General features: G+C 44.2%; 2 protein-coding genes across 2 annotated transcripts; one reads left to right on the forward strand and one right to left on the reverse strand.

Annotated features, from left to right (window-relative positions):
- The first annotated feature begins 3,980 nt into the window (after positions 1 to 3,980).
- On the forward strand, positions 3,981 to 8,964 carry map1lc3b (microtubule-associated protein 1 light chain 3 beta). Its single transcript, NM_001252356.1, is given in 4 exon segments — positions 3,981 to 4,189; positions 6,137 to 6,192; positions 6,733 to 6,839; positions 7,047 to 8,964. Coding segments are annotated over 4 exon segments (378 nt in total). The 5' UTR covers positions 3,981 to 4,149; the 3' UTR covers positions 7,222 to 8,964.
- Positions 8,965 to 9,057: 93 nt separating this feature from the next.
- Positions 9,058 to 48,225, reverse strand: LOC106560938 (zinc finger CCHC domain-containing protein 14). Its single transcript, XM_045688724.1, has 13 exons — positions 46,702 to 48,225; positions 44,350 to 44,476; positions 32,592 to 32,662; positions 32,346 to 32,417; positions 32,055 to 32,140; positions 29,646 to 29,743; positions 28,956 to 29,044; positions 27,317 to 27,595; positions 26,772 to 26,860; positions 15,737 to 15,858; positions 13,401 to 13,556; positions 12,132 to 13,295; positions 9,058 to 11,999 (listed from the first exon to the last, which is right to left on the reverse strand). The coding sequence occupies exons 1-13, from the start codon at positions 47,341 to 47,343 to the stop codon at positions 11,944 to 11,946; spliced, it is 3,051 nt and encodes a 1,016-aa protein (XP_045544680.1). The 5' UTR covers positions 47,344 to 48,225; the 3' UTR covers positions 9,058 to 11,943.
- Between the last annotated feature and the right edge of the window lie 23,864 nt (positions 48,226 to 72,089).

The raw sequence follows: 72,089 nt of genomic DNA on the forward strand, positions 1-72,089 counted from the left end.
TGCCCCGGGGGATGTATTCGGTCTTCAGCGAGGGCCGGAGTGCCGCACTGAAAATGTGTTATTATGTCCTCGCTGTCAAAATTTGAGTAAAATAATAGTAGTAAAATAATAGTTCTCTATCTATAATTATTATTTTTTTCGATGCTCCCTGACTGTCATAGGTCATTATTAGCAAGCTGGACACAAGTCAAGAAAATGTACAAATGTAGGTCCATTTTCATTTCCACACAGTTGCGATTTGGTTTTAGTCATTTTAAAGTATATTGAGTTCGTCCCCCCCACACATAAAAAAATATATAGAAATAAAAAAATACCCGAAGGCTATGTTTGACACTCCTGGCTTAGAGGATATGGTAGTCATAAAACTGTCAACTGGCTCCACAAAACATCTCAATCTGCAGGATGAGTGGCAGTCAGAGCTGATCACAGAGCGCCACCTGCGGCTCAAGAACAGAAGCTGCACTATCAACTTGGTTCCCATTTTCAAATACACTATATATACAAATGTATGTGGACACCTCCTCAAATTAGTGGATTTGGCTATTTCAGCCACACCCGTTGCTGACAGGTGTATTAAACCGAGCACACAGCCATGCAATCTCCACAGACAAACATTGGCAGTAGAATGGCCTTACTGAAGAGATCAATGACTTTCAACGTGGCGCTGTCATAGGATGCCACCTTCCCAACAAGTCAGTTCGTCAAATTCCTGCCCTGCTAGAGCTGCCCCGGTAAACTGTAAGTGCTGTTATTGTAAAGTGGAAACATCTAGGAGCAACAACGTCTCAGCCGCGAAGTGGTAGGCCACACAAGCTCACAGCACGGGACAGCCAAGCGCTGAAGCGCGTAGCATGTAAAAATCGTCTGTCCTCGGTTGCAACACTCACTACCGAGTTCCAAACTGCCTCTGGAAGCAACGTCAGCACGATAACTGTCATGAGCTTCATGAAATGGGTTTGGGTTCCATGGTCGAGCAGCCATACACAAGCCTAATATCACCATGCGCAATGCCAAGCTTCGACTGGAGTGGTGTAAATCTCGCTGCCATTGAACTCTGGAGTAGAGGAAACACGTTCTCTGGAGTGATGAATCACGCTTCACCATCTGGCAGTCTGACGGACAAATCTGGATTTGGTGGATGCCAGGAGATGTCCACCTGCCCCAATGCATAGTGCCAACTGTAAAGTTTGGTGGAGGACCAACTCCATATTAATGCCCAGGATTTTGGAATGAGATGTGTTGACGAGCAGGTGTCCACATACTTTTGGTCATGTAGTGTACCTTCCAGTGCTACTATCAATAGAACCCCCATGAAATGTGTGCACAGTGCAATTTGTAAGACACGCATATACAAGAAGTCCTGAATGTTTATGACATTATCTGTAGCACAGAATAAAGCAGGAGGCTAATAACATGGTAACGGTATGGTCATAGTTACTCATCATGAAAATATTGTTCAATGAAGACACCCCTTCATTTCAGTCATTAAGCAGACGCTCTTATCCAGAGCAACTTATATACATTTTCATACTGGTCCCCCATGGGAATCAAACCCACAACCCTAGCATTACAAGCGACATGCTCTACCAACTGAGTCACACAGGACCCTTGTTTCAGAGTAATACACCACACCAGATCTGGGTTAAAATACTATTAAAGGTATTTTGAAATTACTTTCACACTTATTTCAAAGTTTGGATATTTTTTCTATGACAATACACCTAGTTGAATATTTGAAAATGTATTTTGGAAATACACTTGAAAAGAATTGGCATGTACTCAAAACACAGTGGGTTTTCTTCTTCTTAAAATACAAATATTTAAATATTCCAGTCCCATGCTGTCACGGATCCCTCCGGAACTTTCATTACGCACACCTGGCCCCTATTCCCAGTGATTAGTAATTGTATAAGTGTGCCCTTGGTTTACCAGTGTCCTGTCGCTTATTGTTACAATGTCTGTTGGGTCGTGTGAGTACCTGTGCTGTGTGTTTTGGCTTTCGTGCCATTGTGGATTGTGCAGATGATTACAGGTCTCGTCCTGTGTGTTAATCATTGTGCGCTTGTGTTATTTATTGGAGGTACTCCTCGCTCTTTTGTTTTGGGTTTCAACCCTGTGTTTTGTATAGTGTTTGTTTGGTACTCGTCCCCGTGCCTTTACACTGCACGCCGTAATTTGGGTATATATATATTTTTTAAATATATTACGCATTCCTGCTCCTGTCTCCCGAATCATTCATACTGACGTGACACATGCATTTAAACCCAGGTCTGTCTTGAACTCACTGAAAATCGGATTTCCCAGTGGCTGGCCCACCACCACAGAATGCACTGAACTAGGCTGATAGCTCAGTCCCAGTTTCCAGGTGTTTTGAGCACGACAGAAGTCATGCCACCACCATGGCCAATGTTGAATGTTTATCCTTTTAAGCTTGGAAAAGAGACCTAGACTTGGGACCACACAATAGCTGAATAGCAGGCTAGTGATTGCTTTGCAATGCTTGCTGTTAGCCACTGACTCCATCCAAACCACTCATTGTCGAATTTGTGATTTCCAACTTGTGTAATATTTATGGCCAATGAGCACCGATACATTTTATCTATAATTTCTCTTCATTATTTCTCTTCATATGACAAGGATTAAACAGGATTAGCCAGTAGATTGTCGACTTGATTCATGATCATGACTGTTGCTTGCTAGCTACGATTTTGAAAGTATGATGTTGACATGATCAGTCCAATCAATGCTGCTGTAGATTTAACGTGATTTGACATCATTTTATCTGTGGCCAATGACCTTGAGCCTTCTTGGATGGGCACTTCTAATGTAACTCTATGGCAGCTAGCTCTACCCTTAGATTTGGCGGTGACGTAGTGTCCCCATGAGTGACAGAACACTGAGCCAATCACACAACTAGAGTATATTACCAACCCCTACGTATTAATGCCAAAATAGCATGCAAAACATGCATATCATTTTTTTGCTAGAAAGCTGGGGCTCTGCAAGAACAATTGTAAACTGCACAGGAAGAAGGGTTTGAGATTGCGGACTGTAAAAAGGGATCTTTGTTATCTGTTTTATTTCTGTATTTTCTGACAGCATAGACCTTATTGCCACTAATACCGTTCAGGCAGTGGTATTGTTCCTCTACTCTACTATTAAACCTGCTGTATCCAGCTCATTCACTCCCCCTGCTGGATTTAAAGGAATTGACTGCTGTAAGAAAATGGCAGGGGTCTCTGAGCAAATTCATACTTCAGGGAGAATGGTGGAGTATCTGAATATAGTCCATGTCCAGAAATAAACCCTACCTCCTAGGGCCTCTAAGAAGTTTTTGCCATATTGTTTATATCTATCCAGTTCCAGCACTTAAGGTGTACAAGGGCTGGTAGGGTTGTTCTGTATGCAACCTGTAGTTTAAATCTCACACAACATATAAACATATGTTTACATTGCCAAAGCAAGTGAAATAAATAAACAAAAGTGAAATAAACAATAAAAAATCTACAGTAAACATTACACTTACAAAGTTCCAAAATAATAAAGACATTTCAAATGTCATATGATGTCTATATAAAGTGTTGTAATGATGTGAAAATAATTACAAAGGGGAAAATAAATATAGTTTGTATTTCCAATGGTGTTTGTTCTTCACTGGTTGCCCTTTTCTTGTAGCAACAGGTCACACAGCTTGCTGCTTTGATTGCATACTGTGGCATTTCACCCAGTAGATATGGGAGTTTATCAAAATTGGATTTGTTTTCAAATTCTTTGTGGGTTTGTGTAATCTGAGGGAAATATGTGCCTCCGCTGGCTGGCCCACCACCACAGAATGAATGGTGAGCTCGGTGGATAGATCAGTGCTTTCTGTGGTGGTGGTGGGGCAGCCAGCGGCAAATACGGAGCGTGGGTATTGGTCTCTCTCAGTGACGTCCAATATCAGCTGACTGGTTTGTTTCGCTATAGACTCCGCAGCAATCAGCAAAGAAGGAATAGCACAACATCAAAGGACTCAAATAACTTCTTATCGTTACAAAAAAAACGGGGCTTTGATCGCCCAAAAATCTATAGCACCCACATTTAAATATATTTTCAATTCATACAGGGATCTTTTGCCTCGTTTACAAAACGGTTTGACCTGCGTGAAATATGCCTTCAGAGAAGACGTTCAAACAAAGGAGGACATTTGGTATGTAGCCTATTAGTACAGCAAGTTTTAACATTGAAGGTGTCTAATTGTATAGATTATTTCGATTATTATCAAATGTAGTGGCTTCTTATTTCAGTATCAGCCTTTATTTGGAGAACAGATGGTTTCCCAATTTCCCCTAGTAGGCCTAGTGCCTGAATAGTTAAGCAGCTCAACTTCGATCAGAAGCCAAAGGCAATAAACAGTCTAAGTACAAATGGGAGATACTTTATTTTATCTATTATAAAATATAGGCCTCCACTTGGCTTTTCACAGCGACAAATTCGTGACAATTAAAGGTGGTAGCTGTATAGGCTATTGGATCTGGCTCATGTTATGCAACCCGAACAGACGGATTGCAAATATGGTGTTGTTGTGTTTAGTTTGTATGCTGTAGCATATAATGTATGTCTCTGTAAAATGTAAGCGTGTGGCAGCGAAACGTTAAATATATTATCGTGTGCTCAGCTTGTTTGTGACGAGATGTTAAAAAAATAAAAAACAAGTAGCCGATATTACTCTTGTCGAAAAGCAGGAAAGTGCGCTGCATGATTGGGGGATGGGACGTATTGCGTAGGTGAAAGGAAGGCCCAGGGGAAAGGGACAAAAACAAATGTCTTTAACCTCTGTGACTTTATCATGTAGGCCTAGACCTAGATAACACGACAATTCATATTTGGACGGTTAACTTCGCTTTCCGCAAATAGGCTTTTATGTCCGATACATTTTTTCTGAGATAAGGCGCCTTGTTTACTTGTATACTTCGCGACAGTTAGCTCTTTGGCGATAAAAGCCATGTAGCCAAAATATCGGTTAGTTACCATTTCCTGGATGAGTCTGCATTGGCGGCGAAGGTTTCATAGCTCTTTGAATTTGAAGTTGCCCAATTTTTGTCGTCACAGTAAAGTATCTGATGTCATGGCAAATTTCTTCAAAACATTTCAGACCAAACGTCAGTCTTCAACGTTTCCCCAAAAAATTGCGCAATATCACCACGTGAGATTGAGAGCACTGACTGAACACGTGCAGTGTCCCAAACTCAAAGAACATAAACATCTTACCAGGTACAATGTTGCTGTAACATGCTACTAGTTTACACTGCAGTAGTTACAACAGGAAATGTAGTTATTGCATTGGTTATTATATTATGGTAGTTATACATAAGTGAAATCTATGGGTTGGAAAGTGAAATCTAACATGTGTAAATTTAACCAGCTATATCAAAATATGTGGCTATGAAGTCATGAGTAGGCTTGATCTATGCGCTGAGGCTACAGATGTGAAATGTGTCCACTTTCACAATAACTTTTTTTAACAGGGTTTGTGAAAATAGAGATGGTGTTAACAAGCTTTTCATTTCCCTTCTGTTATATTTCTTTCCAAGTGTTGAGCAACATATTGGTACACTGACTGGTAGCCAGAGCTTCCTTGTTTCTCTAACTGCTCAGGCTTTTAACCGGTTAAATTGCAAGTTTGGGGGGATTTACATAAGAGAAAAGTGAGCTATGAGTCCTGTAAGCACCTGTTTCTCTAGTGTATTTCTGTATAGAAAGGCCACAATAAGAACATTTTTACTGGAGTAATTGGGATCAGGCAGTTCATCCTTCCAGGCATTTGTGTTATTGTTGTTTTTTCTGTCAGCCCGTCAGAACTAACCCAGACCAGGGTTTGAGTGGTAACAAAGGGGCCCAAGGCCTTATCTGGTGCCATGGAAACAGTCGTTTTGGCCTTGTTGCAAATGGTCATGGGGGTGCAAAGTTCAGGTGGGCTGGATTAGTGCCGATAATGTTCACTTGCTGTTTCGTTTAGGGTCTGAGTTTATTCAGCACCTGGTGGTTTGCTGCACAGATTGTATTGTGTAAACATAGGAGGTTTAAGATAACAGGCTACCATATATTTTCCCATTGATTTGTCATCTCACCTGTTCTTTCTTCCTTGTGTCCACAGAGCAGAGAGTAGATGATGTGAGACTGATTCGAGAACAGCACCCCAACAAGATCCCAGTTAGTATTACATCTATTGCCACAACAATCCTAATGTATACATGAACAGAAAATATTCCTCAATACAGACCCACCCTTGCTTCCCTCAACACACCGAGGGTATCCTCCCTAGTGGTTATTCTCATGAGGAATAGGTAGAAGGGTGTGGAACCATCTCTGTGTTAGCCATGTATCAGGACCCAAGCAGACCACATAGCAGATTGAATATCGCTCTAACGTTCCAACTGTTGCCTCGCTCCCCTCCTCCACCCAGATGTGCGCACACACACACACACACACACAGACACACAGACACTGAGAGCCTAACAAAGCCTCAGTTACACTACATGACCGCTTCCTGAGCCTTTCCTTTGTCTCTCCAGGGTCACAAAGTGCTGAGTAATGCCCCTCCCCCTCTGACTAACACTAGCTGTGTCTTGGTATTATCCCCTCCCCCTCTGACTAACACTAGCTGTGTCTTTGTAATGTGACTCCTCCAAGCATGGTGTAGCATGGGAACAGGGTGCTCTATAATAAGGCGTTTCCTCTGCTTCCTTTCAGGTCATCATCGAGAGATACAAGGGAGAGAAGCAGCTGCCCATCCTGGATAAAACCAAGTTCCTGGTTCCTGACCATGTCAATATGAGTGAGCTGATCAAAATCATCAGGTACAGGATGTTACATCATCCTCTCTTCTCTGTATTTACTGACATCACTTTATCAGCCATTTAATCACTAAAGCAAATTCACTTAGTTGATCTTACAAATCATTAAAAATAAATGTGAGGATCTAATATACTATCTACTCTCTTGTCTATCTGTGTATGTGAGGATAAGATGTGCTAAACTCTCTGTCTGTATGTTTGCCCCACTAGGAGGCGCCTCCAGCTGAACTCCAACCAGGCCTTCTTCCTGCTGGTGAATGGCCATAGCATGGTCTCAGTGTCGGCAGCCATCGCTGAGGTGTACGATCGCGAGAAGGACGATGATGGCTTCCTCTACATGGTGTACGCCTCGCAGGAGACCTTCGGAACCGTGACCCCCCAGTAACAGTCTCCCACCACCACACCATAGCTCGGACAATGATACCACTTTCTCCCTCCCTGATCCTTCGTTCCTAAATACAGACCGAACCCTTGCTTACAACCTTAGCCAAGACAATAGGAACCAGACAGACCTCTTCTCCCATGCCCTTAAGGGCCCCTTATAGATATTAAAAGTAATGTCCTGCACCTTCTCATACTCGTACTACCCATTACTCAAAACCTCTCCCCGTTCATCCATTACTCAAAACCTCTCCCCGTTCATCCATTACTCAAAACCTCTCCCCGTTCATCCATTACTCAAAACCTCTCCCCGTTCATCCATTACTCAAAACCTCTCCCCGTTCATCCAGCCATGTGTTTAGGAAAAGAGATTCAATAGTTATCTTTGGGTTGTTTGGTGTATAGAATGGATTAGTATAGCAGAGATGATTGCCAGTTCAGGTAGAGTTCGACTCAAACAATTTACAGCTTAAATCCCTGCTTGAGTTCAACATGGTTGAGTTCAGTTATACAGAAATCTCCATATTTTATTTTCCACTTGTTGTGTTTGCTAAACTTGAATGAGCTCAGTATTTTGGATGAAGCTTCAATCACAACAGCTGTTGAGAAATTTTCTAACAGTTTAGTTAAAGCGTTGAATCCAGTTTGACAGACATGGGACATACTACTTCCACAAGAACATGTTTCATCATGTGTTAAGTCTCCTATAATTGGTGACTCAGGCCAATAGTCTCAACCGCTGTGACAAAATGAGTGGTTCTTTTTCCTCTTTTTAGTCTTTCCTTTAGCAACTTGGTTGAATATTCTAGGCCAACTATAGGCTTCATTGTATTTACACAAGTATTTAAGGCTAACATGTTAATGTGCGTTCAGTTTAGCAGTTCCCCTCCCCTGTGTTGCTCTGTTGACCTACTTGATAAGGTTTGTGGGTTCAGAGTTTATTTTACTTGGCTCCTTTCAAAAAGTCAATAAAAATGAAGATCCTTTTTTTTTTTTTATATATATTTTTCCCCCCCGCGCTTTGTTGTAAACGTCTCCACGTAGAAGAGATGTTAGGGACTCCTGGTTAAAAAGGAAAAAAATGCTACCGAAAACCTGCTATGATGATTGTAATAAGAAATTTGCCTCCATGTACAGCATGATGATCGAATTGCACGCGTGTGAAAGGGTCACTGATGTGGGATAATGCTGATGTCAGAAGTAGGGTGTGGGGTTGGTGGCTGTTTTGGACTGGGCGGGCATCACGGCCGGGTCTGTCCACCAACCAACTGTCCATCCGTCCCCCTCCTAGACCTGCCCTAGGGCTCTGAACAGTACTCATCCCAGGGTGGCATCACGCTTTTAGAATATTCAATTTGTTTAATAGAGGGTTATTTACGCCTTTTATAATGTGTGCTGACTGTTGTGCTTTTCCTTCTCGCTGTCCTCTCAACTGTTGGAACTGTTTAAATGTTAGATGCCTTTTTATCTCCGAATTTTTGGCAGATAATCTTTCTTCTGTTTTTATTTAATGTGATGTTACTTCCTTGTACAAATGTCCATATGCTATACGTGTGTGTGTAATGAATACGAATGATTCTATGATCAGTTTGAGGGTTTAATAACAGAGGAATGATGCAGTTTTATCAGCCCAACGTTCCTCTGCATGTGCCGCTGTTTGCTGCTCTCATTCTTCATATTCACAGCAATATTACACAGCCTTTTATTGTATTTGTTGGTATTTTCTGAATAAAACAAACAGACTATGTAAAGGTATTCCCCATCTAGAACTCCTATCCTGACGTTTGAATTAGATCAAATACTGATCAGTGAGAAACATACATGTTGCCGTGAAAGGATGGAAACCGAAAACATTTTAATGTCTTTTACAATGTTTTTGATGCAGTATATAAAACAAACAATTCTTAACACACTACACCATACAATACAAAAATTGTACATAAAAATGAACAAGTGATATGCCCTTCAAGCTCAAATCGGCTTCAAAATAATACCAAATGTTTTAAAACTCCTTTTAAATGCACAAAATGTTTACTTGAGATCAAGCAACATGCATAGCTATTGACTAAGAAGATAGCTATGTTACATGGTAATAATACCAGCTAATTAGATTTGTCTTTTGGACAGGGGGGTGTCATGTATGTTTGACAACAACCTCATTGGAACCAAGTAAGGTGAACCAGTTCCAGAATCAAAAATATGGTGTCATTTTATTATGGCCATACATTTTCTTTAGTAAATGGTTGTACCATACAGGGTTGCTAAGGCATCCAGGATAAACAGCTTAGTGCACAAACATGATTTCCAATGGTCAATCGTATCTTTCATTTGAATGATATAATGAAAACTGTTGGTTTACACACAATGTTTGCAGCATGAAACGGGGTGTATTCATTAGGCACAATGTAAAAACAAATGCACCACCAGAGAAATAATCATGTCTACTCTGTGACCGTGGTGCGTGCTAGTTCTGTATGTGGCGTACTGTTACAGTAATGTGCTCACTGTAAGCTCTATTACTCCCATGAGAACTAGACAGTACAGATGTGGTAAAAAGGTTTGACCACAAAGCTTTGACACTTTTTTTATACAAAATACAACATTCCCTAGCATGCAATACTCTACAGATAGTCAGATACAATCCTTGATTGTGCCCTACAATTCCTTGATATTCGGTCCTCAGACCAGATCACATCCAGCAGAATAGAACTACTGTAAATCTGTTTCCTGTTTCAACCAAAGGATCCTGATTTTGTCAGTCTTAAAGAGCAACAGCCCCTAACAAACAACTTCTCATTTAGAAAACAGCCTATGTGGTATCAAAATGAGTCAGAAACATTTATTATACTGTCAAAATTGACTAAGTGTAAATAGGATAATTTTGGTCATAAAGTCAGTCTTGTCTAAAACAGAGTTTTGTAAGTGTTGTGGTCGTGACTGCATCACAATGTAAATTAAGGTTGGGTTTGTTTCAATCCTGCCCATGTGCCCACAGCTGACAGCACACAAGTAATCATCAATTCAGAGTGGAGCTGTACGCAACACAATTGTAATACCTGTGGTAAATTTGGGTTGACTTTGGATATCCCTATGGGGCTAGTTATGGACCATCTGTAAATTACACAATATACAAGGGACAATATGTAACAATTCCAATAGCTCCACATTTCAATGACTTAAAACATCAAACCAACTATAAATTGTAGAAATTCATATGCAAATATTGAAAGCATTTAATGAAAACGAAAAGTTCTGCAACATGAAAATATTGTCTAATTTATATTGTGTCATTTATTGACGGTCCCTAACTAGCCCAGAAGATAGGCTATCTAAAGTCAAATCAACTTTGCAGAGGTCGCGGAGAAGCTGGCTGAAGCAAATTGGCGAAATAATTTGGCTAACTCTTCCCACCTGCGAACACACACAAAAGACATCCACATCAAACCACACCCCAAAACCAACTCAGTTTGAATTCAGTCATGGCCTCTAGCATTTCTTAATGAGTCAAATCTAAAATGACGCCAAAGTAGGAAGTGCAGTTGCCCTTTAATGACCAATTTGAAGCAATCGGTGCAAGTGTTTATTGGTACATAAACATCATTTTCAACGAAATGTCCCTTATGACTGAATTGTGTCCTCCAGACCTGGCTAGGAACATTCCAGTGCAACACAACAAAACGAGAATAACTTGTCCATCCTTGAGGACTACGGTCCTCATGTCACACTCACATCCAATGGACTGGGACCAGCCGGTCTCATAAAAGTGCTTTCACATGCCACACCATTGTGGCAACTCAAGGACACATTCACTGACATTCAATATCAAATCTTTTTCAAAAAGGATCCTCTTACATAGCACCACCTCATCACATCAAATACAAGTGTTATAAAATCAAACATACATAAGCTTATACATACAACTAAAACCTACACACATTTCGACAATGATTATAAAATTAGACTGCTCCAACTTCTAAACGATTAAACAACACAAATATCAATGGCACATCTTAAAATCTAAACTAAGAATGCTCGCACCATTTCTTTCACCATTAATACCTGCACTGTATAGGGCAAAGTACCCACAGCGAATGATGTGTAGAATAAAGCACTCGTTTCTCTTCCTCTGTGTTTCTCACAGACCTGCTCTGTCCCAGAGGAGAAGGATTTGGTAGTCAGTCAATGTGCATTATTTGGCAGTCATATTATACTGTAAGTCTTTACATTCACACTTCAGCATCCTCTCAGATACATCCAACTGTCATCTCCAGAGCGACTTAAAAGGACATCTCTGCATACCGCATGTGTTGTTATGAAAGGTGTAAGTCTGTGGAGTTTGACCGATTGACTGAGTGAGGCTGAGGTGTGTACCAAGTAGTGTGAGGAGTATTGCATCATATTTTCAACTGTGGGTTTTGTACAGCTAAATCATTTCCCATTCGAAAATACTGTATACGCTCGGCCTCAGGGTTTAGACCTGACCATCTCTTGTATTTGGTATGATCAAAATCATATGTTACAGATGGACTGGGGTAAATAGCTCCTTCCAAACCGACTCCATGCTTTGACCTTCATCAGTCGAGTTAAGTGGCCTCAGGCCACCATTCATTCACCAATCATCAAAGTGTGTTCAAAGAGTCAAAGAGTTACTTAAATGAAAGGGACTCCTCCACCAGGAGGAGCATAAGGTGCTGATGTGCACAGGGGTCACAGGAGTTCCTTGTTCTTAGTCCCCAGAGTCCTGGCTGTCTGATTTGGGAGCATACTTCAGCCGGAACGTGCCTGCAAAACAAAATAACAATGGTGCGAAATATATCAAGTTCCCAAGAGGTTTCTGCAGATATTAAACGTATATATTTTTAATCACGGAATTACAATATCTATTTTAGTAGCTGTAAGGTTTCTGCTTTATACCTTGCTGAGCAGCGTCCATGGGTGGCTGCTTGCATTCCTGTGCCCGATGGCCGGTGACCCCACAGTTGTAGCAGGACAGGCTCCCTGGCTTCCTATGCCCTCCGTTCCCCACCCCCCCATGAGGCTTGTGCACGTTGGCACCGGCCCCCAGGAAGCCCTGCATGGGGGGCAGGATAAGCCCCTGCTGCCCCTGGGTGTCATGGCTGTGAGACATGCTGCTGTTGTAGAGGGGCGGTGCCACCAGGGGGTAGGGGAAGGGGGTGGCAGTGCTGCTCCCAGCCAGCAGGGGACTGAGGTGAAGCAGGGGCCCCAGGGGGAACACTGACGTCCCTGAGAAGGCGTGGTGGAAGTACCCTGCGTAGCTGGCCGGGAGGGCCCCGTAGGAGCCACAGTTCCCACTGCAGCCACAAGAGCTGCAGACGCAGACAGAGGCGTTAGGGGTGGAGCCAGAAGTGACAGCGTAGCTGCTGGTCTCCGTGGAGGTGGGACTGGAGCTGGGTTGGACAGCGGCGCTACTGTTCACACAGTAGGTGTTGCCTGGCACCGCTGCCATGGGAACACTGCTCGCGGTTCCCATGTGAACGCCACCCACAGACGGAAAAGCTAACTTGGAGGCAGGAGATGAGGAGGAAGAGGAGGAGGAGGCAGAAGAGTAGGGGTAGTGTCCAGTATGCCGTAGAGAGGGGGACACCTGCAGGTGTAGAGGGGGGTGTGAGACGTGGTGCAGGGTGTTGGAGGTTGTGGTGAGGGCAGAGCTGGTGTCCACCATCAAGACTGGAGGGGGGCGCAGCACAGTGACCCCAGAGGGCCCCCGGGGCCCAGCAGAGTCCTGGCGAAGGGGAGGGGACCCCATACTGTCCACACCCAGGCCAGGGAACACTCTCTCCAGTCGCACCCCAACAGCCACACCTGAACCCAGGGGCTTGGCACGCTCATCAGGGCAGAAGGGAGGTAGCCGGGGCTTACAGGGGGGACCCAGGATGCGTCCTGGTGAATGTAGGTTTAGGGAGGGAGGAGGGAGACTCATGTGGGAGGGGCAGGGAGTAGGATCATTCTGCACAGGCAGAACCTGAGCAGTGGGCCGACTAGGCCCTGTTGTAGCGGTGGGGTTTAGGAGAACGTAAGTCCTGTCCTTCTCTCCTAGTTCTAGTCCTGACTCCATACCTGGATAGGGACAGGATGACACAGAACAAAATGTTATCAGTGATATACCAACTTATTGAAGACCATTTCAGTTAGCATAATAACTGCTAAGGGAGATAGACTCACGTCTGTGTGGCTCCTTGGCCCTGTCGAAGGCCCCTTCCCGGGACAAAGACAGAGAGTGAGGGGTCATGGGGCTGGAGGGGGCGCTGGAATACCCTGAAGAGGAGCTGCTGTCCCGGGTGAGAGGGTGCACGCCCGTCTCTACCTCCACACACAGCTCTAAACAAAGAAACTGTAATCAATGAAGCTGAAAGTGTACAGTTGAAATTTACATACACATTAGCCAAATACATTTAAACTCAGTTTTTCACAATTCCTGACATTTAATCCAAGTAAAAATTCCCTGTCTTAGGTCAGTTAGGATCACCACTTTATTTTAAGAATGTGAAATGTCAGAATAATAGTAGAGAGAATGATTTCAGCTTTTATTTTTTCATCACATTTCCAATGGGTCAGAAGTTTACATACACTCAATTAGTATTTAGTAGGATTGTCTTTAAATTGTTTTAACTTGGGTCAAACGTTTTGGGTAGCCTTCCACAAGCTTCCCACAATAAGTTGGGTGAATTTTGGCCCATTCCTCCTGTCAGAGCTGGTGTAACTGAGTCAGGTTTGTAGGCCTCCTTGCTCGCACACACTTTTTCAGTTCTGCCCACAAATGTTCTATAGGATTGAGGTCAGGCCGCTCCAATACCTTGACTTTGTTGTCCTTCAGCCATTTTGCAACAACTTTGGATGTATGCTTGGGGTCATTGTCCATTTGGAAGACCCATTTGCGACCAAGCTTTAACTTCCTGACTGATGTCTTGAGATGTTGCTTCAATATATCCACATAATTATCCTGCATCATGATGCCATCTATTTTGTGAAGTGCACCAGTCCCTCCTGCAGCAAAGCACCCCCACAACATGATGCTGCCACCCCCGTGCTTCACGGTTGGTCCTTTGCTGTTCTTCTGGGATTGATTTGCACTTTTCCCACCAAAGTACGTTCATCTCTAGGAGACAGATCGCGTCTCCTTCCTGAGCGGTATGACGGCAAAGGATCTTGTGAAGATGCTGGAGGAAACAGGTACAAAAGTATCTATATCCACAGTAAAACAAGTCCTATATTGACATAACCTGAAAGGCTGCTCAGCAAGGAAGAAGCCACTGCTCCAAAACCGGCATAAAAAAGCCAGACTATGGTTTGCAATTGCACATGGGGACTAAGATCGTACTTTTTGGAGAAATGTCCTCTGGTCTGATGAAACAAAAATAGGACTGTTTGGCCATAATGACCATCGTTATGTTTGGAGGAAAAAGAGGGAGGCTTGCAAGCCGAAGAACACCATCCCAACCGTGAAGCACGGGGGTGGCAGCATCATGTTGTGGGGGTGCTTTGCTGCAGGAGGAACTGGTGCACTTCACAAAATAGATGGCATCATGAGGGAGGAAAATTATGTGGATATATTGAAGCAACATCTCAAGACATCAGTCAGGAAGTTAAAGCTTGGTCGCAAATGGGTCTTCCAAATGGACAATGACCCCAAGCATACTTCCAAAGTTGTGGCAAAATGGCTTAAGGACAACAAAGTTAAGGTATTGGAGTGGCCATCACAAAGCCCTGACCTCAATCCCATAGAACATTTGTGGGCAGAACTGAAAAAGCGTGTGCGAGCAAGGAGGCCTCCAAACCTGACTCAGTTACACCTGATCTGTCAGAAAGAATGGGCCAAAATTCACCCAACTTATTGTGGGAAGCTTGTGGAAGGCTACCCGAAACGTTTGACCTAAGTTAAACAATTTAAAGGCAATGCTACCAGATACTAATTGAGTGTATGTAAACTTCTGACCCACTACGAATGTGATGAAAGAAATAAAAGCTGAAATAAATCATTCTCTCTACTATTATTCTGACATTTCACATTCTTAAAATAAAGTGGTGATCCTAACCGGATCTAAGACAGAGAATTTTTTACTAGGATTAAATGTCAGCAATTGTGAAAAACTGAGTTTAAATGTGTTTGGCTAAGGTGAATGTAAACTTCAGACTTCAACTGTAGTAGGCTACCTGCAGTACGTTGTAAGGGTCACGCTGAGAAGATGTAAGTCAGAGGAGGCTGGTGGGAGGAGCTATAGAAGGACGGCTCATTGTAATGGCTGGAACGGAATAAATGGAACAGTATCAAACACATCCAACATATGGAAACCATACATTTGACTCTGTTCCGTTTATCCCATTTCAGCCATTAAAATGGGCCCATCCTCTAGTGTACATGTTGAGGGATTGCCTATGTAAATAAATGTGTAGTTTACATGCCAACAGAGTACCGATCATGTCTTTGTGTAACCTTTATTCCAAATGTCAAGTTTACTTGTATAGAAATTATAACCGGTCAGCTGAGTTGCATACTGTACCTGTGTTGCTACTTGAGTAGACGTGTGCCACTGGGCCTATGTGGCTGGATGGAGTAACCCTGGCGATGCCACTGCAGGACACAGGGAACTGGGACATCATATACCTCTTCTCCATCTTCTCCCTACTGATAGGAACACAGTCAGTCATCACAGAAACATCTTTGTCATCTCCACATAGCGGACAGCCCCAGTATGATCTGGAGACAATAGCACTATTGAAACCCTAGAGGGTGCTCTAGTCTAGCCGTCAAGATTACAAAAGCACAGCATCAACACCCTCTGTTTCACCAACACACCAGCAACAAGTTGTGTGAGAAATAATTATTTGAGATGAACACCAGTGCCATGAATGTTACAGAGAATTGCTACAATTTTTTTTAACAACTTTTGAGTCAGTACTCTTACAAATACAGTACACGGAGGAGGACATATGACACATACACAATTTTGACAACTCACCATATTATATAGCTAGGGAAAATCGTGTTAATTTAGCTGCATTGCCAGGTGGAGAAAGAAAAACTGTCTTGACAGTGTAATGAGTGATCCCGAATAAGCTCCCATTACGCTCACTGATAGTCAGACAGATCTATGGAAAAGCACCTGAGGAACTTTCCACTTCCTGTCACCAACACACATGGTCATACCTGGCTAAACATGGCTAATGGAAACATGCTGATATTAGCTGTGGAAACAGGCTGATTGATAGTGTTCTCTCTCAGTACCACTCCTACGCTACAACAGGTGACTGGCTTTTCCATCCGATTTATTCTTTCCATCTTCCCTTTAGGTACAACTTATCTGGACTAACCAATCTACCCCACCGGAATGCTAGTTAACCATTGACAACCAAATTACCATTAATCTTTATACCATGACATCCCTTACAAAAAAAGATTGCAGTTACAGTGCAGTATAACTGCAGTTAGAGTGCAGTATAACAGCAGTTACAGTGCAGTATAACTGCAGTTAGAGTGCAGTATAATTGCAGTGATAGTGCAGTATATCTGCAGTTAAAGTGCAGTATAACTGCAGTATGCTGTGTCCAAAATAACAGTTTATTTTAATATGGTAATTTTGCAGTGTAACTGCAGTTACAGTGCAGCATAACTGCAGTTACAGTGCAGTATAACTGCAGTTCAACTGCAGTTCACTGTAGTTATTCTGCAATTATTGAGTCCAAAATACCACAGTCAACTGCAGTTACTGCACTTTTACTGCAGTTTAAAAACTGCAATATTCTTTTGTAAGGGATTGTTGAATACAAATTTCTGGCTTGAAGGGCATTCTAGAGCATTATTTTCTTATAACGCACGGTATATTTGCAATTCAATGAACATAGTTAATTTTTACATGTTTTGTTTGAGCTGCTTTGAAAGCCTTAGTGTAAAAGGGATAATCAACTGGTGGCTCTCAGGGAAATAATGCAGCTCCATGGAAGGTTAGTTCCACTCCGCTACCGCGTGTCGTTCATAATATTCCATAGAACACATAACCTCGTGTTGATTGTACCTTACATAAACACAATTGACAAATCTCCTGTGTTAATGTTTAATAAAATAAACAATCAACAGACGTACCTTTTCCAAATGCTACACAAACTATGAAGTATAACTATCTAAATAATACAATTATGAAACATTAGTTGTAAATAGAGTATTTTTCCATCTACCATCCATCTATCTATCCATCCATCCATCTACCCATCCATCTACCATCCACCCACCCATCCATCCACCCATCCACCCATCCATCCACCCATCTACCCATACGTCCATCCATCCATCCATCCATCTACCCATCTACCCATCCATCCATCTACCCACCCACCCACCCATCCATCTACCCACCCATCCATCTACCCACCCACCCACCTACCCACCCATCCATCCCTCCATCTACCCATCCATCCATCTGCCCATCCATCCATCTACCCACCCATCGATCTACCCATCCATCTACCCACCCATCCATCTACCCATCCATTTGTCTACCCACCCATCCGTCTACCCACCCATCCATCTACCCACCCATCCATCTACCCATCCATCCATCTACCCATCCATCCATCTACCCACCCATCCACCCACCCATCCATTTATCCATCCATCTACCCAATCATCCATCCATCTACCCATCCATCCATCCATCTATCCATCCATCCACCCATCCATCCATCTATTCATCCATCCATCTACCCATCCATCCATCCATCTACCCATCCATCCACCCATCTACCCATCCATCTACTCATCCATCCATCTACCTATCCATCCATCCATCTACCCATCCACCCGTCCATCCATCCACCCATCTACCCATCCATCCATCTACCCACCCATCCATCTACCCATCCATCCACCCACCCATCCATTTATCCATCCATCTACCCAATCATCCATCCATCTACCCATCCATCTATTCATCCATCCATCTACCCATCTACCCATCCATCCATCCATCTACCCATCCATCCATCTACCCATCCATCCATCCATCTACCCATCCATCCATCTACCTATCCATCCATCCATCTACCCATCCACCCGTCCATCCATCCACACATCTACCCATCCATCCATCTACCCACCCATCCATCTACCCATCCATCCATCTACCCATCCACCCATCCATCCATCCATCCATCCACCCACCCATTTATCCATCCATCTACCCAATCATCCATCCATCTACCCATCATCCATCTACCCATCCACCCATCCATCTATTCATCCATCCATCCATCTACCCATCCATCCGCCCATCTACCCATCCACCCGTCCATCCATCCATCCACCCATCCATCTACCCATCCATCCATCTACCCATCCATCCATCCATCTACCCATCCATCCAGCCATCCACCCATCCATCCATCTACCCACCCATTTATCCATCCATCTACCCATCCATCTACCCATCCATCCATCCATCTACCCATCCATCCATCTACCCATCCATCCATCTACCCATCTACCTATCAATCCATCCATCCACCCATCCATCTATTCATCCATCCATCTACCCATCCATCCACCCATCTACCCATCCATCTACCCATCCACCCATCCATCCATCCATCTACCCATCCATCCATCCACCCATCCATCCATCTACCCACCCATCCACCCACCCATTTATCCATCCATCTACCCATCCATCTACCCATCCATTCATCCACCCATTTATCCATCCATCTACCCAATCATCCATCCATCTACCCATCATCCATCTACCCATCCACCCATCCATCTATTCATCCATCCATCCATCTACCCATCCATCCGCCCATCTACCCATCCACCCGTCCATCCATCCATCCACCCATCCATCTACCCATCCATCCATCTACCCATCCATCCAGCCATCCACCCATCCATCCATCTACCCACCCATTTATCCATCCATCTACCCATCCATCTACCCATCCATCCATCCATCTACCCATCCATCCATCTACCCATCCATCCATCTACCCATCTACCTATCAATCCATCCATCTATTCACCCATCCATCTATTCATCCATCCATCTACCCATCCATCCACCCATCTACCCATCCATCTACCCATCCACCCATCCATCCATCCATCTACCCATCCATCCATCCACCCATCCATCCATCTACCCACCCATCCACCCACCCATTTATCCATCCATCTACCCATCCATCTACCCATCCATTCATCCATCTACCCATCCATCCATCTACCCATCTACCTATCAATCCATCCACCCATCCATCTATTCATCCATCCACCCATCTACCCATCCATCTACCCATCCACCCGTCCATCCATCCATCCACCCATCCATCCATCCATCTACCTATCCATCCATCCATCTACCCATCCACCCATCCATCCATCCACACATCTACCCATCCATCCATCTACCCACCCATCCATCTACCCATCCACCCATCCATCCATGCATCCATCCACCCACCCATTTATCCATCCATCTACCCAATCATCCATCCATCCATCTACCATCCAGCCATCTACCCATCCATCCACCCATCCATCTATTCATCCATCCATCCATCCATCCATCCATCTAACCATCCATCCACCCATCTACCCATCCATCTACCCATCCACCCATCCATCCATCTACCCACCCATCCATCTACCTATCCATCCATCCATCTACCCATCCATCCATCCATCCATCCATCCATCTACCCATCCATCCATCTACCCATCCATCCATCTACCTATCCATCCATCCATCTACCCATCCACCCGTCCATCCATCCACACATCTACCCACCCATCCATCTACCCATCCATCCATCTACCCATCCACCCATCCATCTACCTATCCATCCATCCATCTACCCATCCATCCATCCATCCATCCATCTACCCATCCATCCATCCATCCATCTACCCATCCATCCATCTACCTATCCATCCATCCATCTACCCATCCACCCGTCCATCCATCCACACATCTACCCACCCATCCATCTACCCATCCACCCGTCCATCCATCCACACATCTACCCACCCATCCATCTACCCATCCATCCATCTACCCATCCACCCATCCATCCATCCATCCACCCACCCATTTATCCATCCATCTACCCAATCATCCATCCATCTACCCATCTACCCATCCATCTACCCATCCATCCATCCATCCATCCATCCATCCATCTACCCATCCATCCACCCATCTACCCATCCATCTACCCATCCACCCGTCCATCCATCCATCCATCTACCCACCCATCCATCTACCCATCCATCCATCCATCTACCCATCCATCCATCCACCCATCCATCCATTTACCCACCCATCCACCCACCCATTTATCCATCCATCTACCCATCCATCTACCCATCCATCCATCTACCCATCCATCCATCTACCCATCCATCCATCTACCCATAAACCTATCAATCCATCAACCCATCCATCTATTCATCCATCCATCTACCCATCCATCCACCCATCTACCCATCCATCTACCCATCCATCTATTCATCCATCCATCTACCCATCCATCCACCCATCTACCCATCCATCCATCCATCCATCCATCCATCTACCCATCCATCCATCTACCTATCCATCCATCCACCTACCCATCCACCTGTCCATCCATCAACACATCTACCCATCCATCCATCTACCCACCCATCCATCTACTCACCCATCCATCTTTCCATCCATCCATCCACCCACCCATTTATCCATCCATCTACCCAATCATCCATCCATCCATCTACCCATCCATCCATCTACCCATCCACCCATCCATCTATTCATCCATCCATCCATCTACCCATCCATCCACCCATCTACCCATCCATCCATCCACCCGTCCATCCATCCATCCACCCATCCACCCATCCATCCATCCATCCATCTACCCACCCATTTATCCATCCATCTACCCATCCATCTACCCATCCATCCATCTACCTATCCATCCATCCATCTACCCATCCACCCGTCCATCCATCCACACATCTACCCATCCATCCATCTACCCACCCATCCATCTACCCATCCACCCATCCATCCATGCATCCATCCACCCACCCATTTATCCATCCATCTACCCAATCATCCATCCATCCATCTACCATCCAGCCATCTACCCATCCATCCACCCATCCATCTATTCATCCATCCATCCATCCATCCATCTAACCATCCATCCACCCATCTACCCACCCATCTACCCATCCATCTACCCATCCACCCATCTACCCACCCATCCATCTACCTATCCATCCATCCATCTACCCATCCATCCATCCATCTACCCATCCATCCATCCATCCATCTACCCATCCATCCGTCTACCTATCCATCCATCCATCTACCCATCCACCCGTCCATCCATCCACACATCTACCCACCCATCCATCTACCCATCCATCCATCTACCCATCCACCCATCCATCTACCTATCCATCCATCCATCCATCTACCCATCCATCCATCCATCCATCTACCCATCCATCCATCCATCCATCTACCCATCCATCCATCTACCTATCCATCCATCCATCCATCTACCCATCCACCCGTCCATCCATCCACACATCTACCCACCCATCCATCTACCCATCCACCCGTCCATCCATCCACACATCTACCCACCCATCCATCTACCCATCCATCCATCTACCCATCCACCCATCCATCCATCCATCCACCCACCCATTTATCCATCCATCCATCCACCCGTCCATCCATCCATCCATCCACCCATCCACCCATCTACCCACCCATCCACCCACCCATTTATCCATCCATCTACCCATCCATCTACCCATCCATCCATCTACCTATCCATCCATCCATCTACCCATCCACCCGTCCATCCATCCACACATCTACCCATCCATCCATCTACCCACCCATCCATCTACCCATCCACCCATCCATCCATGCATCCATCCACCCACCCATTTATCCATCCATCTACCCAATCATCCATCCATCCATCTACCATCCAGCCATCTACCCATCCATCCACCCATCCATCTATTCATCCATCCATCCATCTAACCATCCATCCACCCATCTACCCACCCATCTATCTACCCATCCACCCATCCATCCATCTACCCACCCATCCATCTACCTATCCATCCATCCATCTACCCATCCATCCATCCATCCATCCATCTACCCATCCATCCATCCATCCATCCATCTACCCATCCATCCATCTACCTATCCATCCATCCATCTACCCATCCACCCGTCCATCCATCCACACATCTACCCACCCATCCATCTACCCATCCATCCATCTACCCATCCACCCATCCATCTACCTATCCATCCATCCATCTACCCATCCATCCATCCATCCATCCATCTACCCATCCATCCATCCATCTACCCATCCATCCATCTACCTATCCATCCATCCATCTACCCATCCACCCGTCCATCCATCCACACATCTACCCACCCATCCATCTACCCATCCACCCGTCCATCCATCCACACATCTACCCACCCATCCATCTACCCATCCATCCATCTACCCATCCACCCATCCATCCATCCATCCACCCACCCATTTATCCATCCATCTACCCAATCATCCATCCATCTACCCATCTACCCATCCATCTACCCATCCATCCATCCATCCATCCATCCATCTACCCATCCATCCACCCATCTACCCATCCATCTACCCATCCACCCGTCCATCCATCCATCCATCTACCCACCCATCCATCTACCCATCCATCCATCTACCCATCCATCCATCCACCCATCCATCCATTTACCCACCCATCCACCCACCCATTTATCCATCCATCTACCCATCCATCTACCCATCCATCCATCTACCCATCCATCTATCTACCCATCCATCCATCTACCCATAAACCTATCAATCCATCAACCCATCCATCTATTCATCCATCCATCTACCCATCCATCCACCCATCTACCCATCCATCTACCCATCCATCTATTCATCCATCCATCTACCCATCCATCCACCCATCTACCCATCCATCCATCCATCTACCCATCCATCCATCTACCTATCCATCCATCCATCTACCCATCCACCTGTCCATCCATCCACACATCTACCCATCCATCCATCTACCCACCCATCCATCTACTCACCCATCCATCTTTCCATCCATCCATCCACCCACCCATTTATCCATCCATCTACCCAATCATCCATCCATCCATCTACCCATCCATCCATCTACCCATCCACCCATCCATCTATTCATCCATCCATCCATCTACCCATCCATCCACCCATCTACCCATCCATCCATCCACCCGTCCATCCATCCACCCATCCATCTACCCATCCATCCATCCACCCACCCACCCACCCATCCACCCACCCATTTATCCATCCATCTACCCCTACATCCATCCATCTACCCATCTACCTATCAATCCATCCACCCATCCATCTATTCATCCATCCATCTACCCATCCATCCACCCATCTACCCATCCATCTACCCATCCACCCGTCCATCCATCCACCCATCCATCCATCCATCCATCTACCCATCCATCCATCTACCCATCCATCCATCTACCCATCCAGCCATCCATCTACCCATCCATCCATCTACCCACCCATCCACCCACCCATTTATCCATCCATCTACCCATCCATCTACCCATCCATCCATCATCTACCCATCCATCCATCCATCTACCCATCCATCCATCCATCCATCCATCCATCTACCCATCCATCCATCTACCCATCCACCCGTCCATCCATCCACCCATCCATCCATCTACCCATCCATCCACCCACCCATCCACCCACCCATTTATCCATCCATCTACCCCTCCATCCATCCATCTACCCATCTATCTATTCATCCATCCATCTACCCATCCATCTACCCATCCACCCGTCCATCTATCCACCCATCCATCCATCTACCCATCCATCCATCTACCCACCCATCCATCTACCCATCCATCCATCTACCCACCCATCCATCTACCCACCCATCCATCTACCCACCCATTTATCCATCCATCTACCCATCCATCTACCCATCCATCCATCCATCTACCCATCCATCCATCCATCCATCCATCTACCTATCAATCCATCCATCCACCCGTCCATCCATCCATCTACCTATCCATCCATCCATCTACCCATCCACCCATCCATCCATCTCCCCACCCATTCATCTACCCACCCATCCATCTACCCATCCATCCATCTACCCATCCATCCATCTACCCACCCATCCACCCACCCACCCATCCATCTACCCATCCATCCATCCATCCATCCATCCACCCATCCATCTATTCATCCATCCATCTACCCATCCATCCACCCATCTACCCATCCATCTACCCATCCACCCGTCCATCCATCCACCCATCCATCCATCCATCTACCCATCCATCCATCTACCCACCCATCCATCTACCCATCTATCCATCCATCTACCCATCCATCCATCTACCCACCCATCCACCCACCCATTTATCCATCCATCTACCCATCCATCTACCCATCCATCCATCTACCCATCCATCCATCCATCCATCTACCTATCAATCCATCCATCCACCCGTCCATCCATCCATCCATCTACCCATCCATCCACCCATCCATCTACCCATCCACCCGTCCATCCATCCACCCATCCATCCATCTACCCATCCATCCATCCACCCATCCATCCACCCACCCATCCACCCACCCATTTATCCATCCATCTACCCCTCCATCCATCCATCTACCCATCTATCTATTCATCCATCCATCTACCCATCCATCTACCCATCCATCTACCCATCCACCCGTCCATCTATCCACCCATCCATCCATCTACCCATCCATCCATCTACCCACCCATCCATCTACCCATCCATCCATCTACCCACCCATCCATCTACCCACCCATCCATCTACCCACCCATTTATCCATCCATCTACCCATCCATCTACCCATCCATCCATCCATCTACCCATCCATCCATCCATCCATCCATCTACCTATCAATCCATCCATCCACCCGTCCATCCATCCATCTACCTATCCATCCATCCATCTACCCATCCACCCATCCATCCATCTCCCCACCCATTCATCTACCCACCCATCCATCTACCCATCCATCCATCTACCCATCCATCCATCTACCCACCCATCCACCCACCCACCCATCCATCTACCCATCCATCCATCCATCCATCCATCCACCCATCCATCTATTCATCCATCCATCTACCCATCCATCCACCCATCTACCCATCCATCTACCCATCCACCCGTCCATCCATCCACCCATCCATCCATCCATCTACCCATCCATCCATCTACCCACCCATCCATCTACCCATCTATCCATCCATCTACCCATCCATCCATCTACCCACCCATCCATCTACCCACCCATTTATCCATCCATCTACCCATCCATCTACCCATCCATCCATCTACCCATCCATCCATCCATCCATCCATCTACCTATCAATCCATCCATCCACCCGTCCATCCATCCACCCACCCATCCATCTACCCATCCATCCATCCATCCATCTACCCATGCATGCATCCATCTATCCACCCACCCATCCATCTACCCATCCATCAATCTACCCACCCATCCATTCATCTACCCATCCATCCATCCATCCATCTACCCATCCATCCATCTACCCACCCATCCACCCACCCATTTATCCATCCATCTACCCATCCATCTACCATTCCATCTACCCATCCATCCATCTACCCACCCATCCACCCACCCATCCATCCATCCATCTACCCATCCACCCATCCATCCATCCATCTATTCATCCATCCATCTACCCATCCATCCACCCATCCATCTACCCATCCACCCGTCCATCCATCCATCTACCCATCCATCCATCTACCCATCCATCCATCCATCCATCTACCCATCCATCCACCCACCCATCTACCCATCCATCCATCTACCTATCCATCCATCCATCTACCCATCCACCTGTCCATCTACCCATCCATCCATCAATCCATCCATCTACCCATCCATCCATCTACCCACCCATCCACCCACCCATTTATCCATCCATCTACCCATCCATCTACACATCCATCTACCCATCCATCCATCCATCCATCCATCCATCTACCCACGCATCCATCTATCCACCCACCCACCCATCCATCTACCCATCCATCAATCTACCCACCCATCCATTCATCTACCCATCCATCCATCCATCCATCAATCCATCCATCTACCCATCTACCCATCCATCTACCCATCCATCCATCCATCCATCTACCCATCCATCAATCTACCCACCCATCCATTCATCTACCCATCCATCCATCCATCCATCCATCAATCCATCAATCTACCCATCTACCCATCCATCCATCCATCTACCCATCCATCCACCTCATTACACACTGAACTACCTGTGTCAACACAGGAGTATGTTGGAATGGGCACATCACTGCTTTTATGGGGCTGGGGGACAGAGGGCTTGATAAGGGGTCTGGGTTCAGGGTTCAGACTCACTTCTGCAGTTCCAGCTGCGTCTTCAGCTTCTTCTTGGCTCCCTGGGTGAGGTCATACTTGTTCAGATCCTCCTCTGTGAGTCCAAGGAACTGCGGGAAAAAAGAGCACATTTAAGAGCACAGATAGGGGCTACTAGGGAGAATGTGATTGTTAGGGGAAGACAGCAACTGTTGTTTGATCTATTCTAATGTCTATTGTTGGGGCTTTCTAATAACAGACATGTAACCTCATTCTGACATGTTATCATTGATATTGCACTTGTCCAGCCTACTTGCTTCTAAATATCCTTTGCTGTTTTGATGTTGTTTTTTAATATGTGATTTTGCCAGTATTGTGATTGCTGCAAAATGAATCCCTCTTTGAGGACATCAACGTTTTCTGAATCTGAACTCTTTCCCTGCATACACCCCATTTCCAAGCCAGAACTAAGCCACTTTTAGTTATATCCTTATCTCTTCAGCTTCATAGGTGTCTTAAATGCCACTCATCCTCTGTAACCTAAACCCACCAATGAGAGACTCTCTCCTTCCTCAAAGCCCACCCACCTCCTCCATGGTCAACTGCTTGAACACTGGGTAGTACTTGTGCAGGCGGAGTTTCCTCAGCCAGTCCAGGATGCCGTTCTGTTCTGGGATGCTCTGCAGTGGAGGACCAGGGTTCTGGAGGTGGCCGGGAGGAGTGCGTTGTCCCCCCCTGCTACCCCCACCCCGCCGGGGGGGAGGATGGGCACAGTGCCCTGGGGGGGCAGCTGGGTCGGAGAGCGAGTCTGAATGGAGTTGTGAACGCTCATGACTGTCTGGATACTGGCTATACCACATAAAGCCCTGAGAGAGAGAGAGAAGGGGGGGGGTGAAAGAGGATAGGAAACATGGAGGAAAAATAGGGAAAGGTTTGTGACAGAAAAAGGACAGTGAAGAGACATATATTGCTAAGGATGGAATTAATGTAATTAAGATATTAATATAATTATAGGCATCAACAGTCTATATTGTCAAAAGTATGTGGACACCTGCTAGTCAAACATCTCATTCCAGAACCATGGGCATTAATATGTAGTTGGTCCCCCCTTTGCTGCTATTACAGCCTCCACTCTTCTGCGAAGGCTTTCCACTAGATGTTGGAACATTGCTGCGGGGACGTGCTTCCATTCAGCCACAAGAGCATTGGTGAGGTCGGGCACTGATGTTGGGTGGTTAGGCCTGGCTCGCAGTTGGCATTCCAATTCATCCCAAAGGTGTTCGATGGGGTTGAGGTCAAGACTCTGTGCAGGCCAGTCAAGTTCTTCCACACTGATCTCGACAAACCATTTCTGTATGGACCTCACTTTGTGCATGGAGGTATTGTCATGCTTAAACAGGAAAGGGCCTTCCCCAAACTGTTGCCACAAAGTTGGAGCACAGAATCGTCTAGAATGTCATCGAATGCAGTATTGCAGATTTCCCTTCACCGGAACTAAGGTGCCTTGCGCAAATCATGAAAAACAGCCCCAGAACATTATTTCTCCTCCACCAAACTTTAAAGTTGACACTATGCATTGGGGCAAGTAGCGTTCTCCTGGCATCCGCCAAACCCAGATTCGTCCGTCAGACTGCCATATGGTGAAGCATGATTTTCACTCCAGAAAACGCATTTCCATTGCTCCAGAGTCCAATGGTGGTGAGCTTTACACCATTCCAGCCGAAGCTTGACATTGCGCACGGTGATCTTAGGTAGTGAGTGCTGCAACCGAGTATATAAGATGTTCAGGAGTCTTATGGCTTCGGGGTAGAAGCTGTTTAGAAGCCTTTTGGACCTAGACTTGGCACTCCGGTACCGCTTGCCAGTATACTCGGTTGCAGCACCGAGTGTCTACGCGCTTCAGCATTCGGCAGTCCCGTTCTGTGAGCTTGTGTGGCCTACCACTTCACGGCTGAGCCGTTGTTGCTCCTAGACGTTTCCACTTCACAATAACAGCACTTACAGTTGACCAGGGCAGCTCTAGCAAGGCAGAAATTTGACGAATTGACTTGTTGGAAAGGTGGTATCCTATGATGGTGTCATGTTGAAAGTCACTGAGCTCTTCAGTAAGGCCATTCTACTGCCAATGTTTGTCTATGGAGATTGCATGGCGGTGTGCTTGATTTTACACACTTGTCAGCAACGGTGTGGCTGAAAAAGCCGAATCCACTAATTTGAAGGTGTGTCTACATACTTTTGTATATATAGTGTATGTTGAGTGTTAAAGAGGGGAGCCCACCTGTTGGCTCCTCTGTATTGAAACAAGCACCCAAGACCTGTAGCACATGAAAGAAACATAGATCAGTCAGCCACATAATCAACAACCTCTAAATAAGTATACTCTATGAATGGTGATATATACAGTACGCAAAACTCATTTTTTAATCTTGTCTATTGTTTATTGACTTCTTGATCTCTTTACAAGTTAGGAACAAAATATCAGCTGAGGGTCACCAGTTTTTCCAGTTTAATTTAAGAGCAGTGTGATATTTCAGCACTTTACTGGGGCCTGTGGTACCACATTACAGCAGAGTAAGATAGATTTTTATTTCACTGCATCCCAAGGGTCTCGCAATATCAGCCAAGAGCTGAAAGGCTAGCTGCTCCAGACACAGTCAGACAGACATCCAGGTCTCTCCCACTGCCACTGCCCTGCCTGGGGAGACGGAACTATAAATAAACTCTAGGATGAAGTCACCATTCGCCAGGCCTACCAACACAAACATGCCAGTCCAAATTCCCACACAAATCTAAAATAGAACCCCCCCCCCCACACCCCTCAAACCCCAGAGATGAAGTGCCACTCCTCTCAGCCAAACAGAGGGGGGGACATATACGTCCCATGAACACAGAGTAGGGTTAGGACAGGAGTCTTACTTGCAGTGGGGGGGGAGGAGAGGGCAGTGGTGGCAGTGCTGAAGAAGAGTTCGGCTTGGTAGTGTTTGAGAATGTGGGCTGGAAGCACTGTCAGGCACCTGTACAAGGAACGAACATATGAGATAACGTTACATTCCATGCTTGATATGATTCCTTCCCTCCTTATCTCTTGTCTTTGACAGTAACACCTGGAACTAGGTAAAAAACAAACACTAAAACAACATGGTTTGTTTTCAAAACAAAACAAATCAAATCAAATTTAATTTGTCATATGCGCCGAATACAACAGGTATTACAGTGACATGCTTACTTACAACCCCTTATCCAACAATGCAGTTTTAAAAACTACCTAAAAAAAAACAAGACTAAGAGATAAAAGTAACAAATAATTAAAGAGAAGCAGTAAAATAACAAAAGGCTATATACAGGTGGTACCGGTACAGAGTCAATGTGCGGGGGCACCGGTTAGTCAAGGTAATTGAGGTAATATGTACATGTTGGTAGAGTTATTAAAGTGATAGATATTAACAGAGAGTAGCAGCAGCAGCGTAAAAGGGGGGGTGGGGGGGGGGGCAATGCAAATAGTCTAGGTAGCCATTTGATAAGATGTTCAGGAGTCTTATGGCTTCGGGGTAGAAGCTGTTTAGAAGCCTTTTGGACCTAGACTTGGCACTCCGGTACCGCTTGCCATGCGGTAGCAGAGAGAACAGTCTATGACTAGGGTGGCTGGAGTCTTTGACAATTTTTAGGGCCTTCCTCTGACACCGCCTGGTATAGAGGTCCTGGATGGCAGGAAGTTTGGCCCCAGTGATGTACTGGGCCGTATGCACTACCCTCTGTAGTGTCTTGTTGTTTGAGGCCGAGCAGTTGCCATTACAGGCAGTGATGCAACCAGTCAGGATGCTCTCGATGGTGCAGCTGTAGAACCTTTTGAGGATCTGAGGACCCATGCCAAATCTTTTCAGTCTCCTGATGGGGAATAAGTTTTGTCGTGCCCTCTTCACAACTGTCTTGGTGTGCTTGGACCATGTTAGTTTGTTGGTAACTTGAAGATCTTAACCTGCTCCACTACAGCCCCGTCGATGAGAACGAGGGCGTGCTTTGTCCTCCTTTTCCTGTAGTCTACAATCATCTCCTTTGTCTTGATCACATTGAGGGAGGGGTTGTTGTTCTGGCATCACACGGCCCTGTAGGCTGTCTCGTTGTTGTCGGTGATCAGGCCTACAACTGTTATGTCATCGGCAAACTTAATGATGGTGTTGGAGTCGTGCCTAGCAGTGCAGTCATGACTGAACAGGGAGTAAAGGAGGGGACTGAGCACACACCCCTGAGGGGCCCCTGTGTTGAGGATCAGTGTGGCAGATGTGTTGTTACCTACCCTTACTACCTGGGGGCGGCCCGTCAGGAAGTCCAGGATCCAGTTGCAGAGGGAGGTGTTTAGTCCCAGAGTCCTTAGCTTGGTGATAAGCTTTGAGGGCACTATGGTGTTGAACGTTGAGCTGTAGTCAATGAATAGCATTCTCACATAGGTGTGTCCAGGTGGGAAAGGGCAGTGTGGAGTGCAATAGAGATTGCGTCATCTGTGGATCTGTTAGGGCGGTATGCAAATTGGAGTGGGTGGTGGTGTTGATATGGACCATGACCAGCCTTTCAAAGCACTTCATGGCTACAGACGTGAGTGCTACGGGTCGGTAGTCATTTAGGCAGGTTACAAGTGAAGTCACTTGCCAGTTGGTTAACGCATGCTCGGAGTACATGTTCTGGTAATCCGTCTAGTCCTACGGCCTTGTGAATGTTGACCTGTTTAAAGGTCTTACTCACATCAGCTGCGGAGAGCGGGATCACAGAGTCGTCCGGAACAGCTGATGCTCTCATGCATGTTTCAGTGTTACTTGCCTCGAAGCGAACATAGAAGTAATTTAGCTCGTCTGGTAGGCTCGTGTCACTGGGCAGCTCTCGGCTGTGCTTCGCTTTGTAGTCTGTAATAGTTTGCAATCCCTACCACATCCGACGAGCGTCGGAGCCGGTGTAGTACGATTCGATCTTAGTCCTGTATTGATGCTTTTCCTGTTTGATGGTTCGTTGGAGGGCATAGCAGAATTTCTTATAAGCTTCCGGTTTAGAGTCACACTCCATGAAAGCGGCAGCTCTACCCTTTAGCTCAGTACGGATGTTGCCTATAATCCATGGCTTCTGGTTGGGGTATGAACAGACAGTCACTGTGGGGACGACGTCATTGATGCACTTGTTGATGAACTACAGTAACTACTTGGTTGTTACTCATTATCATACATATGTAGTATGAAAATATTATATATCACAATACATACAGTGTTAATGCACCACTGTTATCAAGTGAACATATTCAGGTGGGCTACCTTGGTCAGTGACAATGCTGATGGACCTTACCTGGGGTCCAGCTCAGGGGCCTGATCAAGGCCAAGGGACTGAAGCAGGAACTTCTCTAGACCTTCATCAGGGAAAAGCTGGGAGACCTGGGAGAAACACAAAATAGGATATTGACCTTCACATAACTATTCAACAGACGGCAGATGGGTACAGTGGACATAAAGACAGGTTTTTTCCTCCCTTCAAATTCTGTAAATCCTAGCCTGAAAAAAGGTAGCTGCTAGTTAGCAGAACAGTCGATAAGAGACACAAGCGCTCAGTCCCCTCTCTGTGCTTCAGCCACTTTCTTACCTGGGAGAGAAAGTTCAGCACCTCCTGGTGAGTCCTGCTCACAGTGGAAACAGAGGAGTCTGACCATGTGACCTGTGAGATAAGGAGAGAGTGAGTAGACAGGGCAATAGTATACAATAACTAACATACAGTACATACTGGAACTTGTGTGTTCCTGTGTGTGTGTGTGTGTGTGTGTGTGTGTGTGTGTGTGTGTGTGTGTGTGTGTGTGTGTGTGTGTGTGTGTGTGTGTGTGTGCATACCCACCTCTAGCATATATTCACTTGGTTTCTCCCCCTTGTGAGTCACTCCACTCAGCTCTATTCTCTCTATGTTCACTGAAAAAAATAATATATGTATATTATTTGGATTATCTGATATTATCTGTCAGCAAACAAAGAACATCAAGTAAGACATTGCTTTGGTGTCTCATACTTTTCTACCATACATGCTAGATGAAAACGTAGTTCCTGTTAGATCTACTGTCGAGACTGTTCTTTTGGCACCAAATGTACTTAAATTACATATCTGAATTCATAGAGAACATCACAGGGAATGATGTCACCTGGTGTCTATTAAAACACATTAAACACTTTCAACTGGAGAACAGAGGAGGACAGCGAGATAGATAAAAAAGACTAGAGAGAACATACAGATAGAGAAACAAGGTAGAAAAAAAGAGACAGGAGGATGATCTAGATTTATGGCTGGACTAGTGGCACATTTTAGGGATCCTGCCAGTGACATTTTAAAACATTTGGCTGAACTCCGTATCAGATTCAGAGAACACACACACACACCATCTGAAATCTCATACACAACACTCATAAACACACATACAGTAGAGTGCGCGCACACACACACACACACACACACACACACACACACACACACACAGGCCTGTTTGTTAAATATACCCTGCAGACTCAGCACTTCCTCCGGTGTGTATTAGCACTGGGAGAGGCACTAGCTAGCTGAATGAAGCTCTGTGCTGAAAGGGGATCAGAAATGTAGAAATATTGTGAAAAACACGGCAGGCAAGTGTGAACTCATCTGAAGTGTTCTGAGTAGCAGAAAGCCTATAGGTCTCACTGTAAGTCTAAACTGCTTTACTAAAGGCTAAAACGTGTGTGTGTGTGTGTGTGTGTGTGTGTGTGTGTGTGTGTGTGTGTGTGTGTGGTGTGTGTGTGAAAGAGCGTAGGAACACTGTGTGTAAAAGAGCCAAGTGGGGAAAGTGAATGTGATGTGAGTGAGTGAGTGAGAGACAGCAGAGGAACTATGTCATGCTGTCTGGCCTGGATTCTCCCTTCCTGTGTGAGCTCCCTCTCCTGCAGTCACGGCTAGAAGGGATCCAGCTTTTGTAAATTTTAGCTAAATTTTAGCTAACTCTAACTATTTTCCTAAGCTTAACCTAATTCTCATAACCTGTCTCGTTAATTCTCCTAACCTGCTGTGAAAAGTCATATCTGACGTTAATTTTACAAAAGCTGTATCCCTTCTAGCCATGACCCTCTCCTGCCCATACAGAATTATACAGTGGCCACAGGCTCAGCGATAGAGCAGTCCTGCCCTAATACCATGCACTCTCCGTCACGGCAGAGTTTACACATCAGGCCCAGCCCCCTCCATCCTCACGCAATAGAAAATGATAAAAACTCACCTAGAACAAATCTAAGCAGATCTTTTTTTTTAAATTGGTATCATGAACAAAAATATAAACAAAATATGCAATAATTTCAAATATTTTACTGAGCTACAGTTCATATAAGGAAATCAGTCAATTTAAATAAATTCATTAGGCCCTGATCTATGGATTTCACGACTGGGAATACAGATATGCATCTGTTGGTCACAGATACCTTAAAAAGAATTAGGAGCGTGGATCAGAAAACCAGTCCGTATCTGGTGTGACCACCATTTGCCTCATGCAGCGCGACACATCTCCTTTGCATAATGTTGATCAGGCTGTTGATTGTGGCATGTGGAATGTTGTCTCACTCCTCTTCAATGGCTGTGCAAAGTTGCTGGATATTAGCAGAAACTGAAACACTCTGTCATACACGTCGATCCAGAGCATCCCAAACTTCCCCAGCATGCCAGTGGCCATTGAAGGTGAACATTTTCCCGCTGAAGTCAGTTACGACACTGTCTGCAGTCAGGTCAAGACCCTGGTGAGGACGACAAGTACGCAGGTGAGCTTCCCTGAGACAGTTTCTGACAGTTTGTGCAGAAATTCTTTGGTTGTGCAAACCCACAGCTTCATCAACTGTCTGGGTGGCTGGGCTCAGCAATCCCGCAGGTGAAGAAGCCGGATGTGGAGGTCCTGGGCTGGCGTGGTTATTCGTGAGGCCGGGTGTATGTACTGCCAAATTCTCTAAAACGACATTGGAGGCAGCTTATGATAGAGAAATTAACATTCAGTTCTCTGGAAATGAACTCTGGTGGACATTCCTGCAGTCAGCATGCCAATTGCACGCTCCCTCAAAACTTGAGACATCTGTGGCATTGTGTTATGTGACAAAACTGCACATTTTAGAGTGGCCTTTTATTGTCCCCAGGACAAGGTGCACTTGTGTAATGATGCTGTTTATTCAGCTTCTGGATATGCCACAGCTGTCAGGTGGATGGATTATCTTGGCAAAGGAGAAATGCTCACTAACAGGAATGTAAACAAAATTGTGCTGAACATTTGAGAGAAATATGTTTTTGTGAACATTTCTGGGATCTGTTACTTCAGCTGATGAAACATGGGACTTTACATGTTGTGTTTATTTTTTGTTCAGTGTATGTCATTGTAAGTCAACTAAATATGTAACTACATTTCCCATTGTTTTGTGATTTGGTATGGTATGATCATCTGTAGATAAATTGTCATTAAAGTAACTGTCCAGTGTTTCTAGATTTCTATGAAATATTACTTATAATTAATTACAATATGAGTGAAATAGTTGTCCTTCCCCCAAAAATGTAATTAAGTATGGCATACCCCAACAACAGAATGGTGTGGGTGTATAACGGTCATGAAAAATATCAACTCAAATATTCAGTATTCAGTAGACCGTTCTCATCCTCCTAAGGAGGTTGACATCATCCACTATGAGGAAATAGCAAGCATTTTTTAAACAGTCTGTTTGAGATACAAGTTTGAGTTGGGGTTGGGCCAAGATCAAAGCAAAGCAGTGCGACAAAAACAACAACACAGAGTTACACATGGGATAAACAGTCAATACCACAACAAAAATCTATGTACCGTGTGTGCAAATGTTGTAAGGTTAGGGAGGTAAGGCAATAAAATAGGCCAATAGTGGCGAAATAATTACAATTTAACATTAACACTGGAGTGATAGATATACAGATGATGATGTGCAAGTAGAGATACTGGGGTGCAAAAGAGCCCAAAAAAGAAATAACAATATAGTCAGATGACAAGAGAGCAGCTGGTGCAGCAGTGTTCTCTGGGGTAATCAATGTCTCCGTCAGTGCCAAAAAGTGTAGAGACTGAAGGGCACTAGGAATTCCACATGGGTTGTGCACGCTGGGTACACTAAATTAGAGGGGTTGCCGCTACGGGGTAGGGAGCATCTGTAAAACCTACATTGAAGAGGAGCGAACTGGGGTATAAAACACACACATACAGTGCCTTCAGAAAGTATTCACAACCTTGGACTTTTCCACATATTGTTGTGCTACAAAGTGGGATCAAAATGGATTTAATTGGCATTTTTTGTCAACGATCTACACAAAGACTTTTTAAAATGATTTGTAAAACATATATGAAAAATAAAACACTATACAGTATATACAAAAGTTTGTGGACACGCCTTCATATTAGTGGATTCGGCTATTTCAGCCATACACATTGTTGTCAGATGCATAAAATCGAGCACACAGCCATGCAATCGCCTTAGACAAACACTGATAGTAGAATGGCCTTACTGAAGAGCTCAGTGACTTTCAACGTGGCACCGTCATAGGATGCCACCTTTCCAACAAGTCAGTTCGTCAAATTTCTGCCCTGCTAAAGCTACCCCGGTCAACTGTACTGTTATTGTGAAGTGGAAAGGTCTAGGATGCAAGTATATTACTCGCTAATGTTCAGTCTCTGGACAATAAAGTAGAGGAGCTCAGAGCGAGGATCTCCTTCCAGAGAGACATCAGGGACTGTAACATACTTTGTTTCACAGAATCATGGCTCTCTACGGATATACTGTCCACATCCATACAGCCAGCTGAGTTCTCAGTACATCGCACAGACAGGAATAAATAACTCTCTGGGAAGAAGAAAGGAGGTGGTGTATGTTTCATGATGAACTATTCATGGTGAGATTGTGATAACGTACATAAAACGCAAGTCTTTTTGTTCATCCGACCTAGAATACCTCACAATCAAATGTCGACCATATTACCTCCCAAGAGAATTCTCTTCGGTTATAGTCACAGCCATGTATATTCCACCTCAAGCCGATACTACGACAGCCCTCAAGGAACTACACTGGACTTTGTGCAAACTGGAAACCACATATCCTGAGGACGCATTTATTGTACCTGGGGATTTTAACAAAGACAATTTGAAGAAAACACTACCAAAGTTCTGTCAACACATTGTAGTACTCGTGCTGGAAAAACGCTCGACCACAGCTACTTCCCCTTCCGAGATGCCTACAAGGCCCTCCCCCGCTCTCCCTTCGGCAAATCAGATCACGACTCCATTTTGCTCCTCCCTTCCTTTAGGCAGAAACTCAAACAGGAAATACCCGTGCTATGGTCTTTTCAACACTGGTTTGACCAATCGGAATCCATGCTTCAAGACTGGGATATGTTCCAAGGTCTTGTTCCCGGACAAGCTGAACACCTTCGCCCTCTTTGAGGATAACACAGTGCCACCAACATAGCCCTCTCCTAAGGACAGTGGGCTCGCGTGGCTGACGTGAGTAAGACATTTAAGCGTGTTAAAACCTCTACGGGATCGGTGTCCCTAAACCGGGACGGTTGTTGCTCAATATGCGATAATGTGACTAGAATGATGTTGTAAACAACAGCCAATTCTTATATGGGCAGAAAGCTTAAATTCTTGTTAATTTAACTGCAGTGTTCAATTTACAGTAGCTATTACAACAACAAAAATACCATGCTATTGTTTGAGGATAGTGCACAACAACAAGACATTTTTATCACGGCAACTGGTTTGATACATGTAAATACTGTACTTACATTCCGTAATGTTGCCCATACCCCCGCCCCCCCCCTTCTCCCTTCCCGCCCCCGGTCATCTAGATGTGTGAAGGTTAGTGTCTTTTCTGTAGGGAAGATAATGATCCATCATGTATGACATTCCTGGGAGTATGTAAACTTCATTTTTTGATTACCACAGCATTTGTGTATGTTCTCTATAGTTTTGTACTTGAAAATTTATAAATTTACCAATTCGGCACCTTTGGGCAAACTCCTGGCAGACTTGATACATTATGTTGTGTTGTGTTGTAATTCTTCACTGGATCCGTCTGAAACTGGTTGAGAGAATGCCAAGAGTGTGCAAAGCTGTCATCAAGGCAAAGGTTGGATACTTGGAAGAATCTCAAATATAAAATATATTTAGATTTGTTTAACACTTTTTTGATGATGATGATTCCATATGTGTTATTTCATAGTTTTGATGTCTTCACTATTATTCAAAAATGTAGAAAATAGTAAAAATAAATAAAAACCCTTGAATGAGTAGGTGTGTCCAAACTTTTGACTGGTACTGTATGTAAGAATGCTGTTCATTGACTATAGCTCAGCCTTCAACATCATAGTACCCTCCAAGCTCATCATTAAGCTCGGGGCCCTGGGTCTGAACCCTGCACCTGGTTCCTGGACTTCCTGACGGGTCGCCCCCAGATGGTGAAGGTAGGCAACAACACCTCCACTTCGCTGATCCTCAAGACAGGGGCCCCACAAGGGTGTGTGCTCAGCCCCCTTCTGTACTCCCCGTTCACCCATGACTGCGTGGCCACGCACGCCTCCAACTCAATCATCAAGTTTGCAGATGACACAACAGTAATATGCCTGATTACCAACAATGACTAGACAGCCTACAAGGAGGAGGTGAAGGCCCTGGTGGAGTGGTGCCAGGAAAATAACGTCTCCCTCAACATCAACAAAACAAAGGAGCTGATCGTGGACTTCAGGAAACAGCTGAGGGAGCACGCCTCTATCCACATGGACGGGACCGCAGTGGAGAAGGTGGAAAGCTTCAAGTTCCTTGGAGTACACATCACTGACAAACTGAAATGGTCCACCTACACAGACAGGGTTGTGAAGAAGGCGCAACAGCGCCTATTCAACCTCAGGAGGCTGAAGAAATTCGGCTTGGCCCCTAAGACCTTCACAAACTTTTACAGATGCACAATTGAGAGCATCCTGTCAGGCTGTATCACCGCCTGGTACGGCGTTTCAACAATACTGTGTAACTCCGGTAGGGCAACATCTGAAAAATAGCGCCTACTTGGTAGTGTGTACTGGGGTTCAAGGTGCTCGACCAGTCGGCGAAAGCCAACATCATCCACGACAGAGGACGGTTGATTGTCAAGGGCAATGAATACCATTATCTTGCCGTTAATGGATTTCACCTTTGAGTTGTCTCGCTGAAATTTTCGTACTCTTTAAAATGACTGCTCGACTCGAACTTGTTTAGTTGTTGGAAGTGTGCACTTAGGATTTTTCTGCTTTTGTTGTGTAGCGCTGTACTTTTTGTGGCATCATTACATCATCTACCTACGTTATATAGGTATGCACCTCTGCTTTGACATCGGTTTTGCACATCGCCGTTAAACTAGACATCGGTCCGATGCCGAAGTTGGCATTTTTAGCTAATATCGTCCGATTCCGATATGCTTACCGATATATCGTGCATCCCTAGTTAGGACGCCTGTATCTTTGTAGTGACTTGGTGTATTGATACACCATCCAAAGTGTAATTAATAACTTCACCATGCTCAAAGGGATTTTCAATGTCTACTTTTTTATTTTCACCCATCTACCAATAGGTGCCATTTCTTTGCGAGGCATTGGAAAACCTCCCTGGTCTCTGTGGTTGAATCTGTGTTTGAAATTCATGATTTTTTAATGACTACCTAATCTCTATACCCCACACATACAGATAATCTGTAAGGTCCCTCAATCGTAGATTGTTAAAAAATAAAAAAGCAAACATTGAAAATCCCTTTCATGTTACTGTAATTTCCGGACTATAAGCCGCAACTTTTTTCCCAGGCTTTGAACCTCTAATAAAGGCTAATAAATGGATTTTTCCCGCTTTAAAAAATGTTTCCCCAAAAAAACACATTCTGTGACGTGCTCAGTTTTTTGGCGGTATGAAGCTTTCATTAGACCAATGAAATTGCCGAACGGGTTAAGGTCAAACAACTTTTTTGTTTACTGTTTAGATTCAATCGAGCGCTCTCAAACTTCCCATCATTCTGATTACGGTAGTCATTTTGTCACTCTGATTCCTGGGGGCACAACAAAGTATTTGCAGCCACTCGACATCAGTGTAAATCGTGCATTTAAGGTGGCGCTCCGTGTTCAGTGGGAGGCTTGGATGACAAGTGGGGAGAAATCCTTCACTGCGAAGAGCAACTTATGGTCAAGTCTGCCAGTGGGTCCTGACAGCGTGGAGCATTGTCAAAAAATCCACTATCATCAACGGGTTTTGAAAGGCTGGACTGCTGCGTGTTGAAGAGGGCTCAGCGGGGGATTTGCCTCCAGATGAAAGTGACGAGAGCGACAATGAAAACGATCCAATAACGGATGAAGCAATTCTGAGGCTATTCAACTCCGACACCGAAGGAGATGGTTTCAGTGCACAGGAGGAGGAAGATAGTGACCAATGACTTTCTTGGTAGGCTACTGTTTACTGCTAATTTTTTTATTTTTTGTTACAAACCGTGTTTCGTTAAAGCCTATTTATTTTTGTTACAAGCCATGTTTCGTTAAAGCCTGTGTAAAGTTCATTTGTTTCAATGTACCGGTAGGCACCTGCGGCTTATAGACATGTGCGACTTATTTATGTTCAAAATATATTAATTTTTTTAAATTCAGTGGGCTTATATTCAGGTGCGCTTAATAGTCCGGAAATTACGGTAAACACTATTATGGCACACAGTGTGAGTCGAGGCAATTTATTATGTGACTTTTTAAGCATATGTAAACTCCTGAACTTATTTAGGCTCACCATAACAAAGGACTTGAATACTAACTGGCTCAAGACATTTCATCTTTTCATTTTTTATTCATTTGTAAACATTTAGAAAAACATAATTCCACTTTGACATTATGGGGTATTGTGTGTAGGACAATGACAAAAAAAATCTAAATATAATCCATTTTAAATTCAGGTTGTAAGACAACAAAATGTGGAAAACTTCGAAGGGGTGTGAATACTTTACCAAAGCTACTGTACCAAAGCTACAAAAGAGCAAAATGAGATCATCATAAAAAAACTAAGGAAAGATACTCAAGTGAGAGAGTGGTGTGGAGCCTTCCTCTCTTTCCCTCCTCGAACAACTCAACAGAACAACTCAGAAGAGTGTCTTTGTTTCAGAGACAACATTACCATTTCACAATACTGCCACCGCTGAAAAAACAGGGGAGACTGAAGTACCTGCATTAATTTCCCTGCAGAGGTGAAAGACACACCTCCCAGCACTGATTGCTGATTGCTTGGAAGAGGTGAAGTCCTTTGTTGGTAAAGCAAGGCTCTTGCAATGCCAGGGTTGTGGGTTTGATTCCCATGGGAGACCAGTATGAAAATGAATGTGTTCACTAATGTAAGTTGCCCTGAATAATGAAACTTATTTTAGTCCACAAGAACTGAGCAATCAAACAGCATTATTAAGTATGCCCTAGCAACACAACAGCTACTTATCGAATAAAAAATATACTTGGAGATGACCTTCCGACAATCATTGACCAACGTATAAAGAAGAGAGGCGTGCGCCTGCAGCAGTTTCACTCAGTATGGATGACTCAGAAATAAGAAATCATTATTTTTAACACACATTAATTAATAGCCTACCTGACTATAAGTTAACTTTTTATAGAATGGCATTACATAATTTGCAATTTCATGTGTGAAACATTGCTACAGCAACATGTTAACACCACATTTAGACGTGAGGAGAAAAACACAATTTCACCACCACATGTGAAAATGCAATTCCACATGTGAAAGTGAGATCTTTGGCCATTTAATTTTCTTACATGTTTTAGTTTTATTTTTTTAGTTTTATTTATTTTCACCAAAGAAAGCATGTGGTAGACAACAATACAGATCAAAACAAAACTGGGTGCAGGTGTGGTTGGAAGCCCAAGGGCTTATATGAAAATCATGTGATTGTTTTTTACATGTGAAAATGCACATTTCACATTTGAGGTGTAAGCATGTTTTTCTTTTCACATGCGAAAAGGTGGTGTTAACATATGAACTCTAAATTTAATACATTTGAAAATATGGTTTCATGTGAAACTTCAGCTCAACATGTGAAAAGGGCATCCACCCAGCCCCCTGCTGATCCACCCAGCCCACTGCCCAGCCCGCTGCCCATCCTCCCAGCCCCCTGCTGATCCACCCAGCCCACTGCCCAGCCCACTGCCCATCCTCCCAGCCCCTGCTGATCCACCCAGCCCACTGCCCAGCCCACTGCCCATCCTCCCAGCCCCTGCTGATCCACCCAGCCCACTGCCCAGCCCACTGCCCATCCACCCAGCCCCCTGCTGATCCACCCAGCCCACTGCCCAGCCCACTGCCCATCCTCCCAGCCCCCTGCTGATCCACCCAGCCCACTGCCCAGCCCACTGCCCATCCTCCCAGCCCCCTGCTGATCCACCCAGCCCACTGCCCAGCCCACTGCCCATCCACCCAGCCCACTGCTGATCCACCCAGCCCACTGCCCAGCCCACGGCCCATCCACCCAGCCCACTGCCCATCCACCCAGCCCACTGCCCATCCACCCAGCCCCCTGCTGATCCACCCAGCCCACTGCCCAGCCCACTGCCCATCCACCCAGCCCCTGCTGATCCACCCAGCCCACTGCCCAGCCCACTGCCCATCCACCCAGCCCACTGCCCATCCACCCAGCCCACTGCCCATCCACCCTGCCCACAGTGCCCATCCACCCAACCCACTGCCCAGTCCACTGCCCGGCCACCCAGCCCACTGCCCACAGTGCCCAGGTACCCAGCCCACTGCCCTCTACCACCTTGCCTCTCCCTCAGCACCCTGCCCTGCCCTGTGCCCAGCAGGCAGCAGCTGCTGGAGGCTCCACATGCCTGGTGCCAGACTCGTTAATCCAGGGCATTCTGCCATTCTAACAGATCTGGTTACATATTGCACCCTGTGAAAATACACTGTCACACAAAGACACACAAAAGTAGATATTCTCTTTTGTGCATTGTCAGCATCTTTCGTGTTGTGTATTATGATATGACACCAAAACCAAGATTGCATTACAAAATAATAGTCATTCACTATCTGCATGTTTGAATAACAAGTGCACTCTTGCCACTGTGTGTGTGTGTGTGTGTGTGTGTGCATGTGTGTGTGCGTGTGTGCTTGGAGGTATGCTTGCCCTGCTTTGTGCTGCTGATGACAGGCATGCAGCCCTAGCCATGAAGTAGTGTAGCTAACTCAGCATTGGGTTACCAGAAAACGAAAGGGCCAATCCTATTGAGTAACCGAGAGACCTGCTCCTTTCAAAGCAATATTAGACCCCAGCTTAACATGCTCCTCTAACTATCAACTCTTTAACCCACAGGCACACTTCAAAAAACGATCAACCCCCTTAATATTTGCACTACCTTCAGATAAAAGACAATCCTGCACACTGACACAGTGTGTGTTACAGTACAATCCAGTGACAATCCAATCCTCAAACAATCCAGTGACCTGTCACTTCTACCTACAAGAAGAGGAATCTAGAACTTCCACTACCATCTACTGCCTATTTTGAGAACTTTGGAGAAAAGACACATTGCTGAGGTCATCATTTCCCATTTCCCCCCCACTCCGTCCCACCTCCAGACTAAACTTTCCAAAACTGGAGAAGAAAACGTGGCTCGTGAATTACAGAACATGTGACCACTCTTGGATTCAACATCTGTGTGTTGGTCCAGCCAACAAGAAAAAAAGAGATAGAAAAGAAATCAGACAACCAAGAAACATACAATATTTATAGCTGTAGTGTCTGGGACCTTCAAATAACTCAATGCAAGTGTTCAAGTGTATATTCCGGTCTGTTTACAGCCTCACAGCAAATATTTCAAAAGATTGTACTAAGGAGAAGTAGACAACAGCCTGCTACACTCTGATTGAATAGCATATATACTTTAGTATTCCTCCTCATAACAAATACCTAAATACTAAAGTGATACTCTAGTAGAGTAAAGGTTGTAAACATCCTTCCACATAGCAGTAGAAGTGTTCAGTAGTGTGTGAGAGGTACAGTATGTACAGTGTAAAGGAGTGATTGAAAAATGACAGAATGAGAAGTGTGAAACAGAGGATGATGGTAGATTCCTGCAGCAGCTGCTCCATCCGGACCAGAGCAGCGTAGCAATGTGTAAAACATAACACTGATGCCCTTCACTGCACCACGGCGCTCCCTCAGATCGAGAACTAGATATATGACCATCTTTCTCCCTTCCCATTCTGATAGGGGGAGGGCAGTACGGCAAGCATGCCTCCACATTCCTCAATGAGCCTGGTTTGTCGATTTCGGTGTTTCAGCGTGTGGTTTCTTGTTCTGGGTGCATGTGTGAGTGTCTGGCACAAACTGAACTGCTTATTCTAAAGACACATACTGACTGACTGACAACGTATTACCTTTGAACTCAAGATTCCTATACTAGTGTGTGATGTTGAGAGAGCCTTGACCCTTACTGTCACCGGGATGTCCTGTCCTGTCTCGTACGCAGACAGGGTAGATAAGTGTGACAGATTTCTGTGTACCGTATAAGTATGTCAGAGCAAAGTTCTGTGTCTCACCTTTGCCCGGTTTCCCAACATGCACCTTGACTGGCAGCTCCTTGCATGAGAGAGATGTCATGTGAGGCATAGGTTCTGGACCAATCCCCTCGTCCACTCGCCCTGCCCCGTCCTCTCGGTGCGATGTCTGTGAAACAGGGGTCAAAGCTCAGGTCAAGTAGTCAGAAATTAATATCATGGTCAGAAGTAGTTAGTAGTTTACGGATGTCATTATTCAGCACCTTGACAGCCTTTTCAGACTGTCTCACACATTCTACCATGACTCAAATAGGTAAGAGACAGGGTCACACATACATTTTTCAAAATCACTGAATTCATTTGAAAATGACCTCTGTTGACCTCTTAGGGAGTCATTTTCTCAGGACTTTTTATCTACAGAACATTATAAATCACTGATTTCACATAGACAATGGTATGGTGCTGGAGATACTGAATATAAGGTTAAAAAGTGATGAAGTGCCCCTTTAACCTCTTATAGAGATGGAAAGCTGGTCTTTCACAAAATGTTAGAGCTCTTTCACAGTAGCCTTTATTGTCTTAAGAGTTACACGTTATGACCATTGACAGTGGACATTTACACACTAAGAAGGCCTGCATGTGTCTGTCCTTCTTGCTCTGTGATTAGGTACCTTGAAAAGTTGTCAAGAAGACAGCTAGGGGAGAGTAATAGCCACTGTTACTCTAAACACTTGTCTGTACAACTAACCAACTTCCTGGAAAGGTGAGCCGTTTGAAAAGGACTGTTAGGTGGTCTACTCTTATGTTATTTCAGGACAATTTATCCTGCTCGTCTTTACTTGTATATATGCCCAGTAAACGTATTGCTTCAGTAATAATTGACCGGTAAAATGTATTTTCTAGAGTTGTGCAGTTCAAACTGATTGGTCATGGGAATGGCTTGATTCCAAACCGAATGTGTATACAGTTGTGTCTTTCTTTCCTTTTTGAAGCACTTTCAGTGGTGAGGCTGATGTGTTTAACAGCAGAGGTCAAGCAGCACACATGCTCACCCAAGCAGCAACAGAAACACACACAGACAAGCTCTGAAACCAATTAGGTATGCTTTACAGTGTGCTACTGCCACATCCGCATCGACTCCTGCCAAATCTTCTATTTTTCTAGAGGAAAAGGGGAAATCCTGCTGTTAGGAGAGATGCTAGCTAGATGAGCTGAGGTTTAGAACTGAAACGGGCATGACAGTGGCAAAGGTCCTGGCAGATAACATCCTGAAACACCGCTAAGGAGTTCCTCCTGCCTTTTTCCCTGAAGGTTTAAACCCCAGATAAAGTAGTACATTATCTAATAACAAATGTGTGAGCTTTTTCATTGACTTTCTTCTCATCACCCATCACCATAAGTTTATAATTTACTGAATGATTAATATGTGAGTGTGGTTTATATTTCATGTCTGATCGGGTTAGGGTGACCGTAAAGGCTTCTTCTTCGAACAGTCAGAGAGAGCAGCAATCAGAGCTTCCTGGTGATTCACCGGAGGGTTGAGTCTCTCTCACACAGGGTTGATTTCAGTGTTGTGAAATGTGCTGGCCTGCACTTAACGGAGGCCAAGACCAAAACAACACTAAATACAACCAACCACTTTCCTTTGAGCAGGCAGGGTACTTTCCTCTCAGCCACGAGTTTGAACGGCCCTGTGTTTGTCTGCTGTGTGTCTCTGATTTAAACCAATGACAAACAGGCCTTCGTAGTGATCCTAAACCTGTGTGCCAATGTGTTCAAATCCAACTGATGGTTTACGGTTCATTTTTCATTTGTAACATTATATTTGGCCTTTTAAGTGTTCTTTACTCTCTTTCTCTGTCAAACACACACGCCAGTGCAGACACGCATATGCACACACACACACACACACATTTCCAGATGTATCTAGAGGTTGTTTTTGTAAATAGTAATATTCCTGATGTTCGTCATTAAACTGTCATAACATCATTCAGAACGCTTTGCAATCAATCTTAAAACCAAAGAAAGCTGTATATTTTGTTAACAAGGAAGACGTGGTTTCCTATTCCCACATTGCTGTGTTGACATCCGGTTCTCCAGAGAAGTAAAAGTAATGCTGAATCTACAGGCAGACATTGTGAGTGAATGTTCAGGACTCAGGGGGACCACCAATGGTCGGGGACAACCGACAGACATGTCCCTGGGGGGCCAGTGAAAAACATGTTTGTTTAGTTAAATGAATTCCTTTCAGGTCACTTTCCTAAGAGTTTGTCTCTACAAACTTGTATCCTACAACTTTGTGTTTTGGATGGCTGCTCAAACTTGGAAGTGGCACAAGACCATTCATATGTATAGCCGTCAAGTAAGTGACAACAGGGACAATATATTACCTACCTTATGACAACATGGACACCCATCCTGACTGGAGTTGAGGGTGGGCGCAGTGATGTAGGTAGGGATGCTAGTGGCGGGAGACAGGGTGGCCAGTGCGCCAGTCCCGCTGCAGCCTCCAGTCCCGGCCTGCTGCTCTCTACAGGTGACCTGCAGGATCTCCTGGATCTGGGTCAGCTCCTGTCTTAGCACCTGTTTCTGGTGAAAGCTGAACGCCGGATGATTGGATGCCATGGTGAAGAGGAGAAGGAACTGCTCCCCCGTTCGTCCATCGTTGAGCTGCAGGCCATAGTTGTTGATGACGCTGTCGATGTGCTTGAGCGTTCGGAAGAGAACACCCGCCGCATCTCGGTTGTCGGAGTTGAGAAGCGCGAGGGAGATGAGCAGCTTGCTCCTCACGACGTCGTCGGTGATGTTGGTAAGGTTCGAGAGGTCAGCGGGGTTGTTGGCTTTGATCTCGGCGTCCCTGAGGGAGTGATAGTCCTTGCGGGCTAAGTCTTCCAAGCATGACCCGAGGAAGCGTAGTTCGATTGGAACACAGAGGTCCAAAAGCCCACAAAGGAACTCAGCTCTCTGGGCCGAGTTCAATATCGAGAACCAGTGGTAGACCCCTTCCCTTTGAACGGAGCACCGATTTTCAACCATTTTAACAGCGACTCACAAATTTAAAACATATATTATTTTGTTGATAGTAATTAGGCCTAAAAATAATAAAATGGCAAGACTAAAATGAGTAAGCCAAAACTCCATCTAGGCCTACTATAACAAACTTGAAACAAAAGAGTGCAGAAATTCGGGTGCTGGAACAGTTATTTTGTGAACGTTCACCTGGCGCTGGTTATTCTTTTGACAAAAATCGTATTCAGGACCACTTGAGTTTTCGGAAACACAAGTTGGGCCTACCGCACGTCCGCTTTATTTGTTTACAGGCCAGTCGCAACATTGTTGAAATATGCATCCAAAACGTTGTTCAGGTGAAAGTCTATAAACAAAAGCATGAGTCTGGGTTTACTGTACTGCGAGGCTCAGCGTAGTGCCAACTCTCCAGTCATCCAGGTTTTCTCTGCCAGTCCCCGGAGGTCCCCACGTCAATCGATTATGGAACAGATCATGCACATTCCTCCATGAAGTAGATTGAAATGAAAAATACCATATAAGTATTACACACAGAGATACTTTACTTCCAGTGTCAGAGGCGCCACTCTCTGATTTCCCCCTGTAAAACAACACTTTTCGATGGGAATCCGCATGGCATTCGTTGAACTTCTGAGAGCGTCGGCCAATAAACAAGACCATAAACTGTATGTATGAACTGCAGCCAGCTACCTTAGGGTTAAAGTTTAAACGTAAACTATTTAGTTAAATCCTATTGGTCGTAAGCATAATAAGTGGCGCATCCAGATTTGTTCCAGAGAAATAACGACAAGGATTATCTTTTCGTTAAACTTTTTCGAAATGCAATTCAAGGAATACGCCCACTCCCTTCCATTCTGTCATAACCCTGAAATCGAGAAAAACAGCTGTGTGATAAATTATCCCAAACTCTGCCAGATAAGCCCATTAACTGAAAAATATCCACTTCGATTGGGTGAACATCTTGTCAGTAATCCCAGCTGCTGTTGTGATTGGTCAGAAAAGTATCCGCACTACACATCTTTTTCATATGCGCTCATACATACAACTCTCCGATTTGGTCAACGAGGTACTGTACTTTTTAAAGAGCAAGTCACCCTCTAAAGCCTAGGATTTGAGGAAGTGTATCGTTTTAAAGACATATGCATATGGCATCTTTTGTCATCAAATATATTTTCAAACTAATATTAAAGCCGAGCAGCAGAAAAGAGAGAGCAGAACAGTGATGACGTTTGGGAACTTCTGGAATTTCCATTTCCATAGCGTCACTCTGGAGGTGTGCATTGTTTGGTGCATGGCCTTTATTTTACAGTAGATCTGTACTCTAGCTTGTTCTGACTATGGCGTAAAAAAAAAGACATTTTGAGAAATACACTACATGACCAAAAGTATGTGGAAACTTGCTCGTCGAACGTCATTCCTAAATCATGGGCATTAATATGTAGGTCTATCCCTTTTGCTGCTATAACAGCCTCCACTCTTCTGGGAAGGCTTTTCATGATATCAGTGGTTCCCAAACTTTTTATAGTCCCGTACCCCTTCAAACATTTAACCTCCAGCTGCGTACCCCCTCTAGCACCAGGGTCAGCGCACTCTCAAATGTTGTTTTTTTGCCATCATTGTAAGCCTGCCACACACACACTATACAATACATTTATTAAACAGAAGACTGAGAGTGAGTGTTTGTCCCAACCCGGCTCGTGGGAAGTGACAAAGAGCTCTTATAGGACCAGGGCACAAATAATAATAAAATAATAATCAATAATTTTGCTCTTTATTTAGCCATCGTACATATAAAACCTTATTTGTTCATCTAAAATTGTGAATAACTCACCACAGGTTAATGAGAAGCGTGTGCTTGAAAGGATGCACATAACTCTGCAATGTTGGGTTGTATTTGAGAGAGTCTCAGTCTTAAATCATTTTCCACACACTGTCTGTTCCTGTATTTAGTTTTCATGCTAGTGAGGGCCGAGAATCCACTCTCACATAGGTATGTTGTTACGAAGGGCATGAGTGTCTTAACAGCGCGATTTGCCAAGACAAGAAATCTATCCAGAAATTAAATTCCATTTTCACAGAACCGCTTGTTGCAATTTCGATGAGGCTCTCTTGTTCAGATATCGGTAAGTGGACTGGAGGCAGAGCATGAAAGGGAAAACGAATCCAGTTGTTTGTGTCGTCTGTTTTTGGAAAGTACCTGCGTAATTGTGCACCTAACTCACTCAGGTGCTTCCCTATATCACATTTGACATTTGCCGTCAGCTTGAGTTCATTTGCAAACAATAAATCATGCAATAATGGAAGGACCTGTGTGTTATCCTTGTTAATGCAGACAGAGAAGTGCTCCAACTTCTTAATCATAGCCTCAATTTTGTCCCGCACATTGAATATAGTTGCGGAGAGTCCCTGTTATCATAGATTCAGATCATTCAGCAGAGAAAAAACATCACCCAGATAGGCCAGTCGTGTGAGAAACTTGTCATCATGCAAGCGGTCAGACAAGTAAAAATTATGTTCAGTAAAGCTTGTCCCTCAATTTAAAAAACGTGTCAATACTTTGCCCCTTGATAACCAGCGCACTTCTAAATGTTGTAAAAGCGTTACATGGTCACTGCCCATATCATTGCATAATGCAGAAAATACACAAGAGTTCACGGGCATTGCTTGTCAAAGTTAACCATTTTTACTGTCGTGTCCAAAATGTCTTTCAAGCTGTCAGGCATTCCCTTGGCAGCAAGAGCCTCTCGGTGGATGCTGCAGTGTACCCAAGAGGTGTCGGGAGTAACTGCTTACACGCGCGTTGCCACTCCACTATGTCTCCCTGTCATGGCTTTTGCACCATCAGTACAGATACCAACACATCTTGACCACCAAAGTCCATTTGATGTCACAAAGCTGTCCAGTATTTTTTAAATATCCTCTCCTGTTGTCCTGATTTGTCCTGACACCAGGAGCTGTTCCAGGCCCACCATGTCTGTTGACTCATCCAGCTGTAACGCATATAATTCACTGGCTTGTATGCAAAGCAGTAATTGTTTCAGAACATCTCCTGCCAAGTCACTGATGCGTCATGAAACAGTGTTGTTTGATGAAGTCATTGTCTGTATAGTTTTTTTGGCCTTTTCCCCCAGCATTGTCCCAGCCATATCCGCGGCAACAGGAAGAATTAAGTCCTCCACAATAGTATGGGGCTTGCCTGTCCTAGCCACTCGGTAGCTCACAACATAAGACGCTTCTAGACCCTTCTTATTAATGGTATATGTTGCTTTTATACATGTCTTACTACTCGAAAGTCGCCTTTTTTCTCGCTCAAAAAACTCCTGTGGCTTATTTTTCAAATTGTCATGTTTCGTTTCTAAATGTCTGCAATATAAATGTACTGTTTGAAAATGTGAATTATTATTAAAAAAATTATGTAAAAATAAAAATATTTAAAAATGTGAATCACATTTTTATTTTGCGTACCCCCGACAGCATTGTGCATACCACTGGGGATAGCCCAGTTTGGGAACACCTGCACGACATGATGGAACATTGCTGTGGGGACTTGCTTCCATTCAGCCACAAGAGCATTAGTGAGGTCGGGCACTGATGTTGGGCAATTAGGCCTGGTTCACAGTCGGCGTTCCAATTCATCCCAAAGGTGTTCGATGGGGATGAGGTCAAGGCTCTGTGCAGGCTAGTCTAGTTCTTCCACACTGATCTCGACAAACAATTTCTGTATGGACCTCGCTTTCCCCAAACTGCTGCCACGAAGTTGGAAGCACACAATCGTCTACTATGTCATTATATGCTGTAGCGTTAAGATTTCCATTCACTGGAACTAAGGGGCCTAGCCCAAACCATGAAAAACAGCCCCAGACCATTATTCCTCCTCCACCAAACTTTACAGTTGGCAATATGCATCGGGGCAGGTAGCGTTCTCCTTGCATCCGCCAAACCCAGATTCATCCGTGGGATTGCCAGATGGTGAAGCGTGATTCATCACTCAAGAGAACACATTTCCACTGCTCCAGAGTCCAATGGCAGTGAGCTTACACCACTCCAGCCAATGCTTGGCATTGCGTGTGGTGATCTTAGGCTTGTGTGTGGCTGCTCTGCCATGAAAACCCATTTATTGAAGTTCCCGACTAATAGTTCTTGTGCTGACGTTGCTTCCAGAGGCAGTTTGAACTCGGTAGTGAGTGTTGCAACCAAGAACAAATTATTTCTATGCGCTACACACTTCAGCACTCGGCAGTCCCGTTCTGTGAGGTTGTGTGGCCTACCACTTCGCGGCAGAGCCGTTGTTGCTACTAGACGTTTCCACTTCACAATAACAGCACTTACAGTTGACCGCGGCAGCTCTAGCAGGGCAGAAATTTGACAAACTGACTAGTTGGAATGGTGGTATCCTATGACAGTGCCACGTTGAAAGTCACCGAGGCCTTCAGTAAGGCCATTTGATTGCCAACGTTTGTCTATGGAGATTGCATGGCTGTGAGCTCGATTTTGTACACCTGTCAGCAACGGGTGTGGCTGAAATAGCCTTATCCACTAATTTGAAGTGATGTCCACATACTTTTGTATTAATAGTATATATTATTGCAAACACATTTCTAATGTGTGTAATGCATTCATATATTGTTGAAAGATGCACTTGTTTGATGTTTGAGTATTCTCTAATGGAATGTCTTTCCTTGACCTCATAGCAGATTGACATTTATTCTCATGAGTCCTGTCCTGGAGGACTGACCCACTGGACAAAAACTGATTGAATCAACATTGTTTCCACATCATTTTAACCCCCAAAGAATCAATATGATGATGTTAAATCAACATTGAAAACTAGTTGGATTAACAACCAGTCATTTTTTTTACATTTTAGTCATTTAGCAGACGCTCTTATCCAGAGCGACTTACAGTAGTGATTGCATACATTTCATTTATTTTGTTGTACTGGCCCCCCGTGGGAATCGAACCCACAACCCTGGCATTGCACACACCATGCTGGCTTTGCAAACACCATGCTCTACCAACTGAGCCACAGGGAAGCCTTGTCATCATTGTAAGGGCATTTCGTATTCTTTTCACCTAGCTTTTAACCTAAATCCAATGGCATTGTGAAATGTTTTGTTGATTTTACTTCAAACTCACAATTATTGAAAACTCAACACAATGTAAATCAAAACTAGAAGTTGAACAGTTGACACTACACGTGCATCAAAGCTGGGACCGAGAGACTGAAAAACAGCTTCTATCCCCAGGCCATCAGACTGTTAAATAGACACCACTAGCCAGCTTCGACCCGGTCCTCAACCCTGCACCTTAGAAACTACTACCATATTTACATAGTCATTGAACACTTTAATAATGTTTACATACTGTTTTGCCCACTTCATATGTATATACTGTATCTTAGAAAAGACTCATCCTATATATCTACTGCTGTACAAACATTTTCTATTCATATACTGTCCATAGTGTCTATACACACCATCATATACGTATACAGTGCATTTGGAAAGTATTCAGACCCATTGACTTTTTCCACATTTTGTTACATTACAGCCTTATTACAAAATTGATGAAATTGTTTTTTCCCCTCATCAATCTACACACAATAGTGACAAAGCAAAAACTGGTTTTTCGATTTTGTTTGCAAAAAAACTGAAATATCACATTTACATAAGTATTCAGACTCTTTACTCAGTACTTTGTTGAAGCACCTTTGTCAGCGATTACAGCCTCAAGTATTCTTGGGTATGAACCTACAAGCTTGGCACACATGTATTTGGGGAGCTTCTCCCATTCTTCTCTGCAGATCCTCTCAAGCTCTGCCAGGTTGGATGGGGAGTGTTGGTGCACAGCTATTTTCAAGTCTCTCCAAAGATGTTCGATCGGGTTTAAGTCCGGGCTCTGGCTGGCCACTCAAGGATATTCAGAGACTTGTCCCGAAGCAACTACTGCGTTGTCATGGCTGTGTGCTTAGGGTTGTTGTCCTGTTGGAAGGTGAACCTTCGCCCCAGTCTGAGGTCCTGAGCGCTCTGGAGCAGGTTTTCATCAAGGATCTCTCTGTACTTTGCATCGTTCATCTTTCCCTCGATCCTGACTAGTCTCCCAGTCCCTGCCGCTGAAAAACATCCCCACAGCATGATGCTGCCACCACCATGATTTCACCATAAGGATGGTGCCAGGTTTCCACCAGATGTGACCCTTGGCATTCAGGCCAAAGAGTTCAATCTTGGTTTCATCAGACCAGAGAATCTTGTTTCTCAAGGTCTGAGAGTCCTTTAGGTGCCTTTCGGCAAACTCCAAAGGGCTGTCATATGAATTTTACTGAGGAGTGGCTTCCGTCTGGCCACTCTACCATAAAGGCCTGATTGGTGGAGTGCTGCAGGGATGGTTGTCCTTCTGGAGGGTTCACCCATCTCCACAGAGGAACTCTAGAGTGACCATCGGGTTCTTGGTCACCTCCCTGACCAAGGCCCTTCTCCCCCAATTGCTCATTTTGACCGGCCGGCCAGAAAGAAAGAGTCTTGGTGGTTCCAAACTTCTTCCGTTTAAGAATGATGGAGGGCACTGTGTTCTTGGGGATCTTCAGTGCTGCAGAAATGTTTTGGTACCCTTCCCCAGATCTGTGCCTCGACACAATCCTGTCTCTGAGCTCTACGGACAATTCCTTCGACCTCATGGCTTGGTTTTTGCTCTTACATGCGCTGTCAACTGTGGGGCCTTATATAGACAGGTGTGTGTGCCTTTCCAAATCATGTCTAATCAATTGAATTTAACACAGGTGGACTCCAATCAAGTTGTAGAAACATCTCAAGGATGATCAATGGAAACAGGATGCACCTGAGCTCAATTTCGAGTCTCATAACGAAACGTCTGAATACTTATATAAATAAGTTATTTCTGTATTTAAAAAAAACTACATTTGCAAACATTTCGAAAAACTTCTTTTTGCTTTGTCATTATGGTATATTGTGTGTAGATTGATGAGGAAAACATGTATTTAAGTAAGGCTGTAAAATAACAAAATGTGGAAAAAGGGAAAGGGTCTGAATACTTTCCGAATGCACTGTATATTTATATTCAGGAGTCTGACATTGCTTGCTTTAATATTTATATATTTCTTAATTTCTTAGCCTACTTTTTATTTTGGGGATTTGCGTGTATTGTGATTACTGCACTGTTGGAGCTAGGAACATAAGCATTTCGCTACAACTGTAATAACATCTGCAAAATATGTGCAAAATATGTGTATGCAACCTGTAAAACTTGATTTGATTTGAACTTTCTGTGCCTAGTCTGTGCCCAGTTGGGCACGATTTCCCCTTAATTTGGCCAGCTGCAAAGTCTAAATTGGCAATATTGTAAAAATTAATTAAAACTAAAATGTGCTTTTTGGTCTTAATTTAAGGTTAGGATTAGGCATTAGGATTAGCAGTGTGGTTAAGGTTAGGGTTAACAGTATGTTTAAAGTTATGGTTATATTTAAAATCAGATTTTATGACTTTGTGGCTCTGCAGAGCTGCCTCCAGAACAAGATTCACTACAAAAAAACCTAACCTGCAACCTCATACAGGCTGTGATCATAAACATTGAGTGCTATTTGCATATGGTAATCTTGAATTTCACCTAATGAGAATTTCAAGTTTTCTGAGTTTGCTGTAAGGCCTTTTCACCTCTTATATATGACCTTGCACTTCCCATAAACAACCAGTAGATGTCCACATTAGTTAATGCTTTGATGCACTGTAGTACCAACAGCCTGATTTGGCAGCACACACACACACTCTGGTTAAAACCTCTTAAGGATCGAACCCTTTTTTGAAAATTTTGCCTAAAATGACATACCCAAATCTAACTACCACTAGCTCAGGACCTGAAGCAAGGACATGAATATTCTTGATACCATTTGAAAGGAAACACTTTGAAGTTTGTGGAAATGTTAAATTAACCTCTTATGGCTAGGGGGCAGTATTTTCACGGCTGGATAAAAAACATACCCGATTTAATCTGGTTACTAATCCTACCCAGTAACTAGAATATGCATATACTTATTATATATGGATAGCAAACACCCTAAAGTTTCTAAAACTGTTTGAATGGTGTCTGTGAGTATAACAGAACTCAAATGGCAGGTCAAAACCTGAGAGATTCCTTTACAGGAAGTGGCCTGTCTGACCATTTCTGGAACTTCTTTGCCATCTCTATCTTTTACTAAGGATCTCTGCTCTAACGTGACACTTTCTACGTCGTCCATAGGCGCTCAGAGCCCGGGAAAAACCTGAATGTCGTCATCCCAGCCCCAGGCTGAAACACATTATCGCCTTTCTCAAGTGGCCGATCAAGGGACTGTGGGCTTAGGCGCGTGACCTGACCGCCCCCGTCTTTGTGATTTTTTCCTCTGTTTGCCGAAAAGGAGATTCCCGGTCGGAATATTATCGCTTTTCTATGAGAAAAATGGCATAAAAATTGATTTTAAACAGCGGTTGACATGCTTCGAAGTACGGTAATGGAATATTTAGAATTTATTTGTCACGAATTGCGCCATGCGCACGACCCTTCTTTACCATTTCGGATAGTGTCTGGAACGCACGAACAAAACGCCGCTATTCGGATATAACGATGGATTATTTTGGACCAAACCAACATTTGTTATTGAAGTAGCAGTCCTGGGAGTGCATTCTAACGAAGACAACAAAGGTAATGAAACTTTTGTAATAGTAAATCGGAGTTTGATCAGGGCTAAACTTGGTCGGTGTCTAAATGGCTAGCCGTGATGGCTGGGCTATCTACTGAGAATATTGCAAAATGTGCTTTCACCGAAAAGCTATTTTAAAATCGGACATATCGAGTTCATAGAGGAGTTCTGTATCTATAATTCTTAAAATAATTGTTCTGTTTTTTGTGAACGTTTATCGTGAGTAATTTAGTAAATTCACCGGATGTTTGCGGGGGGTATGCTAGTTCTGAACGTCACATGCTAATGTAAAAAGCTGTTTTTTTATATAAATATGAACTTGATTGAACAAAACATGCATGCATTGTATAACATAATGTCCTAGGGTTGTCATCTGATGAAGATCATCAAAGGTTAGTGCTGCATTTAGCTGTGGTTTTGTTTTTTGTGACATTATATGCTAGCTTGAAAAATGGGTGTCTGATTATTTCTGGCTTGGTACTCTGCTGACATAATCTAATGTTTTGCTTTCGCTGTAAAGCCTTTTTGAAATCGGACAGTGTGGTTAGATAAAGGAGAGTCTTGTCTTTAAAATGCTGTGAAATAGTCATATGTTTGAAAAATTGAAGTTTTTGTATTTTTGAGGAATTTGTAATTCGCGCCACGCCTATCATTGGATATTGGAGCAGGTGTTCCGCTAGCGGAACGTCTAGATGTAAGAGGTTAATGTAGGAAAATATAACACATTAGATCTGGTAAAAGATAATAAAAAGGAAAAAACATGCGTTTTTTTGCATTTTATTTGTACCATCATATTAGAAATGCAAAAGAAAGGCCGTAACGTATAATTCCAGCCCGGGCGCAATTGAGATTTTGGCCACTAGATGGCAGCAGTGTATGTGCAAAGTTTTAGACTGCTCTAGCAAACAATTGCATTTCTGTTCAAAATTTTGTATCACGACTGCCCAAATGTGCCTAATTGGTTTATTAATAACTTTTCAAGTTCATAACTGTGCACTCTCCTCAAACAATAGGATGATATTATTTCACTGTAATAGCTACTAGATTCAAAAGGCACTCGCACATCTGAGCAATCTTGTTACAGGTGCATGGCAACAGTTGAAACAGGATGAAGGAAAAAAAGGAAACCGCACACTGTTCTTGATAGTATCACTGATATTTAATAAGCTTACGTATCGGCCTAACGGCCTTCGTCAGAGCTTTTGTGAATTTTCTGAAAACAGCACCTCTATGTAGACCTAGCCCCACCCACATCCGTTCCACGTATGGAAAGGGGTTGGAGGCAAAGGAAAAATAAATAAATAAGTGCTACCAAACATAACAATATGCATTTCACAAATATTACAAAAGTGTATAGACAAGACGGATCTTGTAGTCATAGCAGATAATATTCACATTTTTGGTGACTTTAACATTTACATGGAAAAGTCCACAGATCCACTCCAAAAGGCTTTTGGAGCCATCATCGACTCAGTGGGTTTTGTCCAACATGTCTCTGGACCTACTCACTGCCACAGTCATACTCTGGAACTAGTTTTGTCCATGGAATAAATGTTGTGGATCTTAATGTTTTTCCTCATAATCCTGGACTATCGGACCACCATTTTATTACGTTTGCAATCGCAACAAATAATCTGCTCAGACCCCAACCAAGGAGCATTAAAAGTCGTGCTATAAATTCTCAGACAACCCAAAGATTCCTTGATGCCCTTCCAGACTGCCTCTGCCTACCCAAGGACGTCAGAGGACAAAAATCAGTTAACCACCTAACCGAGGAACTCAATTTAACCTTGCGCAATACCCTAGATGCAGTTGCACCCCTAAAAACTAAAAACATCTGTCATAAGAAACTAGCTCCCTGGTATACAGAAAATACACGAGCTCTGAAGCAAGCTTCCAGAAAATTGGAACGGAAATGGCGCCACACCAAACTGGAAGTCTTCCAACTAGCTTGGAAAGACAGTACCGTGCAGTATCGAAGAGCCCTCACTGCTGCTCGATCATCCTATTTTTCCAACTTAATTGAGGAAAATAAGAACAATCCGAAATTTCTTTTTGATACTGTCGCAAAGCTAACTAAAAAGCAGCCTTCGCAAATGGAGGATGGCTTTCACTTCAGCAGTAATAAATGTATGAACTTCTTTGAGGAAAAGATCATGATCATTAGAAAGCAAATTACAGACTCCTCTTTAAATCTGGGTATTCCTCCAAAGCTCCATTGTCCTGAGTCTACACAACTCTGCCAGGACCTAGGATCAAGGGAGATACTAAAGTGTTTTAGTACTATATCTCTTGACACAATGATGAAAATAATCATGGCCTCCAAACCCTCAAGCTGCATACTGGACCCTATTCCAACTAAACTACTGAAAGAGCTGCTTCCTGTGCTTGGCCCTCCTATGTTGAACATAATAAACGGCTCTCTATCCACCGGATGTGTACGAAGCTCACTAAAAGTGGCAGTAATAAAGCCTCTCTTGAAAAAGCCGAATCTTGATCCAGAAATTATAAAAAACTATCGGCCTATATCGAATCTTCCATTCCTCTCAAACATTTTAGAAAAAGCTGTTGCACAGCAACTCACTGCCTTCCTGAAGACAAACAATGTATACGAAACGCTTCAGTCTGGTTTTAGACCCCATCATAGCACTGAGACTGCACTTGTGAAGGTGGTAAATGACCTTTTAATGACGTCAGACCGAGGCTCTGCATCTGTCCTCGTGCTCCTAGATCTTAGTGCCGCTTTTGATACCATCGATCACCACATTCTTTTGGAGAGATTGGAAACCCAAATTGGTCTACATGGACAAGTTCTGGCCTGGTTTAGATCCTATCTGTCGGAAAGATATCAGTTTGTCTCTGTGAATGGTTTGTCCTCTGACAAATCAATTGTAAATTTCGGTGTTCCTCAAGGTTCCGTTTTAGGACTACTATTGTTTTCACTATATATTTTACCTCTTGGGGATGTCATTCGAAAACATAATGTTAAATTTCACTGCTATGCGGACGACACACAGCTGTACATTTCAATGAAACATGGTGAAGCCCCAAAATTGCCCTCGCTAGAAGCCTGTGTTTCAGACATAAAGAAGTGGATGGCTGCAAACTTTCTACTTTTAAACTCGGACAAAACAGAGATGCTTGTTCTAGGTCCCAAGAAACAAAGAGATCTTCTGTTGAATCTGACAATTAATCTGGATGGTTGTACAGTCGTCTCAAATAAAACTGTGAAGGACCTCAGCGTTACTCTGGACCCTGATCTCTCTTTTGAAGAACATATCAAGACTGTTTCAAGGACAGCTTTTTTCCATCTACGTAACATTGCAAAAATCAGAAACTTTCTGTCCAAAAATGACGCAGAAAAATTAATCCATGCTTTTGTTACTTCTAGGCTGGACTACTGCAATGCTCTACTTTCCGGCTACCCGGATAAAGCACTAAATAAACTTCAGTTAGTGCTAAATACGGCTGCTAGAATCCTGACTAGAACCAAAAAATTTGATCATATTACTCCAGTGCTAGCCTCCCTACACTGGCTTCCTGTTAAGGCAAGGGCTGATTTCAAGGTTTTACTGCTAACCTACAAAGCATTACATGGGCTTGCTCCTACCTATCTTTCCGATTTGGTCCTGCCGTACATACCTACACGTACGCTACGGTCACAAGACGCAGGCCTCCTAATTGTCCCTAGAATTTCTAAGCAAACGGCTGGAGGTAGGGCTTTCTCCTATAGAGCTCCATTTTTATGGAATGGTCTGCCTACCAATGTGAGAGACGCAGACTCAGTCTCAACCTTTAAGTCTTTACTGAAGACTTATCTCTTCAGTAGGTCCTATGATTAAGTATAGTCTGGCCCAGGAGTGTGAAGGTGAACGGAAAGGCTGGAGCAATGAACCGCCCTTGCTGTCTCTGCCTTGCCGGTTCCCCTCTTTCCACTGGGATTCTCTGCCTCTAACCCTTTTACAGGGGCTGAGTCACTGCCTTACTGGTGTTCTTCCATGCCGTCCATGGGAGGGGTGCGTCACTTGAGTGGGTTGAGTCACTGACGTGGTCTTCCTGTCTGGGTTGGCCCCCCCTTGGGTTGTGCCATGGCGGAGATCGTTGTGGGCTATACTCGGCCTTGTCTTAGGACGGTAAGTTGGTGGTTGGAGACATCCCTCTAGTGGTGTGGGGGCTGTGCTTTGGCAAAGTGGGTGGGGTTATATCCTGCCTGTTTGGCCCTGTCCGGGGTATCATCAGATGGGGCCACAGTGTCTTCTGATCCCTCCTGTCTCAGCCTCCAGTATTTATGCTGCAGTAGTTTATGTGTCGGGGGGCTAGGGTCAGTCTGTTACATCTGGAGTATTTCTCTTGTCTTATCCGGTGTCCTGTGTGTATTTAAATATGCTCTCTCTAATTCTCTCTTTCTGTCTTTCTCTCGGAGGACCTGAGCCCTAGGACCATGCCTCAGGACTACCTGGTATGATGACTCCTTGCTGTCCCCAGTCCACCTGGCCGTGCTGCTGCTCCAGTTTCAACTGTTCTGCCTGCGGCTATGGAACCCTGACCTGTTCACCGGACGTGCTTGTTGCACCCTCGACAACTACTATGATTATTATTATTTGACCATGCTGGTCATTTATGAACATTTTAACATCTTGACCATGTTCTGTTATAATATCCACCCTGCACAGCCAGAAGAGGACTGGCCACCCCTCATAGCCTGGTTCCTCTCTAGGTTTCTTCCTAGGTTTTTGGCCTTTCTAGGGAGTTTTTCCTAGGGAGTTTTTCCTAGCCACCGTGGTTCTTTCACATGCATTGCTTGCTGTTTGGGGTTTTAGGCTGGGTTTCTGTACAGCACTTTGAGATATCAGCTGATGTACGAAGGGCTATATAAATACATTTGATTTGATTTGATTTTTGATTTGATTTATCGTTGTCTCTGATTGTGGATCATACTTAGGCAGCCCTTTTTCCCACCTGTGATTGTGGGATCTTGTTTGTGTCTAGTTGCTTTCTGCACTGCATATAGCTTTATGTTCGTTTTCGTATTTTGTTGTTTTCCCCGGTGTCATTGTTAATAAAATAAAATGTATGCCTACCACGCTGCACCTTGGTCTCATTCCAACAACGAGCGTGACAAATAATCAACAATTTTGCTCTTTATTTAGCCATCTTACATATAAAACCTTATTTGTTCATCTAAAATTGTGAATAACTCACCACCGGTTAATGAGAAGGGTATGCTTGAAAGGATGCATATAACTCTGCAATGTTTGGTTGTATTGGAAAGAGTCTCAGTCTTAAATCATTTTCCACACACAGTCTGTGCCTGTATTTAGTTTTCATGCTAGTGAGGGCCGAGAATCCACTCTCGCATAGGTACGTGGTGCAAAGGGCATCAATGTTTTAACAACACGATTTGCCAAGGCAGGATACTCTGAGCACAGCCCAATCCAGAAATCTGGCAGTGGCTTCTGATTAAATTCAATTTTCACAGAACCGCTTGTTGCAATTTTGATGAGGCTCTCTTGTTCAGATATCGGTAAGTGGACTGGAGGCAGGGCATGAAAGGGATAATGAATCCAGTTGTTTGTGTCATCCGTTTTGGGAAAGTACTTGCATAATTGCGCACCCAACTCACTCAGGTGCTTCGCTATATCACATTTGACATTGTCCGTAAGCTTGAGTTCATCTGCACACACAAAAATCATACATTGATGGAAAGACCAGTGTGTTGTCCTTGTTAATGTAAGTAAAGAAAGTAAAGAAAGTTTTCTTTAAGTAAAGAAAAATGTAATCTTGTCTCTCAATTTAAAAAAAAACATGTCAATACTTTGCCCCTTGATAACCAGCGCACTTCTGTAGGTTGTAAAAGCGTTACATGGTCGCTGCCCATATCATTGCATAGTGCAGAAAATACACAAGAGTTCACAGGCATTGCTTGAACAAAGTTAACCATTTTCACTGTAGTGTCCAAAACGACTTTCAAGCTGTCAGACATTCCTTTGGCAGCAAGAGCCTCTCGGTGGATGCTGCAGTGTACCCAAGTGGTGTCGAGAGCAACTGCTTGCACACACGTTACCACTCCACTATGTCTCCCTGTCATGGCTTTTGCGCCGTCAGTACAGATACCAACACATCTTGACCACCAAAGTCCATTTGATGTCACAAAGCTGTCCAGTACTTTAAAAATATCCTCTCGTGTTGTCCTGGTTTCCAGAAGAGGATGTCTTCCTTAATTGACCCCCCATAAACATAATGGACATATAGCAGGAGCTGTACCAGGCCCACCACATCTGTTGACTCATCCAGCTGTAACGCATATAATTCACTGGCTTGTATGCGAAGCAGTAATTGTTTCAGAACATCTCCTGCCATGTCACTGATGCGTCGTGAAACAGTGTTGTTTGATGAAGTCATTGTCTGTATAGTTTTTTTGGCCTTTTCCCCCAGCATTGTCCCAGCCATATCTGCGGCAGCAGGAAGAATGAAGTCTTCCACAATCGTATGGGGCTTGCCTGTCCTAGCCACTCAGTAGCTCACCGTGTAAGACTCTTCTAGCCCCTTATTATTAATGGTATATGTTGCTTTAATACATCTCTTACTACTCTTAATTATCCCCACAATTTTTTTTTTCAAATTGGCATATTTTGTTTCTAAATGTCTGCACAAGAGTGAAGCTTTCTTTGAGTTGTGAGATATTGTGAGGTACTTTTGCACTTATAACACACCGTGGCTGAGGAAAGGCACTACTCCCAATATAAGTGAACCCCACATCAATGTAGTTCTCATCATATTTGCACCTCTTCGATGGTCCAAGTAGCTACTTTGGCTACATACGGACCGTTAGTGGAATTCCCACAAGAGAGTAATGGTTAATGTGATTGGATGTTAATTATTTGGCTAGGCTACCTGTATTTGACATTGTGTTGTTATTTCGCTGAACACTAGATGGTGTCATTTTACTTTTGGCAGTGAAACGAGGCTACTCAGGTGAGAAAAAAACTCAAACAAATGTATAGCCACGTTGTAAAATATAAATGGACTGTTTGAACATGTGTTTTTTAAATGTGAATCACATTTTTATTTGACGTACCCCCGACGGCATTGCGCGTACCCCCTCCATTATACTCCAAAATCCAAATGTTATAACATGAAAGCACTGCATATTATTACATTTAATGGACTGAATAAAACTATGGATGAAATGCAAAAGTAGGCCTCCAAAACTACAAGGTTTGCATAACTGTAATGATATGTGGGAAGTGTAAATTGTGACTGTGTTAACAATACCAGAGGTCACATGTCAATGCACTCTAATGACCAGTAGATAGAGCAGCGTTACTCATCTTCCCTGATCGATCATCCTACTTTTGTCCTGCTGCCAACCCTTTAGTATCCAAATTCCAACACACATTCACAAATCTAGATGTATTTGTTAGGGGATGGTTACAACTAAGATGTGCACTTGATGATCCTTTTAAACAGATGTAAGGCCAAGAGATTAGGTTTCTGTTTAATGCTGGTCTATTTCTCCTTGCTGTTATTTCACTTGACAACATAGGAAAACCCTTCTTTGCTGTTGAATGTTTTTGTAAAGTTCCACAGATACGTTTCAGAGAGGATCCATTATATGTTTGGTGATGATGATGAGAATGAATCAGCGTGGCCTGTTTTCCCTGACAAGGATGGTGACTGTCATTGAGAGTAGCTATCAGCTGTGTGACCACCTGGGCCTCATAGGCGCGTCATGATTTTGCCCCTTCGGGATCCCCTTGGGGATTAGTAAAGTTGTATTGTATGCTTTTGACAAATCGCTCAAATTCCTTCACAGCCCCATGGCAGGCACACACATACACATTTGGCATCTGTTGACCCGATTTTGCATACTGCACAACAGAAAGTATGTGACAATAACTCTGAGTGCTGGATTGTAACTTGAGTGTATATGTGTTTCAGGGATCCAAGGACAAAAATGTTGGGACATAAGGACTCCCATGGGCCCTAGAAGCCATTTTGAGATGATATCTACCCTTACCCTAACCTTAACCCTTACACTTATTCTAAACCAAACCCTAATCCTAAACATAACCGTAGCAAGCAGTTGCTTATCAACAGATAGTTTGTTGATAGTATGACCATCTGTAGAGAATCTACAAATGGACTTTCTGGAGTATCCAAATAAAGTGTGATCGAGTCACCCAATGAAGATGAGAAGCTGAGATAGAAGGTGAGATAGAGACTACACAATTTATTTGATGAGGCCTACCGTACAGAAACATTCTTAATCCAAGGAGGCACCAATCGTGACTCAAACACTCCATACACTGCCTATCACTGCCACAATCCCCCCTCTCCCTCTCCCTCTTTAATGCTAATCAGTTGACAGTAGGCTGAACCAAAGGAGCTACATCAGCTAAACCAGCAAAAGGAAAGCAGTTGTGTAATCAATATTGACAACCCTTCCATAACACTATCCTGGCTCCAGAGTATAGACTAGAGCAGTTCTTCTGAACCAGAGGTAGTGCACTCCTGGGGGTACTTGGCCTATCCACAGGGGCTACTTAAAAAAATGCATGTCACAGTAGACCAGGGATGAGCAACTGGCGGATGCGGCCCGCTGCCCCCCATTTGAAGGCTCTCTGATCAAGTTGCGGGTACTGTCACGCCTGCTCTCGCTCCCCCTCTCTGGTGCTCGAGGGCGCCTAGGCGTTACGCACACCTGTGACAATCATTATGTGCATTAGTGCTTCACTGGACTCACCTGGACTCCTTTACTTTGTTGATTGCCCCCTCTATTGCCCCCTCTATATCTGTCTGTTCCTCAGTTTGATCCCCGTGTCAGCGTTAATGTCGTTTTGTTTCCCCTGTCCAGACGCTGTCCGTGTTTTGTTTCATATCCGTTATTTATTAAATGTTCACTCCTGTACTTGCTTCTCGTCTCTCAGCGTCTGTCCTTACTCTGATTCAGAGGGGTTGCGTTAAATGAGGAAAACACATTTCAGTTGAAGGCATTCAGTTGTACAACTGACTAGGTATCCCCTTTCCCTTTCCCTTACACTCCCAATCACGGCCAGTTGTGATACAGCCCAGGATTGAACCAGGATCTGTATTGATGCCTCTAGCACTGAGATGCAGTGCCGTAGACCACCACGCCATTCAGGAAGCATGTAGTAACCAAACATTTTTTAAACAAATCAAAATATATTGTATATTTGAGATTCTTCAAAGTAGCCACCCTTTGCCTTGATGACAGCTTTGCACACTCTTGGCATATATACATACAGTACACATATATACAGTACTGTGCAAAAGTTTTAGGCAGTTGTGAAAAAATGCTGTAAAGTAAGAATGCTTTCAAAAATAGACATGTTAATAGATTATATTTATCATTTAACTAAACGCAAAGTGAGTGAACAGAAGAAAAATCTAATCCATATTTGGTGTGACCACCCTTTGCCTTCAAAACAGCATCAATTCTTGTAGGTACACTTGTAGAAAGTCAGGGATTTTGTAGGCATATAGTCAGGTGTATGATTAAACAATTATACCAAACAGGTGCTAATGATCATCAATTCAATATGTAGGTTGAAACACAATCATTAACTGAAACAGAAACAGCTGTGTAGGAGGAATATAACTGGGTGAGGAACAGCCAAACTCAGCTAACAAGGTGAGGTTGTTGAAGACAGTTTACTGTCAAAAGTCACACACCATGGGAAGACTGAGCACAGCAACAAGACGCAAGATAGTTATACTGCATCAGCAAGGTCTCTCCCAGGCAGAAATGTCAAGGCAGATAGGGGTTTCCAGATGTGCTGTCCAAGCTCTTTTGAGAAGCACAAAAAAACGGGCAACGTTGAGGACCGTAGACGCAGTGGTCGGCCAAGGAAACTTACTGCAGCAGATGAAAGACACATCATGCTTACTTCCCTTCGCAATCGGAAGATGTCCACCAGTGCCATCAGCTCAGAATTGGCAGAAAACAGTGGGACCCTGGTACACCCATCTACCGTCTGGAGAAGTCTGGTCAGAAGTGGCCTTCATGGAAGACTTGCGGCCAAAAAGCCATACCTCCGGCGTGGAAACAAGGCCAAGCAACTCAACTATGCACGAAAACACAGGAACAGGGGTGCAGAAAAATGGCAGCAGGTGCTCTGGACTGATGAGTAAAAATGTGAAATATTTTGCTGTAGCAGAAGGCAGTTTGTTTGCCGAAGGGCTGGAGTGTGGTACACGAATGAGTGTCTGCAGGCAACAGTGAAGCATGTTGGAGGTTCCTTGCAAGTTTGGGGCTGCATTTCTGCAAAAGAAGTGGGGGATTTGGTCAGAATTAATGGTCTCCTCAATGCTGAAAAGTACAGGCAGATACTTATCCATCATGCAATACCATCAGGGAGGCATCTGATTGGCCCCAAATGTATTCTGCAGCATGACAACGACCCCAAACATACAGCGAAAGTCATTAAGAACTATCTTCAGCGTAAAGAAGAACAAGGAGTCCTGGAAGTGATGGTATGGCCCCCACAAAGCCCTGATCTCAACATCATTGAGTCTGTCTGGGAATACATGGAGAGAGAGAAGCATCGGAGGCTGCCTAAATCCACAGAAGAACTGTGGTTAGTTCACCAAGATGTTTGGGCCAACCTACCTGCCGAGTTCCTTCAAAAACTGTGCGCAAGTGTACCTTGAAGAATTGATGCTGTTTTGAAGGCAAAGGGTGGTCACATCAAATATTGATTTGATGCAGATTTTTTTTCTGTTCACTCACTTTGCATTTTGTTAATTGATAAATATAAACTATTAACATGTCTATTTTTGAAAGCATTCTTACTTTACAGAATTTTTTCACACCTGCCTACAATTTCTGCGACGTACTGTATATATAGATGACTGGGGAAGCTCTAGCAGGGCAGACATTTGATGAACTGACTAGTTGGAAACGTGGCATCCTATGACATTGCCACATTGAAAGTCACTGAGCTTTTCAGTAAGGTCATTCTACTTACAATGTTTGTCTATGGAGATTACATGGCTGTGTGCTCGATTTTATACACCTGTCAGCAAACGGTGTCGCTGAAATAGCAGAATCCACTCATTTAAAGGGGTGTTTACATACTTTTGTATATATCATGTATATATGCTGTATATACTTGTTTTTTTAACTCAGTTGGGGTCTCAACTTACAGCTGCAAGTTAGAATAGTACACTTTTAGAAAAAAAGGTGCTATCTTGAACCTAAAAGGGTTCTTTGGCTGTCCACATAGGAGAACCCTTTGAAGAACCCTTCTGGGTTTCCATGTAGAACCCTTTCCTATGGGGACAGCAGAACAACCCTTTTGAAACAATTTTTTGTAAGAGTGTAGAATACACAAGGTGCAATTTCAATTAGTCCATGTCGGCAAAGATTTTTAGATTGCTAAATTAGTCTAGCGGCCAGCTATCTAAATTGAGTAATCCTGGTCGAATTACCGGCCGGGGGGCCCCTGTTGATTTTGTTATTCAGTCACAGTCAGATATCACATTATAAACTGCAAACATTTCACTCCACCCTATGGCAAAATTTGTAAAATTGCGTGAAATTTGCTGTAAAACAGATCATTTTCCTCTCCACTCCATGGCAAAATAAGTAGAATTGCATAAAATGTGTTGTAAAATCTTCTCTCATGGCAGAATGTGTAGAATTGATGCAACTTGCTTTAAAACTGCAACATTTTCTCTACGCCCCATGGCAAAATGTGTAGAATTACACAAAATAAAAAAATTCTCTCTGCTGTCAAGAGGGGGGCTGCTGAAATGTTTTGCTTGCAATGTGGTGGTGGGTGGGTGGGGAGGGGGGGGGTGTCAGTCCTCTCAGTCTATTTATTCCCAGCTCAGCTCAGTCTGATCTCATCCCAGGTAATTGACTGGATAAACACATCGCCAACATGCCAGCTGAGTGTGTGATAGGGAGAGACATGGCGATTGGATAAGTGGGAGGGCGGAGTCGGCGAAACACTGGGCGCAACTAAAGAGAGACTAAAGGAGGACAATGTGTAAGGCAATTCACCTTCACTGTGTCACAGAGATGTTTAACTCAGCATCCTCTCTCTATATATCTTTCAATGAAGTCCCAACTTTGGATGTTAAAATGTATATCATGTCCTGACATTAAACGTAGGTTCAAAATGGGGATTTAAGAAGACCTGTTTTCTCATTTAAGTATCGTATGTCAATGATATTAATCTGATGTCATATCAAACCAATGTCCATATATTATTATTATTAGTACTATGTGTTTTTACTGAAGGTGATCCACATACATTTTTATTTGTCACATGCTCCGTAGACTATGGGCCCTTCCCAACAACGCAGAGAGAGCAGCATTATTTGTCAGAGCAGCATTGGACTAAGATACAGTGGCAAAGTATGCAATATTTACAAACAATTAAAGTGACTAAGATACCGTAGAATAGTATAGTGTGCCGTTTACACATATGAGATGAGTAATGCAAGATACAGAAACATTATTAAAGTGGCTAGTGTTCCATTTCCTTAAAGTGGCCAGTGATTCCTAATCTATGTCTTTAAGCAGCCGCCTATGATGTGCTAGTGATGGCTGTCTAGCAGTCTGATGGCCTTGAGATAGAAGCTGTCTCTCGGTCCCAACTTTGATGCACCTGTACTGACCTCGCCTTCTGGATGATAACAGGGTGAACAGGCAGTGGCTAGGGTGGTTGATGTCCTTGATGATCTTTTTGGCCTTCCTATGGCATCGGGGGCTGTAGGTGTCCAGGAGGGCGAGAAGTTTGCCCCCGGTAATGCGTTGGTCAGACCACACCACCCTCTGGAGAGCCCTGCGGTTGTGGGCGGTGCAGTTACCGTACCAGGCGGTGGTACAGCCCAATAGGATGCTCTCAATTGTGCATCTGTAAAAGTTTGTGAGGGTTTTAGGTGTTAAGCCAAATTTCTTTAGCCTTCTGAGGTTGAATAGGCACTGTTGCGCCTTCTTTGCCACACTGTCTGTGTGGGTGGTCCATTTCAGTTTGTCAGTGATGTGTACGCCAAAGAACTTGAAGCTTTCCACCTCCACTGCGGTCCCGTCGATGTAGATGGGGGGTGCACCCTCTGCTGTTTCCTGAAGTCCAAGATCATCTCCTTAGGTTTGTTGACGTTGCGTGAGAGGTTATTTTCCTGGCCCCACACTCCCAGAGCCTTCACCTCCTCTCTGGAGGCTGTCTCATCGCTGTTGGTAATCAAGCCTACTACAGTTGTTGTCTGCAAACTTGATGATTGAGTTGGAGGCGTGCTTGGCCACGCAGTCATAGGTGAAGAGGGAGTACAGGAGGGGCTGAGCATGCACCCTTGTGGGGCCCCAGTGTTGAGGATCAGTGAAGAGGTGTTGTTTCCTACCTTCACCACCTGAGGGTGGCCTGTCAGGAAGTACAGGACCCAGTTGCATAGGGCAGGGTTGAGACCCAGGGCCTCGAGCTTGATGATGAGCTTGGAGGGTACTATGTTGTTGAATGCTGAGCTATAGTCAATGAACAGCATTCTTACATAGGTATGCCTCTTGCCCAGATGGGACAGGGCAGTGTGCAGGCAATTACATCGTCTGTGGATCTATTGGAGCGGTAAGCAAATTGAAGTGGTTCTAGGGTGGCAGGTAAGGTGGAGGTGATATGATCCTTGACTAGTCTCTCAAAGCAATTCATGATGACAGAGGTGAGGGCTACAATGAGTAATGATAACTTGGCTATATATATATATATATATACACTGCTCAAAAAAATAAAGGGAACACTTAAACAACACAATGTAACTCCAAGTCAATCACACTTCTGTGAAATCAAACTGTCCACTTAGGAAGCAACACTGTTTGCCAATAAATTTCACATGCTGTTGTGCAAATGGAATAGACAACAGGTGGAAATTATAGGCAATTAGCAAGACACCCCCAATAAAGGAGTGGTTCGGCAGGTGGTGACCACAGACCACTTCTCAGTTCTTATGCTTCCTGGCTGATGTTTTGGTCACTTTTGAATGCTGGCGGTGCTTTCACTCTAGTGGTAGCATGAGACGGAGCCTACAACCCACACAAGTGGCTCAGGTAGTGCAGCTCATTCAGGATGGCACATCAATGCGAGCTGTGGCAAGAAGGTTTGCTGTGTCTGTCAGCGTAGTGTCCAGAGCATGGAGGCGCTACCAGAAGACAGGCCAGTACATCAGGAGATGCGGAGGAGGCCGTAGGAGGGCAACAACCCAGCAGCAGGACCGCTACCTCCGCCTTTGTGCAAGGAGGAGCAGGAGGAGCACTGCCAGAGCCCTGCAAAATGACCTCCAGCAGGCCACAAATGTGCATGTGTCTGCTCAAACGGTCAGAAACAGACTCCATGAGGGTGGTATGAGGGCCCGACGTCCACAGGTGGGGGTTGTGCTTACAGCCCAACACCGTGCAGGACGTTTGGCATTTGCCAGAGAACACCAAGATTGGCAAATTCGCCACTGGCGCCCTGTACTCTTCACAGATGAAGCAGGTTCACTCTGAGCACATGTGACAGACGTGACAGAGTCTGGAGACGCCGTGGAGAACGTTCTGCTGCCTGCAACATCCTCCAGCATGTCCGGTTTGGTGGTGGGTCAGTCATGGTGTGGGGTGGCATTTCTTTGAGGGTCCGCACAGCCCTCCATGTGCTCGCCAGAGGTAGCCTGACTGCCATTAGGTACCGAGATGAGATCCTCAGACCCCTTGTGAGACCATATGCTGGTGCGGTTGGCCCTGGGTTCCTCCTAATGCAAGACAATGCTAGACCTCATGTGGCTGGAGTGTGTCAGCAGTTCCTGCAAGAGGAAGGCATTGATGCTATGGACTGGCCCGCCCGTTCCCCAGACCTGAATCCAATTGAGCACATCTGGGACATCATGTCTCGCTCCATCCACCAACGCCACGTTGCACCACAGACTGTCCAGGAGTTGGCGGATGCTTTAGTCCAGGTCTGGGAGGAGATCCCTCAGGAGACCATCCGCCACCTCATCAGGAGCATGCCCAGGCATTGTAGGGAGGTCATACAGGCACGTGGAGGCAACACACACTACTGAGCCTCATTTTGACTTGTTTTAAGGACATTACATCAAAGTTGGATCAGCCTGTAGTGTGTTTTTCCACTTTAATTTTGAGTGTGACTCCAAATCCAGACCTCCATGGGTTGATAAATTGGATTTCCATTGATTATTTTTGTGTGATTTTGTTGTCAGCACATTCAACTATGTAAAGAAAAAAGTATTTAATAAGATTATTTCATTCATTCAGATCTAGGATGTGTTATTTTAGTGTTCCCTTTATTTTTTTGAGCAGTGTATATATATATATATATATATATATATATATATATATATATACACTATTTTAAATAAGAATTTGTTCTTAACTGACTTGCCTGGTTAAATAAAGGTTAAAAAAAAATATATACTGCTCAAAAAAATAAAGGGAACACTTAAACATTGTGTTGTTTAAGTGTTCCCTTTATTTTTTTGAGCAGTATATATTTTTTTTTAACCTTTATTTAACCAGGCAAGTCAGTTAAGAACAAATTCTTATTTAAAATGACAGCCTAGGAACAGTGGGTTAAATGCCTTGTTCAGGGACAGAATGACAGATTTTTACCTTGTCAGCTCAGGGATTCAATCTAGCAACCTTTTGGTAACTGGTCCAACACTCTAACCACTAGGCTACCTGCCGCCCCATGCACAGGGTACAAGTACTGAGTCGATGTGCAGGGGTATGAGGTAATTGAGTTAAATAAAGTATGTACAGTATGTACATATAGGTAGGGGTAAAGTGACTAGGCAACAGGACAGATAATAAGCAGTAGCAGCAGCATATGTGATGAGTCTAAGGAGTTCCCACAGTGAAGGGAAAAGGTGAGAGGAGGAGAGTGCATAGATGCGAGAAGGAATGCAACAAACAAAGGGATAATGCTGTTATGCAGCTGCTATGAAAGTGAACTGTGTTTGAATGTGATCAGGGGTGTATTCATTCTGCCGATTCTGTTGAAAACCGTTTCATAAACGGAACGAAACGGTGATAAACATACCTGAATTTGTC

This window comes from Salmo salar, chromosome ssa10, assembly GCF_905237065.1.
Source record: "Salmo salar chromosome ssa10, Ssal_v3.1, whole genome shotgun sequence".
Lineage (NCBI taxonomy): Eukaryota > Metazoa > Chordata > Actinopteri > Salmoniformes > Salmonidae > Salmo > Salmo salar.

Bases quoted from the DNA above. Each gene is read 5' to 3' on its own strand.
- LOC106560938 (XM_045688724.1), bottom strand. From the start codon at position 47,343: ATGGTTGAAAATCGGTGCTCCGTTCAAAGGGAAGGGGTCTACCACTGG. The intron at 32,663-44,349 runs GTGAGACACAGA...TATTTTTTTCAG, and splicing joins TGTTGGGAAACCGGGCAAAG to TGAACATAGAGAGAATAGAG. The intron at 32,141-32,345 runs GTAAGAAAGTGG...TGTTTCTCCCAG, and splicing joins TGCTGAACTTTCTCTCCCAG to GTCTCCCAGCTTTTCCCTGA.